Source organism: Lygodium microphyllum, chromosome 14 (genome assembly GCF_053477565.2).
Source record: "Lygodium microphyllum isolate KBCC chromosome 14, Lygodium_microphyllum_v1.1.10, whole genome shotgun sequence".
In the NCBI taxonomy this organism is placed as follows: Eukaryota; Viridiplantae; Streptophyta; class Polypodiopsida; order Schizaeales; family Lygodiaceae; genus Lygodium; species Lygodium microphyllum.
The window spans coordinates 67,373,827-67,445,915 of record NC_141148.1 but is presented as its reverse complement, the minus strand read 5'-3'; the positions used below and the strand labels follow the sequence as shown (position 1 = coordinate 67,445,915).

General features: G+C 40.7%; 1 protein-coding gene across 2 annotated transcripts; it reads left to right on the top strand.

The window, feature by feature from the left end:
• Positions 1 to 36,442: 36,442 nt before the first annotated feature.
• LOC148025694 (putative phospholipid-transporting ATPase 4) lies at positions 36,443 to 63,617 on the top strand. Of its 2 annotated transcripts, XM_087692909.1 has the most exons (12): positions 37,310 to 37,424; positions 37,549 to 37,619; positions 37,798 to 39,143; positions 39,248 to 39,358; positions 39,459 to 39,735; positions 39,818 to 39,906; positions 39,993 to 40,092; positions 40,172 to 40,381; positions 61,042 to 61,167; positions 61,258 to 61,356; positions 61,516 to 61,707; positions 61,833 to 63,616. In XM_087692909.1, the coding sequence occupies exons 2-12, from the start codon at positions 37,578 to 37,580 to the stop codon at positions 62,487 to 62,489; spliced, it is 3,249 nt and encodes a 1,082-aa protein (XP_087549035.1). In that variant the 5' UTR covers positions 37,310 to 37,424; positions 37,549 to 37,577; the 3' UTR covers positions 62,490 to 63,616. The 2 variants fall into 2 exon arrangements, with proteins under 2 accessions (XP_087549034.1, XP_087549035.1); XM_087692908.1 differs by having other exon boundaries at positions 36,443 to 37,619; positions 61,833 to 63,617.
• The last annotated feature ends 8,472 nt before the right edge of the window (positions 63,618 to 72,089 follow it).

Below are 72,089 nucleotides of genomic sequence, written 5' to 3'. Positions count from 1 at the left end.
GTAGAGGAAAAACCTCTTATGCATGATGACGAGTTGCCCTCTTCATCTAATGATGTGCATAATCGTCTTTCTAGTTTGGAAGGAACTATGCAAGTTTTGCTTGAACAAATGCAAATTTTAACTCGAAATGCTTTGGATAAAGGCAAGAGACCTTTAGACGAGAGTTTACCTTATGCATGTATGCCTCACACACAAGTTGTACATGACTGCATAGTTGTTCCTTCGTTGTCAGAAGCTAAGTGACAGCTTAAAGACCTTAAGCCACCTAAGTTCAATGGCATGGGCAGAAAGGACTGTAGATGTGGTGGAACGGTGGCTCTGTAAATGGGAGTAGTGTTTTAATTTATGCCACATTCATGAGGATGCTTTAAAGATACAACAAGCTACGTATAATCTCATGGATAGTGCCCACTGTTGGTGGCGGAAAATTGAGCAAGATCATGAAGAGCTGTCTACTTGGATTGTACTTAAGACATTGTTTTATAATAATTTTGTCACTCCAGATGAGCGGACAAGGGCTCCAGATGCATGGTTCTTCATAGCTTAGAAGAGCTACTCTGTCCACGAATATGCGAACAAGTATAGGGAGATTCTGTTAAAGGTCCATGAACATATTCTTGACTTTCTACGGGTGCATAAATTTGTCATGGGCTTAAAAGAAACCTTAAGGCCACTTGTCAAGAAGGAGAGATGTAAAGCCTTGAATGAGGCAGTGGAGCTTGCATTGGTCCTTGAAGATGGGAAGGCCCAGAGATTTCCTTGGACTAGAGGTGCACACCTTGTCTTTACTCCTGCAGTTGCATCTAGTGCTCCTCGTGCGAAGGACACTAGAGAGGTGCATATGATCAACATGGTGTCAGGTACTGAGAGGAAGGTATTTGCTATGGCTAAGAGAGCCTACAAGAAATCCATGCTGACTCCACAACAAAGGGAGAAAGCAACGAGAGAAGGACTCTATTACGGATGCCTGGGGCAACATACATTTAAGGCTTGTCCCAAGAAGGCAAGAGTCAGTGCTCAAATGGTACTTAATCCAATGCAGGATGTGGATAAGGCGAGAGATGACCTAGATGAATCACCTCCACATGACTTTGGTTATCATGAACGGATCTCCTAGCTGTCACAATAACAAAGAAAGTACTAAATGTGCCAGATGCAGTTATCACTTGAGGCACAAAAGGGGTACCGGTTTGCTGACACTGAGCCCATTGTAATGAAAGGCATAGTGGCAGGATGCCTTGTGCATATTTTATTTGATATGGGCTCTTCACATAATGTTATTAGCTCTAATCTCGTTAAGAAGCTGAAGCTCAAGACTACCCCTTCAGAATATAGTTATTCGATAGAGCTAGCTGATGGGATGGGTACAAAGACATGGGATCAGTGAGTTGTTGACCTCCCTATACATATCTAGTTCTATGAGGACATATTGGATTTTGAAATTACATGGCTTGCAAGATTCAACCTAGTGTTGAGCAAGTAGTGGCACACAAAAAAGAAACCTATCATTGACTTCTCTTCTCATATTTATCAATTTGAGCACGAGGACCGGATTCGCAGAGAACCAAATCTCTAAGAAGCGAAGATTCTCTTGATGACCAAGACGCTCAAGATTGATTGTAAGTCTTTTTACTTTTGTTACATTTTAAATATTTCTAAATGTGTGTCAAAGGATGGCATGGATAAAGGTGGAAGTTCCACAAGTATCCCTTCGGCCTTATCAAGTAAAATAAGAGCCCAATTTTCTTATGTATTTAAATATGAACTACCTCTTGGTTTACCTCCTCGTAGGAATGTGGAGCATAGGATTGAACTCATCCCAGGAGTTAATCTAGTTTCTAGACCCTCGTTCAGGATGAGTCTACAAGAGGAGAATGAAGTTCGTAAGGTGGCGGATGAGTACTTAAGCAAAGGATCGATTAGACCTAGCTTTTCACCCTTTGCAGCCCGTGTTTTACTTGTAAAAAAGAAATATGGTTCTTTTCGAATGTGTGTAGAATATAGGGATTTAAATAAAATAACTGTCAAGCATAGTTATCCTATGCCTCGTATTGATGATCTCTTGGATGCTTTAGGTGGTGCTTCTATCTTTAATGTGATTGATTTAAAAAGTGGTTATCACCAGATTAGAGTAAGAGATGCAGATATTTTTAGAATTGCTTTTAGAACAAGATTTGGTCAATATGAGTATTTGATTATGCCTTTCGGTTTAACAAATGCTTCTACTACTTTTATGATGTTAATGAATGATTTACTAATACCATACATGGGCAAGTTCGTTGTAGATTTTATTGATGATGTGCTTGTGTATAGTAAGAGTATCCATGAACATGAGTCACATTTGGTGAGAGTCTTTGAAACTTTGCGGGAAGCAAAACTCTATGCTAACCCGGACAAGACGATTCTATGTTTAGTAGAGATAGAGTATTTAGGTCATATTGAATCTGCCGATGGGATCAAGATGGACCCCAAGAAGGTTGTTGTGATACTTAGCTGGCTGACACCCCAAAATGAAACAGCTCTTTGTTCCTTTTTGGGATTTTTAGGATTCTATAGGAGATTTATATATGCATACTCATATATAGCTGCTCCCATGACATATTTGTTGCAAGATATGGTGCCCTATGTGTGGACATCAGTGCAACAAGAAAGTTTTGAGGCTATGAAACAAGCAGTTTCTACTGCCCCTGTTCTCAAGATAGTTGATCTTGAGAAACCATTTTTTTAAGAAATAGATGCAAGTAGCATTGTGATAGGTGCAGTCCTTAGCCAAGAAGGCATGCCTGTAGCTTTTGAAAGCAAGAAGCTTTCCCAAAGCCAAAACAGAATTGGCTAGTTCATGAACAAGAGCTTTATGCTATTGTTCATTGCCTTAAAGTTTGGCGGCACTATTTATATGGTGCAAATTTTAAAGTTTATACAGATCACCATACCCTTAAGTATTTTTGTAGTCAACCAGATCTTCAAGGGCGCCAAGCTCGATGGGATAAATGATGCAATAATTTCATATGGAAACTCTATACAAGAAGGGTAAGAATAATGTTGTCGCTGATGCATTATCTCGTATAATGTATCAAATGAGCTTTACAATTTTAGAAAGCTCATTGCTTCAAGAAATAAAGGAAGCACAGTTAGAGGACTCTTATCTGGCAAAAATTTATCAGGCCATAGAACAAGACTCTTTGATTAGGGATGGACCAGATACCTTTGTTTCATTACCTACTGTTATTTCTAATAAGGCAAGTTCATTTAAGAACCTTTCAATTGAGAATGGGTTTCTTAAATGAAAATGCAAGATCTATGTTCCTAGTGCACGCGAACTACGAAAGAAAGTTTTGTTTGATAACCATGATGTGCCTTGTGCAGGACATCCTGGTATTGATAAGACCATATAGCTTGTTAGAATGACATTTTGGTGGCCAAAGTTGGCCAAGGATGTTTGCCAATGTGTCCAACAATTCTTCCAATGCCAAGTTAATAAAGCAGAAAGGATGAAGCCACTAGGTTTGCTAATGCCATTACAAATTCCAAAATCTAATTGGAAAAGTATTTCCATGGATTTCATTGTCAGCTTACCTAGAACCCAAAGACAAAAAGACACTATCCTAATGATAGTGGATCACTTCAGTAAAATGGCTCATTTTATAGCCACTCACAAAATTATGGAAGCTCCACAAGTCACAGATTTGTTTGTTGATCATGTATTTAGGTTGCATGGTCTACCTACGTCCATTGTGTCTGATAGGGATGTCAGGTTTACTGGTCATTTTTGGCGTCATGTCTTTGGTCATTTAAATGTATTTTTAAACATGTCAAGTGGTGATCACCTAGAAATAGATGGTCAAACAGAAAGAGTCAATCAGATACTAGAAGATATGCTGAGAGCATATGTATCTCATAAACAAACAAATTGGGATACACATTTGTCTTTGTTAGAATTTGCGTATAACAACAGACCTCATAAGGCAACATGTTTGTCTCCTTTTGAAATAAATTATGGAATGAATCCAAGTTTTCCTAGTACAATAAGGTCAGGTGAGAAATGCCCAGTTGCAGACAAAATTTCTTATTGACATATAGGCTAATATTAAAATTGCTCAAGCCAAGTTATAGCAAGCTATTGAAAGGGCTAAGCATTTTGCAAACAAGAAATGGTCGTGTAGGATCTTTGAATTGGGAGAAAAAGTTTTTCTCCAAGAAGCAGCCAAGTCATCTAGTTTATCAACTGGCAAATGTCCAAAGTTATCTCCAAGTTACTGTGGACCATGGAAAATTATTCAGAAGCTAAGTGATGTAGCTTACCGATTGGAACTTCCTCTTGGATGCCGTGTTCATCCAGTGTTTCATGTTAGCAAATTAAGAAAGTATATCTCACATGATGATAATCTAATTGATGGTATGGTACCTTTGCATGAACATGATTCAGTTGTTGACCATGGACCAGAAAAGATACTAGATCGGAGAGAGAAACAGTTGTGTAATCGTACTCTCCACGAGTATCTAGTTGCGTGGAAGGGCCTACCAGTTATTGATGGTACATGGGAATCAGAAACCCTGATTCGACAACACGCATTGGGCGCAGAGAAGCTGCGCAAGTTCAGAGACCTGCTTGGTGTGCAGGAATTGGGATTGAGCTCGAGGGGGAGTGTTGAGATATTGAGCTCCACTCGTGATATGCCAGGGTGACCGTTGTGCATTTATGTCACCGACTTGTTAGCTGTAGATGCGGTTGGTACACCGCCCATGAATAATAGCTAGATGATAGCTATCCTTATCTACTCTAGTTCGTGGCTCAGTTAGTATGCCACCTTAGTTAGTTGAGTTTGGTTTGAGACCCATATATAGGATTCTTCTATTTCTATGTACTAGAGTTCTTTTTGGCTTACACGACTAAGAAGAGGAAAACTGTTTTCAGCCTCCACCTGTGTGTGTATTCCCACATTGTGCAAGCAAGAAAGCTACAAGTGAGACTCCTTCCTTCTCTCCCACAATCTTGACAATATATACTTTATAAAAGAAAACGAGATAGGTTTTGTATAGATGGAAGCATAAAAAATCATGCTTTTAATTACATCATCATGCAAATAATTTTGGATTTTTGTTGAGGGTCATGAAAATGCAATATATTATTTCCTTTCAATGTAGCTACCCTCTTCAAATACAAATCAAGTTCATATTCATTGCGTCCTATTATGGCTCGATAAGATTTCAACCAGGTGGTAAATTTTGAGTCTTTGTCTCTTGTTATCTCTAGAATATGTATGTATATGTGTGTACATGTGTATTTCATATACACTCGATATGCTTTATAGGAATGGTGGAGAAAATAATTTAACATGAATTAGATATAAAAGATGCAATGATATAGTTTACTATCATCAAATAGAAAAATACTAAGATCAATATTGCAATGTAAGAGAGCCTTAAGATAGTGGTATGATGGTCAAAATATGTATTCTTGCATTTCTATTTCAATTTTCATGTTTAAGGACCCATAAGACTTACTCTAAGGTAAGCTTGAGCAACTACCTTACTAGCAAGCATGCATCATAGCTTGTGCGTCATAGTCTTATTTATAAAATTCTAAATTGTACCATTGAAATTCATATAGCTTGAAGATGTTTATAAATTTTCAAAATCACTAATGCTAATAAATGTATTTTATGAACCCTTAAGAGCTAGTTTATGATAAATTTTGTGATAAAACTAGTATTTGCATGTATTATATAAGGATACATTAAATTACCTTATTAGAAATATATACTTATAGTAAGGGATCTACAAATTACGGTAAAAAGTTATAGAAGGGTCAAAAAAATATCGCAAAAAAGGTTACATAGGGATATGTAAAGCATGCCTTGAACGCACATGATATGTAGGATTTATACATACTGACCCTCCGAGGGCAAAGGGCTAAAAGGAGCATAGCTGTGACTATCTTGCCAAATACAAAGGTTGATGGTACAAATAAAGGTATTCGATCTGTAAGAATCATTGATTTATTCTTAGATCTAAGGGCTCCAATTGTAGATATAGAAGTGATGAAGCACATGATATTTGGGACTTAGCTAGATGGCGAAGTAGCAATGAATTTAATGATAGAAGAAACATTGCTTGAATTAGGGTTGAATGATAAGAAGGAGATTACAAGTATTGTTCTACATTTAGCTGATCAACGAAAAGTGACACCCTTAGGTCTCTTACATCTAATTCCAACTATGATCATCAGGTTGGATTTTTGAATTAACTTTTTGGTAGTGCGGCCTATCCAAGGAGCCACTTCATACCTAATTCTTTTGGAGGACCATGGTTGTTGCAACCTCGATGGCACAAAGGCATTATAACGTGTAAGAGGCTGGGAATAAGGATTTAGTGTAAAAATAATATTGATGTTATGCCATGTCACACTGACATTGGTATAAAAGGAGAGGACATGTAATTTTTCATATCTTTTGACACATTAATACAATTATTGTTCTTCTCTCCCATCTTGCTTACAGCTTCTATGGCTTCTCTCTCTTTCCTGTCTTTCTCTCTCCAATTCTAGTCTTTCTCTCTCCTCGTCACTCTCTTTCTCTCTCTTCCTATAGTCTTTCTCTCTCTTTTGTAGTATTCTCTCTCCTCTTTCTCTCTCTCTAGTTCTCTCTCTGAAAATGGTATCAGAGCATTGGTTTTTGATCCATCTTTCCTTCTATTTTCAGTCCTATTTTCTTTCATCAAAATCAATTTTAGACAAGTATTATACAAGACAATGACTAGTGGAGTGTTGCAGACCATCTACAGTTAGTAAGAGACTACATCTGGAGATCTCCAAGGTTTGATATGGCAGAAGATGGCTAAAGTGGTAGGTCATCATCAAATTTCATGCAAAATTGGAGGTAACTAGGGTAAAGGAGAGTTAATCGAGCTTAGTTTGGGGTTAAAATCTAATTACTTTTCAAAAGGGAGCTTCTCTTCTCTCTCTTCTAAGCTTTTGGCTGAAGCTTCAATGGTGGCTGCCAAGAAATCCTTCAAGTTCCTTCTCTGATGAACATTTCTCATAGCCAAACCGGGCAAAGATTCTTTATTTTATGTGCTTCAAGTTGAGTACCTTAGTCAGGGGTTTGATACAACAAATGGAGTAGCAAACCGCCCGAAAAATGCACCGAAAAATACGTTGATTTTCCCGATCTAATCCTCTTCCAGATCTGCTCTTTATCTCCTACTGATTGATTGCATGCTTTGAAGCACTTCATCAGGCATTATTTCAGCAACTCCCAACAAGAAGGGAACTCTAATCTTCATCTCCTTTGTTCAAAACCCAAAAACATAGCAGGGCAGCCATAGCCACAGACCTAGAAACTCGAATTTCTTCAAATTTTGAACTTCTCTGACCTCCAAGGCTTCTCTAGTACCATGTACAAGTCGGATAGACTTCAAGATTGAAGACATTGTAGAGATTTCAACCCGTGGAGGACATTGGAGCTCATATTGAAGGTTTATTTTGGGGCTTTTCTTGAAGAGGCTTGAATCTTTGATATTCAAGTGATCAAGCAAGCTTGAGGCATTGATTCTTCACGGATTTGAGCATATTGGAGCTCATATAGATTGATTTAGTGGATATTTCAAACTTCATGGTGGATTTATGTTGGATTTTGAAGAATTCTTCCATCAATGGGATTAGAGCTGACATCTATCATCTTCTTCAAGCTTAATCAAGGTATTTCTTTCACTTAATCTCTGAAATCTCTCAATAATCTACTTGCTAATGCTTTTCCACTTATTGATGAGAGATTATTGATCAATTAATTCTCTAAATTGATCAAGAGATCAGAGATTAGTGTTATTCCCCATTAATCTCATTGCCCACCTTCCGATGATTCAGAGCCCGTGTAGGGAGCATGTCCTACCATTTTATCCCTCACATAGGTACAACGAGTGGAGAATTGATGATTGAAGAGTTTTCAAAGACTAAAGTATCTTCAGGACCAAAACAGGGTAAAACAGGGATTTTACAGGGCACTACAGGGCATTTATAGGTTGTTACAGGTACACCCTTCATTATTGAAGTACAGATGCAGGTACTACAGGGTACCCACAGGTCCTACTCAGCCTTCTACAAGGTTTGGTAACCATTTGGGGTTACTATTTTACCTTACAGAGTCAAAACATGGCATTTACAGGTCAAAATAGGGTGCAGGCATGGATAGTTCAGACTCAGAGATTGAGTTGCAGAATTTTTTGTCCTAAACCTATTAGTGCTATAGCTCGTCTCAAAGAGGGCATTCTTGGCTTCAATTTGAACTAAAAAGTTTTGAAATCAGAGTACTACAGGACTGCACTATTATGGCAGGGCATAAGGGTAAAAATAAGGTCCATGATAATTATGCTTAGCAAATCAGAGATTCCATGTTGGATAATGTACATCAAGAGAGCCCTGAAGAGCCTCAACAACAAGGGGAAATCAGTATACTCAATGATACCTTGTGCGTACATGAACAAAGGCATAGAGAACGTCATGAGGCCCTACTATCAAGAATGGAGCAAATGGTTTTGTCTACTAATCAAACAAAGTCTTCCATTGAGAAGTTACTAGATTCAATGACTCAAACAAAGGCTTCTATTGAAAGTTGGTGGAATCTAATACTCAAATTATGGCTCAATTCTCCCAATGGATGCAGATGCAAATGGGCTCTAAAGAAGACAAGGAGAAAGCCTATTCAAACAGTGAGCCTTTAGTCCCACTTCAGCCATGTAACCAAAATGGTCATGGTCATGGAATTATTAGATGAAGAGGCATTCCAAATAGCCAATAAGAAGTAGGTGAAACTTCACAAAGGCATGATGACTATTTGGGCAGTTTGAATGGAGCCAACACTTAAGCTTTTGGGCTGAATACTCAACTTCCTAGGGGTCCTCTACCAATAGGAAGATTGCATAGTGGTTCTCAGCCACCTATTGGGAGATTTCCATCTCAATTTGGGGGTTCAATACATGGTACTCATGATCAGTAAGGACAAGATCATTTTAGCCAAGTTTAATGGTCAGTCATCTTCACCATCTAACTTAGAGGAGTGGACCTCTAAGATGGAATCTTACTTTGACATATTCCCCAAAACTGATGACACGAAGATTCATTTTGCTTCTTTGCATTTGGAGGGATTTTCCCATACTTGGTGGAGGTATATAAAAAGGGAAAACATAATTGTAGAGAATTGGGAAGCTTTCAACTGAAGTATTTATCTCCCCTCTTAGAAAAGAGAAATTGGCACGGAGATGGTATGGTTTGGAACAAAGAGGCCTAAGTATAAGAGAGTACACTAACCAATTACTCAACCTAACCATGTACATAGAAAGCATTAGTGATGAGGTTAAGCTCCACAAATACATGTATGGTTTAGAGTCATCTTTATTAGCTGATGTCATGGCACAAAACCCTACTTCTCTCTTTAAGGCTATTAAACTTGTAGAGCGATATGGAAAGAAATATAGAAGAGAATCTTCATTTCATCCTGGTTTTGGACAACCAAGGACTGTTTTTAAACAAGGGAAAGTTGGTAACACTTATGGCAACAATCATGTGCCCAATGGCAGCTTAAGGGTGCCAACTTATCCACCATTCAATGCTTCTAGACCTCAAAGTAATTTCAGGACAGTAAACAGTCCTAAAGTTGACTTCAAACAAGGGGATAGCAAGCCTAAATCCATTTCAACCAACATGAATCCTAAGTCTATTCCTATGGGTCTTTACAAAGAAAGAAAGGAGAAAGGCTTATGTTTCAAGTGTGGGGAAAAGTATACACATGATCATGCCTCAAAGTGTGTATAAAAAAATATCAAACCCAAGCTTCAGAGTATGTTAGTCTTTGAGGATCTTGAAGATGAGATGGATGAAGCTAATGCAATTGCACGAAAATGAAGATCTTGAGGAAGAAGTTGGGCAAGAGTATTTCTATGATCTAGCCGACTCGTTTCCTTTTGATCTAGGTGGAAGTGTTCCTTTTGATCCATATGGGACTTGTCATGAGCCACTTGCTGCTACTAGTTGTTCTATTTCCATGGATGCTTGGACAGGATCTAAGAGCCCTAATACACTATGTATGAAGGGTAACATTCATGGAAAGGCTGTGTTCATTATGATAGATAGTGGCAGTACCCATAGTTTTGTGAATAAGTCCATTATGGACAAGCTGAATTGTATTCCCACAGATTTATAGCAGTCCATTAGAGTTCAAGTGGCCAATGGTGAAGAAGAAATCGGCACACAGATATGCCCACAGGTTTCTTTACAACTGGCTGAAAATTTTGAAGTAAAAGTAAATGTGATTTAATTGGAAATGGGGCCTATAGACATTGTACTCCGTTGTGATTGGTTGATGACATTAGGTAGGATCACTATGGATTTCTCACAGTTGTATATGGAGTTTATCTTCAATGGACAGCTCATTCATTTACAGGGAATTTCTAGTAGATTAGATTTTTAGCTTATTACCATTCAACAACTCAAAAGGGAGTACAAGAGGCGCTCACAAATATTTGTTTTACACTTGAATAAAGAGATGCAAGATCAGCCCAATAATTCAGTAAACCATCCAGCCTTGACAGCTCTTCTTGAGGAGTATAGGGATTTGTTTGAGGTGCCTACTTCATTGCCTCCCAAGAGAGCAGTAGATCACCCTATTGATTTGGAGCCTAACTCAAAGACAATCAATAAGCCACCTTATAGATTACTTGTGTGAATGAAAGGAAGTAGCCAAGCAAATCAAGGAACTTCTTGAGATGGGATTCATTGAACCAAGTTCTTCACCTTATGCATCTCTAGTTCTGTTAGTCAAAAAGAAAGATGGATCTTTTAGAATGTGCATTGACTACAAGGATCTTAATAAGATCACAGTGAAGAACAGGTATCCGATACCCAAGATTGATGATTTTCTTGATGAGCTCAAGGGGGATTGATTCTTTATGAAGATTGATTTGAGGTCAGGGTATCATCAGATTCGTATATGAGAGGGTGATGAAGTCAAGACTGCTTTCAAGACTGATCAAGGGCTCTATCATTTCTTAGTGATGCCATTTGGGCTTACAAATACTCTAGCTACCTTTTAGAGGTTGATGAATAAGATTTTACAGCCTTTCCTCTTTCAGTTTGTCTTGATGTTCTTTGATGACATTCTGATCTATAGTATGACTTTACAAGATCACTTAGCACATATGAGGAGGGTTTTTGATGTATTGAGACATCACATGCTTTTTGCTAAGGAGAAGAAATGTTCTTTCATGCAAATTGAAGTGGAATATTTGAGACATATTGTCAGTGAAGAAGGAAGGCTAATCCCAAGAAGGTACAGTGTATAAAATATTGGTCAACATCCACTACTACTACCTCTCTTAGAGGATTCCTTGGTCTATCTTCATTCTGTCGCCGATTCATCAAGCATTATGCAGTTATTGCAGCTCCTTTGATTGATAGGTTGAAGAAGGAGGCTTTCTTTTGGGATGCTCTTGCAGATAGTAGCTTCAACCAGTTAAAGGGACTCCTTACCTTTGCTCCTATCTTAGTATGCCCGGAGTTCTCCAAAGAATTTGCCATATAGTGTGATGCTAGTGGCCGTGGCATTGGGGCTATTTTGTTACAGGAGCATGAAGTGATTGCCTTTGAGAACTGTAAGCTTACAGATAAAGAAATGGCCATGAATGTTTATGACCAAGAGATGTTGGCTATCTTGGATCTAATTAAGAAATGGCACCATTACTTGTATGGCAGTCGATTCAGAGTCCAGAGTGATCACAGGGTTCTTAAGTATTTCCTTACTCAGTCCAATCTTACTCCTAAGTAGCGTCGCTGGGTAGCTACACTACATAATTATGATTTTGACATCACTCATACGAGGGGCAAAGACAATATAGTGGTTGATTCTCTTTCTCGTATGTGGGCTTGCAAAGTTTTGGCTATGACTGAATTGCATAATGATTGGATTGAAGAATTACAAGAGGCCTATCTTTTGGATGAAGAATTTAGCCATATTTTTCAGAAATTATAGTAAGGTCTTATGGAAGAAAACTTGCATTATCAGTTCAAAAACGGCCTTATTTGGTTGAAAGGCAAGATTTCCATTCCTCTACCTCTTCTTTTACACTGAAAATTATGGAGGAACTACATTCTTTGCCTTTAGTTGGACATCTGGGAGTTTTCAAGACCTATGATAGGATCAGTAAAAGCTTCTATTGGAAAGGATTGTGGAAATATGTCAGTTACTTTGTCATGAAGTGTATGCCTTGTCAGCAGAATAAGGACAGCACCCATAAGCCAGGAGGTTTGTTATAGCCATTACCTATTCTTATAGGTAAATGGACTCATATTACTATGGATTTCATTACTAGCTTGCCTACAACCAAGATCCAATTTACTGCTTCTCAAGTAGCCAGTCAGTTTATTGCGGTATTTACATGTATGGGCACTAAATTGGCTCCATCCACGGCTTATCATGCACAAACTGATGGACAGACAGAAAGAGTTAATAAATGGTTAGAGACTTATCTTCGCCATTTTTGCTATGATATTCAAACTTCATGGGATTCTTGGTTGCACTTGGCTGAGTTTGCTTACAACAACTCTACCCATGCTAGTATTGGAGTTTCGCCCTTTGAGGCTTTGTATGGCTACAAGGTGCCCTTACCCACAGTCATCTTTAATGAAAGGATCAACCCTCATGGGAAGGAAGAGTTGGAAAGAATGTAAATCCTTCTTCAACAATGTAAGATGAATCTTCGAAAAGCTCAAGACCAAATGAAGATGTATGCTAATGAAAAGAGGCAGCCTTTAGAGTTCCAAGAAGGAGAGATGGTCTTATTGAAGGTGCCCAAGTCTAGGTACTCTTCATTAAAAGATGGTCTTATTGAAGGTGCCCAAGTCTAGGTACTCTGCATTAAAAGATGGATTTAGTAATAAGCTTGCTCACAGGTTTTATGGTCCCTACTGGATCCTAAAGTACATTAGAGACTTGGCATATAGATTAGAGCTTCCTTCTTCCACAAAGATTCACAATGTCTTTCATGTTAGTCAGCTCAAGCCTTTCTATGGTGATCTAGTGGATATAATCAATGAGCTGCCACCTATTGATGAAGAAGGTCTTATTTAGTACATCCTAGAGGCTGTTATAGGTCAGCGTGAGAAAAAGCTTTGATCTCATTCTATCATGGAATATTTGATCAAATGGAGAGGTTTACCACCTGCGGAAGCTTCTTGGAGGCCTGATTCTATATTGGACGATTTTCCTTTCTTAAGGGATACATTAGTGGCTGAAGCCTATTGATTATGGAGGTAGTTTTGGTGCAAACAGGATCAGGACAGCACGCTGTTTTAGAACAGATTTTATTGTGCCTAATTTTAAAAATTAAGCCATCTACATGGGCTTAAAGTACTCTTCAAGAGCTGTATTTTGATATATGGCATGTCTCATTTGGACACTTCTACTAGAAGTTATGGCAGATTTGGTCCAGTAGGATCTGTTTACATAGTAAGCTGTCTACTTCATTTTGAGATTATCTGTTGAAGATTTTACGGCTCCATATACTTTTGAAGCATTCTAGATCATGTATATAGCTAAGGCCTACTCTTGTTCTTCAATTTTAGTCCCTATGTTGGTCATTTTTCATTCATTTTCCCATTTGTAAAGCTGTAAAAACAGAGTAGTACTCTATTCTATCCATCCTTTTCTAGTCCTTCAAGTTGTTTTTGAGGGCAAAAACTTTTGGGAAGGGATGGATTGTAAGAAGCTGGGAATAAGGATTTAATGTATAAATATATTGATGTTATGCCATGTCACACTGACATTGGTCTAAAAGGAGAGGACATGTAATTTTTCATATCTTTTGACACAATAATACAATTACTATCCTTCTCTCCCATCTTGCTCACAGCTTCTATGGCTTCTCTCTCCAATTCTAGTATTTCTCTCTCCTCGTCACTCTCTTTCTCTCTCTTCTTGCAGTATTTCTCTCTCTTCTATAGTCTTATCTCTCCTCTTTCTCTCTCTCTCTAGTTCTCTCTCTAACATAACGATATGACCCAAGCATGATAGGGTGCACTTGAGAGTTGTGACTAGGGAGTTTTTGCATGAACCCATGGAGGAGAGTACACACACAAATTGATATGATCCTGCTAGAACTGACGATGAAGTCAATCAGAGCTTGGAGATTGAGCAAAACTATGCTAGATTACATAGGGATTTGCATCATTGAGACTTGTTAGACGGGGATAAGACAATAGTCAATATGGTGCACCAAAAGAATGTTGCAAATCCCTTAGGAATGGGAGAATATTCTATGCACTATTCTTCAGAAGATGACAATGATAGCAATATAGCTAATTGGTTCACTACCTCTAATAGTGGTTTATCCAATCTATTGGCAGTTTCTATGGACAAGGAGAATGTTGGAGACAAATGGGAGATTACTAGTTTAGAAACTGAAAGCTTAGTGAGGGAGAGTACAAGGCCAAATGTTAATGGAATACAAGCGCATGATCATTTCAATGACTTCTTCTTGGAGTTTAATTCTCGAGTCATTATGCAAGAAGAAGAATCAAAGGATGGAATAGAGGAGATGGGTGATGAAACAGACACCCAAGAATTTACAATGGTTTTGGCAATTAATGAAGAGGTAAAAAAGAACCCACCTATTACATCTACTCCTCTAGAGAAAAATGAGATTCCATTTGGGTTTGATCTACCTTTGTCTATTTAACAGTTCTACTTCCAATATTGGACAGAGAGAATATGAGAATCCCATGGTAATATGGGTTGTAGGTCTTGGCAGTCTCTATCTTGTAAAAAAGATAGTCATGATCCTCCAAATGGCAGAATTGTCTCGTGTTACATTACAATGAAAGATTGGGAAGAGAAATGGGGGAATGAGCTTAGTTATCACAATAAAGTAGTGGAGATGCCTCAAGGAAATGCATCTTATTTTGTGGATGCATTAGAGGATGAAATTTTATGTAATAAAGACAAGGTAGCAAATGATAGTGATCTCATTCAACCGCTGCTGAATAAAATCACTTAACTTCAAATAAATAAAGATGCTACAAAGCATGAAGCATTAAAGAATAAGAAGTTGGCTCAATCTTTATAGTTATATTACAATGAGGAGATGAATCATTTAGAAGATATTATAAGTCAAATTGAGAATTTTGTCGAGCAAGTGTTATAAGAGAAGTACAATATGGAACAAGTACAATTTCAATTGATGGAACAATTAACTGTGAGGGATGTGATCATCAGTGTTTTGCAAGCAGGAGTGAACTCAACACTTATTAACAATTTGTCTTCAAGGAGAAAAGGTGGAAGAGTTATAGTGTCTACTCATAGTAGGCAAGGGGCTACGAATGTCCCTTGGCTCTTTCATCAACTACATTGAATAGATCATCCCGATGGGGTGTCTTTGAAATCTAGGATGGGAAATTCATAATCATGAGTAAGTGAAGACTATGGCAAGAAAAAGATTTTACCACATCCCATCAAAAGGACTTTACAGTTTATGATGATGGGGTTGAACCACATCTCTCATGGCATGAACCAATGGTTCCAACAAATTTCACAAAGCTTAAGAGAGTTATTCACTATTTAGGTTGCTGTAAACAAGGAGAAGCAAATGAAAATTGATACTTAAGCTACAACAAAATAGATGGATGTGGAGTTCTCAGGATTAGCAATGCCTTGATTGTCATAATCAGATTCTGTGATGTTATTGCCAAGATTTGCATGACTAGAATAAGAACAAAAACGAAGGTACAATGCATTGTTTAAAGGACTTGTAAGCATCAATGGAAAAGCAAGATGAGTTAGATCATTACATGGTTGAGATCACTGAGTTTTCATAACCAGAGGAGTCTTCTAGGGCATTAGTTTTGTATCAAACATCTTGTAAACCTCCTTCTCAAGACTCACCATCTGAGGTTAATGATGGGCAACCTACGGGAGTGGGTAATCAGTTATATCATGTACCCATGATGAAATCTATTGTTGCACCAATTATCAAGTCTAATAGGGTCCAGACAACTTATATGGACAATTCAAAAATTGAAACAATGCATTTTGAAGTGGTGCCTAATAAGTTTTTATTATTAGGTAGTCAATTTCAAGGTGTTGCTTTGGAGAAGTTGCAGAATGTCCTTAAGAAATATTCTCATGTGTTTACATGGAGCTATGTAGAATTGAAAGGCTTGAAACATGAATTGTGTCAACATTACATTGATATTGAACTTGATGTTAGATGACCTATATGCCAATGTCAACGACACACAAATCCTAATTATACGAACAAAGTGCATGCTAAAATTACTAAGCTATTAGATGTGGGTTTTATCTATCCTGTCGCTTGGAGTGACTTGGTTTCACCTATAGTCATTGTTCCTAAGAAGAATTCTTATAAAATTTTCATATGTGTGGATTATCAGGCATTGAATAAGCATTCATTACAACAAAAAGGCCTCATAGACGCACTTTTAGACGCGATTTTTGAATATAGAGAAAATCTTATGGGCGCGTCTATCCACCCGTCTATTTGCGCGTCTACCGTGTCACATCTATAATCGCATGTATGAACGAATTTACACGCAAAAATAGATGCGCAATAGACGCACATATACACGCATGAATACATGCGCATAATAAACCAAAATTGCTATTTATTTAATTCATTTTGTGCGTCTATTAGCGCGTCTATTTGGCAGTTAGACGGGCATATAGACACGCTCATAGACGCGCTTTTACAAGCACCTGTAGACGCGAACGGAAAACAAAAAATATCCTTTTTTTAAAAAAAGATATTTAATTTCTTTTTTAAATTTGAATTATCTAGCGCGTGTATAAGCGCGTGTACTCTGCACTGTAGACGCGCGTATAAACGCGCATTTTCTGCAATTTAGACGCGCGGATAGACGCGCAAAACAGAACTGGAAAAAAAAAACCAGAGAGCATGTTCTCTGGTTTTTTTTTTCCCCTCCCATACATCAGATTGTGCATTTGGGAAAAAGACAATGGATCTAAAAGCACGAGAATTGAAAATAAAAGTCCATGTATTCATTATAGATCAAAAGCATTTACATGGGAAGTTTAAGTGCTTGCGACCTAAAGCATGGCCGCAAGCAGTAGGCTCAAAGATGGATCATACATATACAAGAAAACAAGGCCATAGAGGAGGTATGGTGCTCCTCTACGAATCTGAAGAAGAAACATCTTCGCTAGTACCACCATGGCTACTAGCGTCGCTATCCCCCTCCTCGCTATGCTCCACATTCGGGTTCGCCTACACACACAAAAGATCAAGTTTGCTTACGTAGACATGGTGGAGAAAAAGTTATAATTAGCTATACTTTTAATAGAAAAGTAAGAAAAACATACCTCCTTTGGCTGTCGAATCCTCATAGCCCGATTGTATTGGTCCTCAGTGATGAGACCCTCCTCATAGAAGTGAAGCCATGTGGTTGCGCGGTTATGGCCTCGATGGTAACCTACCTCTCTAGGAGTAGGTATCCTACCAACGATAGTAGTCTGCAAAACAATTATGATATATACAAACAATTATGAGACACAATATATTAGAACAAATTATATAAATAATTGAAAGAAATATAAATTTTAAAAAACTAGAAATCAAAATATACTTACAAACTCTGCTTCCCATGACTATCTGCCGCCCGATCCGTAATGCGACGATCCCATTGTTTCCGTTTGGATCCGTCGCACCTCTGCGTGCTGGCGACTCTTCACTTTCTCTACTACTTTCTTCTTGGCTTTCTTCCACTCTATGTAGTGGCACATAGGTGGTTGGCTATAGGCTCCACACCCCTCCTTCTGCCTCCGCAGTGAGTCCCTGGCGTGTGTCATGAGGTGGGATCTTTTGTTGTGAATCATATCCCTCACTTTTGTGCGTCCCCAATCATCTGAGAATCACTGACCCTCAGGATTTGGGTACCTCCTATGGACTACCCTCAACACCTCCTGCCACAAGCCGCTTTTCTGATTTTTGAAGGCAATGAAACAATCTTTATACGTCGCATGCACGACGCTCCTCATGTATGCCATTACATCCCTTTCTTCATCATCATGGAAGATGCCACCAGCATCTGTAACTCTATAGTACTGGCATACAAGCTCCTCTACGTGATCTACTGGTGAGGGTGATCGCTCGCCACCTCCTAGGCAACCCCCACACAAGCCTCGTCCTCCCCCTTAACTCTCCCTCCTCCCTCTCTGTCAACTACCCTCTGCCTCGCTGGATGCACGTGCTTCTGCAGATGCTTGTGCTTCAGCCGATGCACGTACAGGTGCTGCACGTGGAGTACCTGCATATGGAGTACCTGCATGTGGAGTATCTGCAATTGGAGTTTGGGAAGTAGTGCCAGGCAAAGACGTTAGAGGCGTTCCAGACATGACATTGAACACCTCGTCCGCTGTGGGAGAGCGGCCAAGGTGTCTGGTCGTCTCTCCCATGAAGTATTCCCTACTAGGAAAACCTCCAAAAAATGCATTGAACCCCCTGCCAAATGAGGCCAATGTATCATTCATGTGATCCAAATCCGGGTCATTGCTAGATGAACCAGGATACGACATCTGCAAAAAAAAACACAGGAAAAAGACAAATTTGTTTGCATACAAAAAATCATATATTACCTACATTTTCAAAGAGCTTTCTTTAGACATTGATCATAAAACTTAAGTGCTAATGCTTCTCATAAACAAGAAAACTGATAAACACAAACATGGGATTTGTCACATTCATCATTGTAAAAATATATTGTTTTTTATCAGAGCTGGGAGAGCTGGCGCGTGTATAACCGTATCTAAATTGCAGGTTAGACGCGCTCTCAGACGCGCTCCTAAAGTCAACCTTCTGTTCAACGCGTCTATATTCGCATCTGAGATGCAGTATAGGCGCGTTGTCAGACGCATATTCCAGGTCCATCTGCGCACGCGTGTATCATCGCGTGTAGATTGACCTGCACACACGCCAACACACGCGCTCTAAGATGCACCCTCAGATGCAATGAGAGGAAACATTTTTTCACGTCTATACCTGCGTCTACACTGAAATGTAGACACGCTAGCAGGCCCGGTCAGTCGGCTGATTTTAGTTTGACGACCGCCATTGATGATTTACAAAATGCAATACATAATGGAATCAGAAATCCTAATACACAGACATAATAGAGAGAGAAAGAGAGAAACAGAGAGAGAGAAACAGAGAGAGAGAGAGAGAAAGAGAGAGAGACTCACCTTGGGTATTTGGTGTGGCGGGTGTGGCGCTTCTTCCTTCTCCTTCTTCCTCTCCTTGGTAAGTTACCCTCCCTTGATGCTTGCTTGCTTGCTTGCTGCTTCTTCTTGTTCTCCTCTCTCTTGTTCTCTCTTTATTCCTCTCCTTGGCTTTCCCTTTTCCCTTCTTGTGTGTTTGAAATGAAAGAAGATGTGAGTCATGAGGAGGTGAGGCATGAAGAGACTAGGTGAGGCATGAAGAGACTGCATGTCGGCTAAACTCAAGCTTCAGAACCGCAAAAAACGCAGGAAAGGAAAGGCGCAGTTTGAAAAGAAATGATTTAAGTATGGTTTGAATTTTGACGTGTGCGTCTATTTTTGCGTGTATATGCGTGTCTATTGTTCATGTAGACACGAGTATAGATGCGAACATAGACGTGGAAATAGACGCTAATATAGACGCGTACGTAAACGTGGATATAGACGCACATTTAGACTTTATCATAATTTTTTATTTTTAAGATAAGTTTTGATAGTGAATTCTTATCATAAGTTTTAATGTATTTATGATGATTTTTGTGTATTTAAAATTGAGATCTTAGAATAATTAATACTCTAGCTTTAAGTTTTTATGTAAACATATGAATGACAAATATTTTGATGTTGTCATGAATTAGGTTTAATCATGTCGTCGTCATCACCTAGTGCAGTGCATGCTGATGAGTCAATGATTACATCCTCAACTAAGGATGAAACATTACGTCTTCATAATCGAGATGCATGGCTACGACGAAAAATTAAATGCATGTGTGATCGTTGTCGAGGGTGTATTTTTCGAGCACGTCGAATTGCAATGTCACACCTCAGCTTGTATGGAGAATGGGACCGAGAAAAATCACCGGTATTCATTTTTTTTTTTTACCACTAAGATTGCTAGTCTATGTTACGGGAATTATATATCAACGTACATGAAACTCCCTTTTGTGGTTGAGCAGGATGCGGTGCCACATCCTGAGATGCTCCCTCCCGGGCATCGAGAGGTTGCAAAACGTCGATGCGAGGAGGCAGAGTCTTCAAGAAGAGTAGAGACTCACGACCATGATAGTAGCCCTCATGAAATGCCCCATCAAGTCGTAGAGGATGAGATTTTGGACAACATGGTACACCATCTATTTTCGCAACCGGTTCAGGGAGAAGGTCACTCTATGAAGCCAGATGATCCACTATATGTAGCATCATCTACTCCATTGTATGAAGGTTGTACGTACTCCGTTCTTCGTGCGTCCCTCGAGATAACTTGCAAACAATTTATGGATGGAGTAATGTCAGTTTGGATGCGTTATTGAAGTAGGTATCAATTCAGTTTGGCTTATGAATCATAATATTAATTGTTCTATTTTGAAATCAGACAAAAATATATGTTGGTGGTTTTTTAACTCACTTTTAAAAATATATGTAGGTTATTATCACAAATGCTTCCAAAAGGAAACAAATTGCCAACTAAGAGAGAGCAAGCAAGACATTACTTGACATCTCTGGGAGGCCTCGATTATATCAAGATCCATGCATGTATCAATGATTGTGTCTTATTTCGTGGGATTCACGAGTTTGCACGAGAGTGTCCTGTTTGTGGCGAATCAAGATACGAAGTGGAGATGAAGTCAATGGATGTGCCTCATAAGGTTTTGCAACATTTTCCGATTGTTCCACGTATAAAACTTATGTTCAAGTGTAAGTCTATTGGAAAGCTCATGTCATGGCATGCTAGTCATCCTTCAAGTGATGGAAAATGGAGGATCCCTGTAGACACACCAACATGGCAACATATAGATAATTTGTGGCCCGTTTTCAAAGAAGAGCCAAGAACATATAGATAATTTGTGGCCCGTTTTCAAAGAAGAGCCAAGAAATTTGAGATTTGGTTTAGGTATGGATGGAATCAATCCATTTGGCATCAAAAGCACATCATACAGTGTATGGCCAGTGGTATTGGTGAACTATAATATTCCTCCATCCATGGCAATTAAAAAGGGACATGTAATGTTGTCCCTTCTGATTCCTGGAAAGCACAAGGTAAGAAACATGGACATTTACTTAGAGCCTTTGATGGAAGAGTTAGAAATGTTATGGGAAGGTATTGAGGTGCAAGATACAAGTGCATCTGCATCCTCTAGAGATTTCACATTGAAGGCCATGTTGTTGTGGACCATGCATGACTTTCTAGGATACGGAGAGTGTTCAGGTACATGTATATAACTCTATATTTGAAATTCAAGACTTGAATCAATTGCATTTTATTAATTCACTTGTTTTTTCAGGCTTAACCACATCAGGATATCATGCATGTCCTATTTGCGGTCCCTCTCTAGTTTCCTCTAGGCCGGCATGTTTAAAGAAGGTTATCTACGACAATCATCATCGATTTCTTCCTATTGACCATCCCAAATATCTTCTCCCTACTAATGGAATGACTCCACAATCTCTAACCATTCGAGATTGGAAGGAGAGATGGATTAATGCCGACAGCCACCCTCCACTCGGCGGTAAGAAGTGCATTTCTCTTGATTGACTTTAAAGTATTGAGCATGATGAATTGTTTACATAATATATTGTTTGTTTGTTAGGTTCTCTATATTTTTTCATCTTCCGTACTGGACTGAACTCAAGATCAATCACCTGCTGGACCCCATGCACATATTCAAAAATATTGTATCTACATTATGGAATCACTTGATAGGGGCTCATGATTCAGTTAATGTAAGGGAGGATTTACGTAACATTGGTCGCATGAGATGAGTCTGGCCACGCATTGGACCCAGAGGAAAGATTGAGCTACCCCATGCACCTTGGATGTTGTCAAAGAACGAGGAAAAAATAGTGAAGAAACAAATATATAGCTTTCGAACACCCACAGGATGTATGAGATGTCTCAAGGGAGCCTTCATAAAGAAAAAGAAAAGAGGTGTGGAGCAACTATCTGGTTTGAAGTCCCACGATTGGCACAAAATGATTCAAGTAAGGGTATCTCTAACCATGAATATAGTAATTAGTGGAGTAACTATGTGTAAACTTTGGGGTATGATGACTTTTTCCTCAACTAATCATTTGATCTATGAATATTGTTTACATTCAGTTCGTACTTCCTACTAGCATATCCCATTGTGTATCCAAAGATGTACTTGATATCATTTACAAGATGGGAGAGCTTGTGAGGTGTGTATACATTGTATTTTTTCATTATATATCTTTGAATTTCTACACAAAAATAAACAATTCTCAAATACATCCTGACAGATACGTGAGCTCGAAGGAAATTGATCCAAACACATTGCAAGATGCTCGAGTATTATCTGTTGAGGTGGTTTGTTTGGTGGAGGAAATTTTTCCTCGATCCATTTTGACTACTCAATTACATTTACTCGTACATTTGATTGATGAGATCGCACTTTGTGGGGCAGTTTATGTAAGGTGGATGTTTTTTCTTGAGCGCTTCATGAAAACCTTGAAAGATTTTGTGAGGCAAAAAGTACAGCAGGGTTGGTTAGTGCAATCATCCCTTGTTTATATCTCTGAATATCTTGCTGAAGTGGATCCCTGATCTCAAGCACGACTAATAATGAAGACTTGAGGATGACCTCTATAATACCTCAAGGAGAAGGAATGAGTAAAGTGCTAACAAAAGAAGAACATTGTAAGTTAAATAGTTTTTGTGTGCTCAATAGTGATGTAATGAGCAAATGGGTGACACTATATAATGAAGCAAGGGCAAGAAGAAAAAGCGAAAGACAAGAATTTCGCACTAGATATGGACATAATGTCTCATTTCCAGATCATCTAAATGCTCTCCCACGTCATATTGATATAGATTGGTTACATGAGGAAATGGAGAGAATGGAAAAAGAGAAGGACATTAATATATCTCAAGAAGAGTGGGAATACGCACGAGGTTGCTTATCAAAGGTGAGACCTACTATCAATTAATTTGTTTCTATAAGTTTTATTTTATATAAATAATTGACATGTTTGATATTTTATCTTTTACTACTAGTGCACACTATTCAATGCACTTTGGTGTGAGGGTAAACATCTTCGAACTCAACATATAGATGAAAAGAGAAATACCCAAGATTGTGGTGTCCTTGCTCACTTCGAGGATGCCAATGGTACCATGGAAGGTTATTGTGGCTTGATCCAAGATATTCTGAAGCTTGACTTCAGACGATTCTTTATATATGTACTGGATGTGAAGTGGTTTAAAGAAGTGGTAACAAATGGTGAGCATTGCACAATCAGACATCATCCAAGTGGTTTTGTAATCATTGACTCTACAAAATTTCACCAAAACAAGAATGACACATTAGTACTACCTCAACAATGCGAGCATGTATATATGCAAAGGCTAATTTTTTAATATGTATACATGTGATACACATACACAATATAATAAGTATTTAAGTTTCTTGCTTTTGTTTTTCAAATACAGGTTGTGTATCATCCAATGGTAAACAATAACCGATGGTGGTATATCATCCCTATATCTAATCGTTCAAAACCAATATATGGTAATATTACCAACATGGAGATAGCAGATGACAATCCAATAATTAATGATGATGTGCATGATGACACCATAATGGATGATATGTGTGATAGAGTTCAAGATGAACCTCGCGAGGATGTTTAAGGAAACGCAGAAGAAGACAATAATGTGATTGTCGATGATATTGATGAAGTTATTGAGCAATATAGCAACACATCTGATAGTGGGATAGACTTATTTGTTTCGTTACCTCTTGGTAACATAGACCTAGAAGTAGATAGTTTAGCAAGGGCTGATCTCATTGAAGATGAGATGGATCATTCACTGTAACATACTTAATTTGCTTAATGATTCAATGTGTATTCTTAATTCTATGGTTTTTATCATGTGCACACGTGCATACTCAAGAATCAATAGTCAAGTTTAAAGCTAAATTGAATTTTCCATAATAAAAAGGAAGTATTTTTTATCATCTTCAAGTAGAGAAATTACGAGATACATATTGCAATGCTTGCTACTAATTGTAAGGTTTCTATCGCTTGCCGCTAATTACTTATATCAGGCTTGTCAACTGGAGGAACTGCCATTCATTAGAGAGCAATAAAAAAGTAATTATTAACTCTATTTTTTTAATTCAATGATTCAATGTGTATTCTTAATTCTATGGTTTTTATCATGCGCACATGTGCATGCTCAAGAATCAATTTCAGGTGGTTAAATAATTATTAACTTGGTTTTTTAATTATATTAATTCCAATTTTAGGTGGTTAAATAATTGTGCATCTGCTGGCGCGTCTATATTGGCGTCTATTTGCGCGGATATATAGACGCAAAATTCGCATCTATTTACACGCACATATAGACGCAATGATAGACGCGCCCGACTTTGCGCGTCTAACATGCGCGTCTATGCCTCGTTTCTATTGTAGTGATTCTTGTAAAGATCATTTTTCTTTGCCCTTTTTAGATCAAGTGTTAGATCAAGTGGATGGACACCAGTTATATTCTTTTATGGATGGGTTTAGTGGCTATAATCAAATTCTAATTAACCCCAAAGATCAGCCCAAAAATACTTTCACCACAGAGTGGGGAACCTTTGCCTATAAGGTAATGTCATTTGGTTTGTGCAATACAACAGCTACTTTTCAAAGAGCAATGATGGCAATCTTTCAAGATTTTCTAATCAAATGGATAGAAGTCTTTTGGATAACTTATGTGTGCATGGCGATGAGGATAATATGGTTCATCGTTTAGAAGAGGTGTTCCAACATTGTGAGAGTACATGAGTTTCTTTGAATATTAAGAAATGTGTTTTTGGAGTGCCACATGGCATATTCTTAGGCCATGTAGTTTTGAGTGACAACATTACAATGGATATGGCAAAAGTATATAAAATTATTGATTTACCTTCACCTCAAACTTTGAAGCAATTACGAGGGTTTCTCAATCATCTCAACTTTTATCGATACTTTATCGAGTCGTTTGCAGTGGTAGCTTCACCTTTAATAATCTTACTTATAAATAATCAAGCCTATGATTGGGATTCAATGTGCCAAGTTGCATTTGAGAAACTAAAAGCTAAGTTGATCGAAGGCCCAATTTTAGTTTCACCTAATTGGACTAAAGAGTTTCATATTCATGCCGATGCTTTTGTGGACACAATGGGAGTTGTTCTGCACCAAACAGATGATAAGAACATAGATCATCAGATTTATTATGCTAGTCAGAATCTAAGTGATGCGAAGAAAAATTATGTCACAAGTGAGAAAGAGTACTTATCGATGGTGTTTGCCATTACTAAGTTTCAACATTATTTATTGGGCAACAAGTTTATCTTCTATATGGATCATGAAGCACTGAAGTACTTGTTAAATAAACCCAAACTTAGTGGCCAAGTTACAAGACGGATGTTGCTTTTTCAAGAATTTGATTTTGAAGTAATTACTCGTGCCAGTTGATCACATGTTCTTGCAGACCATGTGTTTCACCTAATTACTGGTGATACAGAGAAGGGTGTAGATGATGAAATACTTGATGCTCAATTTTTTAAAATTCTATCACAATATCATGGTATATTGATATTGCTAATTTTCTTAGTACAATTTAATATCCACCCACTGCAACTAAGCATAAATGTTATTGTATTTATTACAATCAGGATCCTATGTTTTGATGTCAAGCTATTTATATAAGTATTTTCCTCGTGAGAAAATTTATCGAAGCTGTGTTCAAGAAGATGAGGTACCAGAATCTTAATTGCATTACATGATGAACCTTGTAGTGGCCATTAATAGCAAAGAAAGTTCTTTTTGCTGGTTATTGGTGGCCTACATTTAATAAGGATGCATACGAGCATTGTAGGAAGTGTGATAAATGTCAACATACTAGGAGACCAACTAAATGCTCTACGATGCCATTAACCCCCATACTAGTAGCACTTGTACCTTTGGAGAAGTGGGCTATAGATTTTGTCAGTCCCATTGATCCACGCCTAAGAGGGGGAGATGATGTGGCTGCAGTTGATGATGGCTAGACAACACATGGAGGCGGGTTGCAGGCTGGTGTAACCTGCAAACAAGGATAATTGCTGAATGGGGCCAGCCTGTCTATTTATAGATGTGGAAAGGCGCCCCAAAAATTAGGGTTTCCACTAAACTTTCTTGAATCGTTCCCCATTTTAGGGTTTCCACTGAACTCTCTCAAATCGCTCCTGGTTTTAGGGTTTTACTCTAAAAGAGCATTTTTAGTGTGTTTTGGGGCTGTTTAAGAGGCTAATCAGCAAGTAATGCATATTTTAGCTCAACACCCCCTCTCAGGCCCAAAACTGAGCCGAAAGATTAGGCTAGCCATTGTGATGTTGATGTACCCCAAGGCATCCCACCCCAAAGCAAACCAAGGCATCAGAGAAAGGGTGCACGTCGGCTGCCTAGTGGCCTATCAAGACTACAGAGGCGATGGTTATCTTACCAAGGGAATCCAAGTAGTCACCCTAGAGAGGACAAGGCATCAGACAAAGGGTGCACGCGTCGGCTGCCCAATGGCCTACCGAGCCCTACAAAGGCGGATGGAACAACATGGAACTTTTGTGTGTTGTTTTTTTTTTTGAATGTGTGGTAAATTTTATGGGATGTGGCCGATTGAGGAATAGTGACCCAGAAGACGGGAGTAGGGAGGGTACACCCAACACATCACAAAACAGTACAAGCTAACCCATCCACTCAGGGTGTCGATGACGAGGAAAAGTAGGTGATGAGGTATCCATGTGATGAAGAAGGATGGTGGTGTGGTAACAATAGCCACCGGTGGAAACAACTTAGGATTTGCTCAAGTGGTGCTCTGCACAATGAGATGCAAAGTATGTAGCATTGCATCTCGACCTCACTCTTCTCTTGTTCCCCTTTTTGGGCCTGAGAGGGGGAGATGATGTGGCTGCAGTCGATGATGGCTGGACAGTAGATGGAGGTGGGTTGTAGGCTGGAAACTGGGCGCTAACAGCAGAGGGTGTGTGGGCTCGTGTAACCTGCAAACAAGGATAATTGCTAAATGGGGCTAGCTTGTCTATTCATAGATGTGGAAGGGCGCCCCAAAAATTAGGGTTTCCACTAAACTTTCTCGAACCGCTCCCCGTTTTAGGGTTTCCACTGAACTCTCTCGAACCGCTCCCCGTTTTAGGGTTTTACTCTAAAAGAGCATTTTTTGTGTTTTTTGGGGCTGTTTAAGATGCTAATCAGCAAGTAATGCATATTTTAGCTCAACATGCCCCTCGACAGAGGGGATTGAGATCCACAGGTCCATGTGCTGGGGATGATATGACCACTATTGGCATCTATTCACCGTCATCGTTTGAGGGGGATGTATGTGCTTATACATTTGCGATCTCTAGTGGCACTATTGGGCCACAATGCATAAGAGGAAGTCCCTTGCGAATGAGGGGCTAGATGGCTCATTGCAGGTTTAAGGTTGGTAGTATCTATTTTTTGTCTTTTATGTAATATTGTGTGATTCATAGTGTTCTTAGTACCATGGTTTTGTGTACATGCTAGAGATAGGTGTACATATTGAGTTCAAATCCTCAAGATCATCCCTAGTGGCTAAGGTTGATACTACACTGATACAATCCATTGTTGGCTCAAAGGTGTCCGCTCGGACTCTCAATCTATTTGGTTTGTAAGTAAATTTTTCACATATCATAGTACATTGTCATGTATGCATTTGGCTTTGTTGGTTTGGTAATCCAAGCTTCTTTTCCAGGTGGATGGAGCACACCTTATCGTTAGAGATTCTTGAGAGGGTGTGCTTCATTGATAGCTTATGGTACTCTGTTGTGAGTGGGGCATGTTCAAAATCACGAGTGTTGCTAAATTTCTTTTGTGGCATGGATGCATCAAGATTGACTTTTTTTTTTTTGCCAGTTATCTTGAGGTAAACATTTGCATGGTTAAATTAGGGTTTCATCAATACCATTGTTATTGAATATACTCTTCGACTTGGACATTTAAATGCCCATATAATTGCAAAAGAAATATTGTCATTTTAATATTAGCCAAAACAGCTCATATGTACAAGGTATGTGGCATGATCATGAGAAAATAGGAAGGGGTCCTTGAAGACACATGAGCATTAGCACGATCATACAAAATGGGATGAAAATCCACTATAGAAATTGGACTCTTCTAGCAACCATAACTAGTATTTGCTACACTATTCCATTTGCAGCACACTCGTGCACCAATCTTGTAATCCTCTCTTTAGATATTCTATGACCGAATGAGTGAACCAAGATTTTGAAAGCTACATGATAAAAAGACCATCAATCAAATAAACACATCAACAAATGTTCTATGATTACATAATAAAGGTTTTTCAACCACTTACCCAATGCCTTGACACCTTGTATTGCAATGCCCCCTCAATCAAAAACTTCATGTAGGCCATAACATACAACACGTAATCAATGCTATTGGGTTGTTGAGGGAAAGTAGGTACACCTAGATCTAACTTATTTGGCCTCTTCAAGACATCACTGAGCTCTATATTTGTTGCAAAGCACACAAGAGTCTCTAGTGCACAGTGCATAGTCAGTAAACACTTGTGAGCCTCGATCAGCCCAAGGGAGTCAAAATACAAAAGGCTTATGCCTTTGTCTTTTAAATGTGAAACCCTCTTAAATTTAGGATTGTAAAGGGCATACAAGGCCCAATGATTTCTGCATTAAGATCTAGTTAGCATACATGATATTCAATATTTAATTCATTTGTACTTTAAATAACTTTTTGTTACATGTAGAGTTTGTATAGGTCTTGCAGGTACATTTTGTTCCTTGACATTTGATCCATCTAGATTGAGGGCTGCAACATCTCAAAGAGGTGAGGGTGTTTGCACATTGTTGTTGTTATATGGTTGTGTTCATATTGAAGCTTGACTAGCATTCGTATTGTTCATGCAGGCTAAATTCTAGCTATGGATACTATTGTTTACAGGTGATTGTGTTGCTTGAACAGGGGTTGGGTATGCCAACAATGCTAAGGGACATGAATGCTCTCATGAGGGTTGTTTTTCTATGTTTGACAAGGACATGTTTGCTCTTTAGTGATTCAAGATAGACTCTAGCTTTCAAAAGGTATTGATGAAGAGTAGCTTTTTGGTGATCAACTTAAATGTTATCGAGATAGTCCACTTGGAAAGAGTTGGTCATTTGGGCCAAAATGCGCGATGTTCTTAGGATTGATGCAACCTCTTCTGCATTTGCTTGACAGGAATGAGTGGGTGAACTCCATGAACCATCAGTTATTATGAGAGTTGGATGAATCTCAACTAGCATCCCACCTTGAAGACAATCTTGGATTATGCAAAGAAATTCATTGAGGATGGTGGTTGAGAATTTTGAAAATACTGAGGAATCAGATGAAGGATATTAGCCCTTTGATGTTGTGGAAGAGGCTTCTAAATCTACAGATGAAGATTTAGATGATAAGTCAGTTGTGGAATTAGAGGACAATGCAGAGGGGAAAGGGCGGAACCTGTCTGGATCATTAGAGGCACACGTAAATGGGTTTAGATATGCCACTATGAAACCAAATGAGAAGGTTAATATTATGTGCAGGAATATCAAGCATGGCTTCTTTCAGCAGGCTGAAAAGAGAGATGATTACGACCATCCATTTCCACTTCTGTAGCTTTATCATGATTGGAAACCAGAAGACTAATGATGTACAACTCTTTGTTGAGGTCAGTTGTTATTGTTCCAACTATTAACTGCCTGGTTGAACTTATAGACAGCCCTTTTTGGTGATCACTCTAAATGATATTGAGATAGTCCACTTGGAGAGAGTTGGTCGTCTGAGCCAAAAAGGCTTGAGGGGAGGAACTTTAGGCAGAAGCAAGGAAGGACGACACGGAGAAAGGGGATGAATTTGATAGTGAGGAAGACATGAGAAGATGTTAGGGCAAAAGCTGCCCATGCCCCTGATATCAGATATTCTAGACATCCTTTGATCTTTACATTGGCAGCACTCTCATGGATATATACTACAAATGTGGTCTACTTGCACAGCAAGTGTACTTGAAAGCTTGTGTTACCTTGGGTAATGGATTGCTCTAATTGCAAGATACATGGAATGTAATGCTTGGCAGAAGCACGGCAAGTGTACTTGAAAGCTTGAGGCACCTTGGGTAATGGATTGCTCTAATAGCAGGATACATGGAATGCAATACTTGATAGTTTACCAATTTCAAATGGGGTCACATGGAATGCAATGCTTGCTGCGTAACAAACATGGGCCTCGTGAGGAAGTGTTGAGATGTTACAAAATGATGCAGCTGCAAAGTATACTGCAAATGCTGTTGCCTTTGCCATGTGCTTGAAAGCTTGTGGCACCTTGGGGCATGTACTGCAAACTTGTATTTGTATATGGCTTAACAAAATTGTGGACATGTACTGTAAATGTTTCTCCCTTGCAGAAGCACAACTGGTGTTTGACAGTTTACTGATTTGAAATGCGGTCACATGGAATGCAATGCTTGTTGGGTATGTCGAACGTGGACCTTGTGAGGAAGCATTGAGATGTTACAAAATGATGCAGTTGCAAAGCATACTGCAAATGCTGTTACCTTTGCCATGTACTTGAAAGCTTGTGGCACCTTGGGGGCATTAAGAGCAGACTAGGAAATACATACTGAGATCAGGAACTCGGGCTTAGGAAATGATCCTACAATAGGAAATGTGTTGGTGGACATGGATGGAACAGCATGCTGACATAAGATTTTGCATCATGGATTACTTTGCTAAAGGCATATTGCAAGAATCATGAGGAGGACAAGGCTTTGCAATGTTTTGAGGAGATACAAGAGCAAGGTATATTTGTGGATGATTTAAATTTTGTGGAATGTATTTGCACTTTTTGATCAAATGAGACTGGAAGAAGTATGCCCAAATGTGGTTTCATAGGTCTCATTAGTGGCAGGATACGTTGAACATGGGAGCACATACATTGTATTTGTACTTTTTTATCAAGTCAAACTGAAAGAGGTATGCCTAGAGGACAAGGTCATTTTCTTATGCATGCAGAATCATACATGTAGACCAATAGTAGATTCCACAATCAGTAATCCCCTCATAGACGCATGTCAAATGTGGGAGCATGGAAGAAGCACTCCATGTTTTTGATAAACTGGAATGTCTAGATGATGTTTCATGCTTGTACTGCTGCAAGAGCCTTGAAAATCGGTAGATAAATACATAGTGATGTCATGTTTTGCATTTATGGGCTGAAAAGGTACTTCATGCCGAGAATACATGTATGACCTGCTACCATGGGCTGCTAAAAATGTAGACATCATACTTGGCACATGCTGAAAATGCAAACAGTAGACATCAAACAACAAATGGAGAGTCCATAGTGAAATGGCGGTGATTACACAAATGCATATTTGTTGTGTGTGTGGCATACCGAGTGGTTGTAATTTGAACCCTTGAGCATTATAGTACTAGACAACATATCTGTATCTTAAAATTGGTGAGCTAACAACAATAACAGTAGTTTGACCAACTCAAAATTACAGCAATGGAATACAAACTATTAATGAGATGATTTGCATCAAACCATGAATCATTAATAACATGTTGCATATAGGTTTTGATCACCAAACTCAGAAGAAACTGCCTAGACATTAGGAACAAGAATAGATTAAGCACATCAAATCGGTACAAATTTTGTCTTTCTGGTAGGACAATAGTCATGGCTGTACATTTGCTATCAATAGTAGTTGGTATTTGGATGCAATAATGTTTTCCAACACATGGCCATTTGGAAAAGACAAAGTAAGGTGCTACTCATCATCTGGACTTGGTCCCATGGTAGAAGAGGTGACTATGCATGGGAAGGTTTGGTCAGCATCGATTAATTGCACAACCCTCCCAATGAGTTGGGCGGCATGGGAACAATCAAGGGTGTGCCTTTTCGGGATAGTGGAAGTAAGGCATGGCACGTGTAGCAAGCCAATGTAACTAAAGGGTCCAACAACAATGTCTTGCTGTAGCAGTGAGGGCAATAAATATGATGCCTATTTGGAAACCGCACATGACTTCTCCCTCTTTGGTGCTTGCGTCTCAAAACACCGGTCACACATGCATGCTTGCCAATTTGGCATAACGTGTCATTGATATCTTGTGCACTTGTATCTATTGCTTTCTTTCCATGCCCTAGTCTTGTTTGTGTGATATTTGCCTGTACTTGCCCTATGCCCCCTCTAATGGGCATGCCAATTTCTTTTGGAGCCATTTGATTCAAAAGATTATCTCTTGATACTTGCAACTGTCAAAGGTTTGCCTCCTTCACTTCTCTTGTACATGTTGGAAGGCCATCTTTAATCTTTCCAAGTATCCTATTCAATTCGGCAATGCAAGTATTTATGTCCCTATCAATACAATCTTCTTGCCATGGATCAATTGGATCATCACACTTCAACATAACATTGTCCTTTTGCATTATAGGCACGCCTTGCAAGGCATGCGCACTGTCTATGACGGGTAAAATAGAGTGACGATGTGGAAAGTACTCTTCAGTATAAGGGGAATGCCATATAAATGCTTGTATTCTGAAGACCAATCCGGGCATTCACAATAGTTGGATTGCAAACTCACATTGTACCATTGAGAGGGAGTAAAAGTGCTTTGTATTTTGAATAACATTGAAAGCTTGTTCATGACTTGAAGAGTCGATTGGTCTTTCTTATACCTTTGTAATATCATCTCCCATGTAGCCAATCTAGATGTGCGGCTCTTACTTGTACCGTACATACTAAAATGAGCAGAGTCCATTACAAAAGAAAAACTTGAAAAAATTAATTGCATGGTCATTGAACAATAAAAAAGAGGAATAAGTGGGGATTAATTTCAACATTTACCTATTTCTTGCTTCTATTTGAAAAATTCAAGTAATGTTCCTCCCATACGAGTCCCTATATGAGAGTCCCCCACGAGCACGAAGCAGGTCTAAAATGGATCTATTTATTCTTGCATCCAAGAGAGCATATTTCACATATTGCCACACCCTCTAAACCAAATTTTTTGTATCCACATTTCCATGTTGGAAGAGATGACCAAACCTAGGCCATCTTCTTCACCATATGCAAGTCTTTGCACACCATCCATTGGACACATAGCATTGCACATTCATATGGGAGGAGAATTGTTACAATAACTCTTGATATTTCACATCAAATTCCACCTTTGTAGAAGCATGCATCAAACTCGTCATTGAGCTATATATAACATCTCTCATGCCTTCTGGAACCTATACAAGCATGCCATAACAAAGATATCATTACTTCATCGTGAGAGAGATCAATTCCATACAAAAAAAAAAAACTTGCATGATATTAAAATCACAAAGTCATACCCGTGGAAGTAAGTTATCCACCCATGCTTTTTGACATGAAACCAACATAAGAGAACATGGCAAGAAGTTTACACTTGGCATCCTTGTCGATCTTTCTCGAAGCAATGTGGATCTTCACTAATGACCTTTGAGATTGCTTCAAGCTCTTGTGAACATTTGTCAATAACAATGGCTTTAGGACGAACACCATTCATTTTATAGAAAACATCTTTAGTGTTAGTTCCAAATCCATTCTCTCTTGACTTGTGCCAGGGTCATTTGTACATAACATAAGCCAAAGGAATCCCATTACCATGTTGGTTTGATAAAACTGTGACATACAATGGAAGGCCAAATACATGAGTTTTGAAAGTGCGATCAAGCGCCTATGCACTATGTGGGGAGAAGCAAAATGCCATTTCTAACATCCATTTATCTTGAATGATGAGAATGAATGGCCTATCCTTTTCATCAGATGCATTTGGAGTATAAGGTTGTACATACAACACCTGCACAAATGCATATGCAAGTATCTTATAGTGAGCACATTGGATATTTGTGATAACAATCTTTCTTGCATACAAAGCATTTATGATAACCCTAAATTGTATACATAAACCTTGTTTTGTGCCCTCAATTTTAGAGCCTCTACATACATTGCTGTCCAATCATCACTCGAGAGCTTTCCTATTAACAAAAAAAGGTTGTGACCATTAATATATGATTCACATACATAGAAACATTTGTAGACAAATATGCTATTTGCAATTCACCTTGGTTGCGCATTTGATGTGACAACATCTGAACTTCATTCGGGATCATGAAAAAGCGAAAGGTTACCCGATCGAGCAGTGTAGAGTTTTGTATATGAACATTTTCCTTGGAAACCAACATCTTTGCAACATGAGGACATGCACCCAGATCAAAGAAGTCGTCTATGCAACATTGAATGACTCTCAGATGCACAAGTAAATGATATAGGTCCACACGTGTGCTAGGAATATGCCCATCATGAGTTGCCCATAAGAGAATGGTCACTTCATCCACACCATCAATGTACTCTACATGTACCTTGAATGGACAACCACACTTTTTTTATTTTCTCAACCTTCGGATATTATCTCCCTTTCGTTCAGTCCTTCCACCTCGATGGCATACATACTCAGTAACTGTCTTGAGCATAGCATTGCTCTTTGAGGTGCGGAGCAAAACCAATTTGACTTTGTGCTTGATGATTATATCAATCAAGCTCTCCTCCACACGGGTCCTATCTGTCAAAATTGTTTTGCATCGTTGTATTTTGTTATCCTTCTTAGCACGAGGCAAAAGATGAGAGGTACTGCAGGGTGATTTTCTTGTCGTCATTTTTACAATTGCATGCATTCACTCTCTCGCGCACATAAGGAATAGGAATACCATGCTTTCTCATATCAGTGCACCATTCTAGCTTGATTGCATCAATTGTGGCAATAACACCTTGATGATATCCATCTGGGCCATGGTGATGAATCTTTTGAACAATATCTTCCCAATCTTCGATATGCAAGTAGTATTTGTAAAAGGTGATGATTTCAAGCATAGTTGATTGCTATCATCCTTATTTTGCACTAAGCACATGTCATTCCTCATTCGTCTCCACCTTTTCAAATCAAGCAAGCCTCTTGTGTCATGTGCTTTCAAGGTCTCTAGTGTTATTGGCATGATACCTTGAATATCAAGCTCCATGAGCTTGTAGCTTTCCCTGTCAAATGTGAAATATTTAGGTGACACATAGAGAAATGGGCTCAATGAACATGGGTTGCTACATTAAGCCTTTGACCATCGTGTTGTAAAATCTCTACAGCATCCTGATCATCACTTGATGGATTGCTATTATCATGTTCGGAGTATTCTTCAAATTCAAAGTCACTAACAATTCCTCCATTATGGTCCATTATCTAGCAAAGTAGATATGAAACAAGTGCATTGCAATAAGCAAGCATCTCCCATCATTCCAAATTAGTAGCAAAAGCACAAAATACTATGCTGTAAGAATGATAGCATCTCAATCTTTCTTCAATAAGTGCATAAATTATAAATCATTTAGGCTCACCTTATTGCTTTGTATTCAAGCTTCCAACCCGTCCAGATTTGCAGAAACTCCAATGAAATAGTTCTATGATCCCTTTTGCCCAAAACGATCCCACAAACATCCGTCCTAGTTTACCATTTTGTCCTAAAGACCCCAAAATTTTTAGGGCCTAAAAGTGTAGCACTTATAAAACCAATGGAATTATTTACACCATGTGTTCCCTCTTCAAAATTTGACAAGTAAGCTAAATAAAGCCAAATTGCATCAATAGCCCTTAATATAACCCTCAAAATACCATGATCCATCTCAAAAAACGAAAAGGAAAGGCTAATTTTTTGGCCTAGTTTACTGTTTTGGCCTAATTTACTTTGGCTGCGCCGATAAAGTGCATAAACGTCCATTTCAACATCCCAGATCTCTTTGAGATATGTGATGCCTTTTCAACCGTGGATCCCAACGCTCCCCTTCATTGAATACCCGTGTGAAATAGTCTTGACGTTGCAAGAGCCCATATAGCCATGTCCTTAGTCTAAGAAGCCCAAGCCCCACACGAGAGAGAGAGAGAGTGTGTGTGTGTGCGCGCGCGCGCCCAAGCCCCGCACCATATAAAGAGAGTGTATGCCTAGGCCCCGCACGAGAGAGTGTGAGCGCGCACGTGTGTCTCCCTCTCTATGCAGCGAGTGTAGTGATGAGACTAGTCGGTAAGGTTTTAAGAAGCCTACAAAACAAGTAAGGATCTGATAAATGCCTGCGTTGGCCAGACATTGACTTTTGCGAGGGAGACAGTCACCCGAATCGGAATCAGAGACAGACACACACACACAGAGAAAGACTTCGTTTTCAAACAGCAGCTGCAAAACGAACTCCCTCTTTCGGGTCACCCCAAGACTTGCTTGCTTGAGCTTCCTTCTTAATAGATCCAGTGTCCCTCTTTCCTTTGCTGGAATATCCTGATTTGGTTCCCTCCATCCTCTTCGACCCTCTCTCATCATCAGCATTACATTACATGAACTTTCCTTTCATCCGATCCTCCCCCCTCCCCCCCCCCATCATCTGATCATGTGCAATTGGTATGCAGCAGCATTGATCCTCTAATCAACATCAGCAACTGAGCTGACAAGCTCTCATCTTTGCAGCATAGCTGCAAATCCTTTTAAGCCGCATACTCTTTTCCTTTCGTCTGATCACGTGTACCCGTTGGTCTGCAACATTATCGAGGCCTTGATCAACGTCAGCGATCGTGCCCACAAGCTGAATTTTGCAGCGCAGCGTGTCGCATCACGAGGTGTTCAGCTCACAAGAGTGCCTTTGTTTACTTCTAAAGGAGCTTTGCCCATATCCATTTGAACTTGGCGAAGGCAAAATGTGTGTCGTTTGATGATGAGATCAGGCAAGCCACCTTACTCTTGATGTCAATACAGCGATGATGTGATCCAGCTGTTTCCAGATTCTGAAGCAGACAAGAGATGGGGTCGAACGACCGAAAGGTTAGACAACAAGAAAAGGAGAGGAAGAGGAAGAAAATCAGGATTAGCAAACTCTATTCTTACACTTGTGTCCGGCCAAAAACCGATGAGGATATTGCCGGTATACCATTAGGAGGACCCGGCTTCTCTCGTGTGGTCTTTGCCAATCAACCTGAGAGACATCAGCAGAAGCCTTTCAAATATCGATCGAACTATGTTTCCACAACAAAGTACAATGTACTGACCTTCCTACCTAAAGCTCTATTCGAACAATTTCGCAGGGTTGCAAACATGTACTTTCTTTTCACTGCTGCACTCTCTGTTACACCACTGACACCATTTGCCCCGGGCTCTGTGATAGCACCACTGGCATTTGTGGTGGGGGTTAGTATGGTCAAAGAGGCTGTTGAGGATTGGCACAGATACACACAGGTATTTCCTGGACAGATAGGTACTTCTTGATTCACAATCAAATCTTCCCTGTATACGGAAGCTAGTTGTACGTTTCTATAGGTCAAATTTGAATTTCTTATTGGCTGCATTGATGATTTGCTGGTTTACCCGCCAGTTATAAACACTGCATTTATTACGTACCTGCTTGTGAGTGCAGGATAGGGAAGTGAATTCACGAATAGTGAAAGTGCATGGAGGAAATGGGGAGTTCGTTGACAAAGAATGGGCAAAACTGCAGGTGGGAGATGTTGCTCGAGTTGAAAAAGACCAGTTTTTCCCTGCAGATCTTCTCATGCTTTCATCCAGCTATCCAGATGGTATTTGCTATGTTGAGACAATGAATTTAGATGGAGAGACTAATCTGAAACTTAAGAAAAGCCTTGAGGCCACCTCAGACGTTGATGGAGCTGAAGATTTTTCCTTTAACGGCATGATACGTTGTGAGGATCCAAACCCCAACCTCTACACCTTTGTGGGAAATTTTGAGTATCAAGAATCTGTGTTGTCTCTGGGTCCTCAGCAACTCTTGCTCAGGGATTCCAAGCTGCGGAATACAGAGTATGTTTATGGGGTGGTCGTTTTCAGTGGCCATGACACAAAGGTCATGCAGAATGCAACGGACCCTCCTTCTAAAAGAAGTCGCATTGAACGGAAGATGGATAAAATTATCTACTTCCTGTTTGCTGTTCTTATAACAATATCCCTAGTGGGGTCTATTGTGTTTGGCATCCATACTCGTAATGACATGCCAAGGTGGTGGTATTTACATCCTGATAATCCCACCAAATACTATGATCCAAACAAACCTGTTGTTGCAGCTTTTCTGCAGTTTGTGACAGCCCTTATTTTGTATGGTTACCTCATTCCTATTTCTCTCTATGTTTCATTAGAGATAGTGAAAGTATGGCAGGCAAGGCTTATCAATCGTGACCTCAATATGTATCATGAGGAAACAGACAAGCCTGCTCATGCCCGCACATCCAATCTGAATGAAGAGCTTGGTCAAGTGGTTACGGTTCTCTCCGATAAGACTGGTACACTAACATGCAATCAAATGGACTTTCTCAAGTGTTCAATAGGGGGCATCTCATATGGAGCAGGAATTACTGAAGTGGAGAGAGCTACTGCCAAACGAATGCAAAACTTTTCCGAGGAATTGAATGACCTACCGCTTGATTCTTCTGACTTGAAAATGGCAGGCATGGAAATGATTGAACAACCTCATATTAAAGGATTTAACTTCACAGATGCACGTCTCATGAATGGAAATTGGGTGCTAGAACCTCAAGCAGATGTGATCCAGCAGTTTTTCCAGATTCTAGCAGTTTGTCAGACAGCAATACCTGAGGAAGATGAGGATGGTACTATTCATTATGAAGCTGAGTCACCTGATGAAGGTGCTTTTGTTGTTGCAGCAAGAGAGTTTGGTTTTGAATTTTTCAAACGGACACAGACAAGTGTTTACCTTAGGGAGACTGAAATGCATGGCAGTGTGGTTGAACGGTAAGGATTAACAGCTGTTCTTAAATTACTCAAAATTATGTTCTCGTGTGAAATAGCTGCTGCTGAGGCTGTTTGTCTTGTTTGTCTCTTTCTCATCCAAACAGAGAGTATAAATTGCTCAACTTGTTGGAATTCAATAGTACACGAAAGCGAATGTCGGTGATTATCCAAGATGAAGATGATCAAATCTTTTTATTCTGTAAGGGAGCAGACAGGTGCATTTCTCTCTCGGTCCAAAATTTGCGATTTTTTCTTTATCAAGGTTGTAAATGCTCATTTGTTGACATCATATGGCTAAGTTTCTATTCAATGCAGTGTGATTTTTGAAAGACTATCTAGAACTGGGAGAGAGTTTGAGGAGGTGACAAATATGCACCTAGCTAAGTATGGGGATGCAGGGCTTAGGACTCTAGCACTTGCTTACCGAAAGCTGGACAAGGAAACATACAATACATGGAATGAGTTGTTTTTGAAAGCTAAAACAACTATTGGGTCAGACAGAGATGTAAAATTGGATGAGGCATCAGAAATCATCGAGAAAGATTTGATTCTAGTTGGAGCAACTGCTGTTGAGGACAAGTTACAGAAGGGGGTTAGTTGTTTGTTGCTAGCTTCGAATCATGTAACAGCGAACAACATGGAGGAGGTTGTGATTTCCGTGTGCTTCTTTTCAGGTGCCAGAATGTATCGATAAACTTGCTCTTGCAGGCTTAAAAATTTGGGTTCTCACTGGTGACAAGCTGGAAACTGCTATCAACATTGGGTAAATTTTATTTCAGAAGGAATTTTATTTGCTCAAACCAATTGCTGGCCAACAACTTTGCTTTCATCGTTGTTCTCTTGATGTAGGTTTGCTTGCAGTTTGCTAAGGCAAGATATGAAACAGATTGTAGTTACATTGGACTCTAACGCAGCAATTGACTTTAATGACAAGGAAACAACAAGAAAGGCATGCAAATTTCTGCAGAAATGGATGATATCGTTAGCCACACAATTGTCTTGCAGCTGATTGTTGTCTTTCTTTCCAGGAATCCAAGGAAAGCATTGCTAACCAATTGGCTGTAGGGCAACATCAAGTAACTATGGATATGGATTTTGATACCGCCTATGCCCTTATTATTGATGGAAACTCTCTGGCTTATGCCCTAGAAGATGACATGAAAGAGAAGTTTCTGCAGTTGGCTGTTCGATGTGCATCTGTTATATGCTGTCGTGTTTCACCTATACAAAAAGCATTGGTAAAACATTGCTATATCTCATTTGAATATCGTTCTTCTATCTGGACTCTGATCTGCTATCAGTGCAATGTTGGAGTTAGTGTCATCATCATAGATATAGGACACTTGTCTTGTCTCAACTGGTGGCTGTTTGGCCATAGGTGAGCAAGGGCTGATTGTGTTTCCAGAGGGGTGGTGACCCTTAAGTATGTCTGGATAAAGTTGACACACCTGGTTGTCTCTCGAAATGCATTAAAATAGTTGAGGATTTGAGATTTTGACACCGTAAGTGACAATAATAGGGCTAACAGAATGCAAGAGATGAACAACATGACTAACAATTTATGCTCGGATGAAATGAAACAAAATGAAAGGATGCACAAGCAAGTTACAATGAATGGATCCTCAACGAGTGGGGGAACCCAACTGCAATGTAGTTGGAGTTGAAATTGCTGCTCGAAGCCGATCTAAGAGAAACCATTCAAGCCTTTGTGACTTAGGGCCTACGGCTGTGGGATGCTGAAAGAGCGATGATATGACGAAGTGGGAGTGTGCCATACTCAAAATCCAAAACAAAGTAGCCAGCCAGCACTCAGGTGCTTGAATGCCTCAAAATTTGCATTTCTGGTTCTGATCAGCAGTGCTGCTGTGGAAGACATCAAAACATAGCAGTCCGGAGGAGAACAATGATGTGGCAGGTTCCAGCATATTCACAACAGGCTACAGCAGCAGCAGTTTGGCCTCTGGAAGGGCAAAACATGATGACACGGCAGGCTGCAAGAGCTGCATTTCACACAGGAATAGCAGCTGGACCATGTGCGCAGTGTTTGATGTTGTCCAGGGAAGTTGGACTGCAGCAAACTCTTGTGTTTTGAGGCAGGGAAGTACTGTGCAGTGGCAGAGATGTTTGTTGGGACAGCAGGGCTGATCACTAGGGCAGCAAAAACAGCATTCCACATTTGGCGAGGGCAAGGATAGAGCATAGTAACCCAAAAACACGTTGTGTCCTGGCGAAACGTGAAACCTCAAAACACGCAAAACGTTTCATTTCGTTTCGAGAAACAAGGTTGCGGAAAAAAAATGCGAAACAAAACCTTGAAACACAAGACAGGAAAAAACGTTTTTGGCGACTATGGGATGCAGAAGAGAAGGTGTCTCAGTAGGTGGTTGCTGAAGGCTGGTAATGGATGTTTGGCAAAAGTGGGAACAGATGCAGGATGAAGAGGGGCTACTCTTGGGTCCCTTTCACTAGAGTTGGGCTATACGAACACCCAATTAAAACTTTTTGGGTTTTGCCTTTTGGCATTTGTAATGGAGCCATCATGGACAGTTTGAAAATCCATGTCTTTAGCCAAGTCAAAATCGGTAGATTCTTGTGACATTAGTCCGTAATTAAATACAAGCAAGCATTCAATTATCTGATCAATACATGATAATTCAGATAGGAGTGCTTTATATTAAGGTGTTTTTGATGCAAGGCCAATGATGAGGGTAAACTTAAAGAATGTGCAGGGGGAAAAAGTAAAGGATGGCCTATGGGATGCCTAGCTAATTGGTCTATTGAAAAACCAATTAGATGAGTAGCTATCCTAACTAGCCTAAGGATCCTATTGGACGGCTAGCCTACTTGGCCAAGGATTCTATTAGACGTCTAGCTTGAGAGACTAGAGTAGAGACCACGGGACTTCTTCTACAGGTCTAAGTGAGGGAAGTATGGCTCAAATGTGTCTCTCATGAGAGACCAAGGGTGTATCATGGATATCGGGACTCTCAAGTGTTGAGCTAAGAGATGCTTCAGATGCTGACTAGCCTCTTTAACAGCCCTAGAACATGCTTATTTAATGGAAAACACAAAAATGGTGTGCAGTTTGAGAGAGTTTTTGTAAAACCCTAATTTGGGAGGGTCCATCCACATGTATAAATAGACAGGTTGCCCCCATTCAGTCATCATCCCTTCTGTGCATGTTTCTCATCCTTGTGTGTAGATTTTGGCCATCGGTCTCCTACCATGTGGCGGTCCAGCCTTTGGGACTACTGCCATGACTCTGTCTACCCCTACAGCTGGTCGGTGACTTCTTCCATGCTGCCACTTGCTGCCTGGTGACTATCCACTGCTGCGTTTGAACCTCCATTGCCATTGCCAGTTGTTCGACACTTTGTTGTTGCTTGTGTTTGCACTCTAGCTGCCCAAGCAACAGGTGTTCATCATTAGGCGGATGCTCCATTGCTGCGTTTGCAGTTTTTGGCTGCCTCTTTTTATCATCACCCCCTCTACTACTTGCATTTGCAGCTTCTGGCTGCTGCTTGCGCTTTCCAGCATCATCTTTGTTGTCACTAGGCTCTCCATCCTCCATTGGGATTTGCGTTTGATAGTTTTCCTCACTCTGACACTTCGACTGGTGGTCACAGTACTTGGGATTCGTCTTCGGTGGACATCACTCTCCAATGCTACTGCTTTGGCCTTGGGGACTTTGTACACTCTTCATTCATTTATAGTTTTCATTCACTTCAGAGTTCTCTTTCTCTCTCCTTTCACTTGTGTTTGTTTTTGTGTTTGAGTTTTGAGTTTTGCTTTTAGGGTTTGAGTTTTGCACGTCTGTGTCCGTATTGTTGTGTTTTTGGTGTGGCCGTACATTGTGTGTTTCCTTAGTGCTAACCCTAGTAGCTCCTCCATAGTTTTCTTCACATCAAGTACTTAGTTGACAAGGACCCTTGGGATTCTGTTTGTTACAAACATTCCTTTGCGATTCATCCAAGAATGGATCAAAGATATAGCCAATATGGGTCTAAGTGCTGAAGCCCATAGAAGTTGTAGAGGACTAGTTAGTGAGGCCTTGAGGAGTCCCAAAAGGTGTTGGTTAGGGAGTTGATTGTATGCCACATTAGCAATGAGTCATCATCAATAGTGGTGGTCACGAGGGGTTTGAGGTAGGGTGGGGTAAGGCATGGGATTGGAGCCCCCTCGTGGATGCATAGAGAATCAACGTAATTGCCCCTTGGTGTACTTGGGATCTAGTTGGTAGTGGAATTTGGGTCAGGTCACCAGTAGAATATCAATGTGGCTGGGTAGTGAGTGCAATAACTGTTTTTTAAGGGATGTTATGTCAAGTGGATTTCCTGGTTTGAGGAATAGAGTATACTTGGGATTGACCCTAGATGTGAAAGAGGAATCCTTGCATGCACAGGACTATTCAATGGTCATTCATTGGTCTCATATTTTATGTCTTTAAAAGCACCCTTGTATCTCTCACTTTCCACAATACATTTATCATGGGTATTCACTATTGTCTCACATTTTCTTCTACTCTTTTTAAGTCTCAGCTCACTATCGCCATTGTGGTAAGTGTTTCCCAATCATGTCACTTTATTTTGGTGATGTTGGGAGATGATAAGCCAATGTAGGAGGGTGGTAGCATTTGGACCCAAAATGCTCGGGGAAGAGGGTAGAGTGATGTTGGTGAATGATGGCATTGGTAGGAGTGATGGAAAGTTGGATGGAATAGTGGGATAAGTGTTAGAGATTATTCATCCTGTGGACCAGCATTTTTTAGGTGACCATTGGTACAATCAGTTCTCTCGAAGGTTCTCTCGGACGGCATTTTTCATTATTTGTGTCAGTCAGTGGGCATTTTCAGCAGACACAATGTATAGGCATGGTGCCACGTGGCAGCAGGAGGACTTATCGCTGATTATTTTATTCATTTATGTTATAGTCAACAGTTTTCTGATTAGGTCGGCTGGCTGACTGCATTATTTTATTGCATTCTTTTCTCCTATTTAGCCCACTTGGTAGCCTGCCCCACGCACTTTTTCTCCAGGTGCTGGTGGGAGAGATTCGGCTTGAGGAGAGGCGTCTACAACCCTTGTATATCTGCCCTCTTCATTTCAGCATTCATTGACTGCAAGTTTTTGTGTTCTTTTGTCTCTTTTCTCTCTCCCTTTCTCTTGTATTCATTTTCTTTCAGTCTTGTCCATAGGCTTCCGCATTCGCTGTACTTTGACATGGTATCAAAGAACCGTAGGAGGGCAGATTGATCGTGGGAAGACCTATTTGGGAGGAATCTTCACAACAAAAGTTTGAGTTTCAGCCTTTGGAGGCTGTGGTGAACATGTTGTGTGCGGAGAAGGAGCGAAGTTGCTGTTTTTGGCAGGTCTTTGTTGTTCGTGAAGGAGAAAAGGTTGTGTTTTCAATTTTTTGTTGCAGATTTTGAATTTTCATCACCTTTGGCGGGTGAAACTCTTTGAGGACGAGTGGAGGAAGCCCTAGTAGGCACCCAGCATTGTGTGCAGAGCCAAAGGGGGCTGCCCTTGTTTTTGTGTAGGTCATTCTATTTACTATGTTGATTGAAATTGACGCGGAGTTTCACACTATTATGGACCGTAAGGTCCCCGTGTTGCCGGCTCTTGCTACAAATCAAAAGCTTGATGGGAAGAATTACTGCATCTAACTGTAATGATGCTTGCCATCTTGGAGTCTTATGATTTGGCGGAGCTTGTGACCGAGGCTATAGACTGTCCTATAGCTCGTGATTCCTCCAAGCTTTCTCTAGATAAGAAAGCTGAGTTGATGAAAGTACAGGTGCATTGGGACAAATTGAATACCTACATCCGTTCTTGCCTCTTTCTCTCGTGTACTCCAACCGTCCTTGCTCACATTGAGCACTTGATTGTGGCTCGGGACATATGGTTGGAGCTTGATCAGATGTACAATCAGATGACCATCATGAAGTGGGTGTTCCTGGAGGTTCAAATGAGGGCTTTGAGTCCTAACAAGTCTTCTTCTATGTGGAAGCATGTTAATAACCTTCAGCAATTGTAGATGCAGGTCCAAAACGCAGGGAAGGTGATTACCTCGGAGGACATGGTGATAGCTCTTCTTTCTCAGTTACCACCCCGATTCAGTGCATTTTACTCCACCTTGATTGCTTCAAGGTATAAAGAGACTCTTTGTTTGGGAAGAGTTGGTTCCTATGGTTTTGGACCAGGAGGAGAAATTAAAAGGACAAAATGCTTCCAAATTGGAGGCATTGACATGTCAGTCCTCTTAGAAGAAGGGGAAGGACCAAAAGAAGGACAAATCGAAAAAGGACAAAGAGAAGGATTCCACTTGTCACATCTGTGACAAGATAGATCACTAGAAGAAGGATTGCCTCGGCAACAAGGAGAAGAAGGAGAAGTCTTCAAAGGATTGAGGAGTGGTGGCTGCTTCCTCATTAGCTACCTCCCTCCACTTGGAGGTGATTGAGGCATCAATCCTTAGGGCTTATGATGTCGTGTTGACAACCCCACATTCTCGTGAGTGGATTGTTGATAGTGGTGCCTCTCGGCACATGACTCCTTCTGCAGCAGGTGTTGCACATTTGTAGCCTTAACATGGATAGATTCTCATCGGCGATAGCTCTTCTATCCCTATTCAAGGGAGGGATAATATGTAGCTTATTCCACAAGGGTAGGGTGTGTTAGAGCTAGACATTTCCTGGACTGGCAGGGGGAGTAGGAGCAGCTTGTGTAGCAGGCGACAGGGGCAGGCTGGGTGTCATGTGGCAGCTTGGTAGTCGGACAGCTGCTGTCCTAATTGCAGTCGACCTGCATATTCTGGCCATTATTTTCAGCTTATAAATAGGCTTTGTATTCAGCAGCTTTAGTCAGTTGTCTCTCACAGATTTCAGGCTGCAGACCGTGGAGATTTCCCTCGGGGCTATGAAGATTGAGATCTTCGAGGTGGAGGCATATGCAGATATTCTCTCTGCACTCATGTATAATTCCGCATCCTTATACAACATTCTTCATTGCAGATTTTCTGCGTTTCAGTCTCTTTCTCTCTCTCTCTTCTCTCTTTGTCCACTATGTCTGAGTCCTCTTCCGCATTGCTTCACTCTGACATGGTATCAGAGCATTGAAGGATTGGACCCATCTGAAGAGGAGATTTCAGCATGACACAAGGCTGTGTTTTCAGCGTTCAAGTGTGAGCAGGTGGGCCGCGCATTAGAACAAGGCTGAGCTGAGCGTGGGCGCGCGAGAAAAGAGAAGATTTGTTGAGGCTGCTCCTATTTTTTTGCTATTAGAGAAGGAAGAAGGCTGCGTTTTGGGCCTTCAAGGTGCAAATTTTACCTTTTCATTGCCTCTAGCGGGTGAAGAAGTAGAATGAGCAAACCATAGCCCTAGCAGGCCGTATTTTCACAGTCAGAGGGGGCTACTCTTTGTGTTTTGTGCAGGCATTGTAGGTGAGGCTGAGACAGAGTTTCAAGCGATCATGGACCAGAAGGTGCCCCGTCCTATTGGCTCTTTCTTCAGATAAGAAGCTCAATGGTGAGAACTACGGCATGCTTGCCATATCGGAGTCCTATGATTTGGCGGAGCTTGTTACGGAGGCTATCAATCGTCCTTCTTCGCGTGACGATTCCCGACTCTCTTTTAGTGAGAAGGTGGAGTTGGCAAAGGCTCAGGCACATTGGGATAAACTCAATGCTCACATGCGCTCGTTTTTATTTCTCTCATGTACTACAACTATTATCTCTCATATAGAGCATTTGACAATGGCTAGGGAGATATAGCAGGAGTTGGATCAGATGTATAATCGGATGACCATCATGAAGCGAGTCTCTTTGGAAGTGCAAATGTAGGCCATGAGTGTCAACAAGTCATTCTCCATGTGGGAGCATATCAACAAGTCACATTTGTGGCAAAACATAGTCACTGGAAGAAGGATTGCCCCGACAAGGAGAAGAAGGAGAAGGAGAAGAGGGAGAAATCTTCAAAGGATTCCAAAGCAGTGGCTACTCCCTCATCAGCTGCTTTCCTCCATTTGGAGGTGGTTGAGGATTTGACTTTGATGACTTCTGATGCTGCGTCGATGGCCCCATGCACTCGGGAGTGGATTGTTGACAGTGGTGCCTCTCGGCACATGACTCCTTCCGCAGGTGTTACTCATTTGTGGCCTTCTCATGGTCGGATTCTTATTGGTGATAGTTCGTCTATTCCTATTCAGGGACAGGGCAACATGCATCTTATTCCAGATGGATGTGGTGGTGCCCATGATTCTTCGGAAGCGGATGCTATCCGCTACAAACAGTTGATTGGGCCCTTGATTTGGCTTCTTAATACTTGGATTGATTTATGCTTTCTTGCAAGTCTTTTGGATAGGTTCATGAGTGAACCCAAGATGGTACATTGGAAGGCTGCTATGCAGATTTTGCAACTCCTAAGGGGGACCCCTAATCTTGGTATTCATTATCTAGTAGGTACTTGAGACTCCCTTTGGTTCTTACAGATTGGACACATTCAGATTGGGCCGGAGATGTTGACCACCGGAGGTCAACGACAGGATATTGTTTTACTTTGGATGCAGGTGTTATCTCATGAAGTAGCAAGAGCCCACTGTTGCCCTTTCTTCCACCGAGGCGAAGTATAGAGCAGCGTCTTCTACCACATGTGAGACAATATGGCTTTGGAGGTTACAAGGAGAGCTTGGTTGTACTCAGATAGGTCCTATGACACTTCGTTGCGACAATGAGAGTTGCATTGCTTTGGCACGGAACCCAGTGTTTCATACTAGGTCAAAGCACATTGAGATTTAGTGCCATTTCATTTGGGAGAAGATCTTGGATGAGACCATTGATGTGGTTTACTGCAAGACAAAGGATAATCTTGCAGATTTGTTTACAAAGGCGCTTCCTCAGCTTTTTCTACAATAGCACTCCACATCCCTGAGCCTTATGCTGCATCCAGGATCTGAGAGGGGGTGTTAGAGATTATTCATCCCCTTGACTAGCATTTCTCAGGTTACCATTGGTGCAGTTAGTTCTCTTGAAGGGCATTATTCCTTATTCTTGCTAGTCAGTGGGCATTTTTAGTAGACATTGTGTACGGGCCGTTTGTCAAGTAGGTGATGATGCCACTTGGCAGCAAGAAGACTGATCGCTGATTATTTTATTCATTTATGTTGTAGTCAGAAGTTTTCTAATCAGGTCAATCAGTTTTTTGCTGGCCGAGTGCATTATTTTATTACATTCTTTTCTCCTATTTAGCCCACTTGGCAGTTTGGCTCCACACACTTGTTCTCCAAGTGCTAGTGGGAGAGATTCGGCTTGAGGAGATATGCCTACAGCCCTTGTACATCTTCCCTCTTCATTTCAGAATTCATTGACTGCAGATTTCTGCGTTCTTTTGTCTCTTTTCTCTCTCCCTTTCTCTTGTGTTTACTTTCTTTCAGTCTTGTCCGTATGCTTCTGCATTCGTTGCAATCTGACAATAAGATGGATAAGAGTACCAATGCCCATGATTTCTGTTTGCTTAACTTTTTGACCTAATTATCCTACCAAACTTCTAGAAAATTCGTATTTACTACAATTTGATGTGGAATCTAGCTTGAGAGACTAGAGTACAGTCACCAACTGATTTCTTCTACAGGTCCAAGTGACGGAAGGATGGCTCAGATGTGTCTCTCATGAGAGACCAAGGGTGTATCATAGATATCGAGACTCTCAACAAGTGTTGAGCTAAGAAATGCATTACATACTGATTAGCCTCTTAACAGCCCCAAAACATGCTTATTTAATGGAAAACACAAAAATGGTGTGCGGTTTGAGAGAGTTTTTGTGAAACCCTAATTTGGGTGGTTCCATCCACATCTATAAATAAACAAGTTGCCCCCATTCAATCATCATCCCTTCTCTGCAGGTATCTCACCCTTGTGTGCAGATTTTGGCCATTGGTCTCCTACCACATGGCGGTCAAGCCTTTGTGACTGTTGCTATCACTCCATCTACCCCTCCAACTGGTTGGCGACTTCTTCCATGTTGCTATTGCCACCTGGTGACTACCCACTGCTATGTTTGGACCTCCATTGCCATTGCTAGTTGTCTAACACTCTATTGCTAGTTGTGTTTGCACTCAAGCTACCCAGACAATAGGTGTTTCTCATCAGGCGGCTGCTCCACTGCTGTGTTTGTAGCTTTTGGGTGGCGTTTTTTATCATCACCCCCTCTACTGCTTGCATTTGCAGCTTCTGGCTTCCGCCTACCTTCTCAAGCATCTTCTTTGTTATTGCCAGGTTCTCCAGCCTCCACTAGGATCTGCGTTTGATAGTTTTCTCCACTCCACTCCAACTAGTGGTCACAGTACTTGGGATCCGTCTTCGGTGGATGTTACTCTCCGACACTACAGCTCTGGCCTTGGGGACTTTGTACACTCTTCATTCATTTACAGTTTTCATTCACTTTCAAGTTGTTCTCTTTCTCTCTCATTCTACTTGTGTTTGACTTTTGAGTTTTGCTTTTAGGGTTTGAGTTTTGCACATCTATTTCTGTATCATTGTGTTTCTGTTGTGGTCGTACAATTTGTGTTTCCTTAGTGCAAACCCTAGTAGCTTCTCCATAGTTTTCTTCACATCAAGTTCTTGCTTGACAAGGACCCTCGTGATTCCATTTGTTACCAACGTTCTTTCGGGGTTTATCCAAGAATGGATTAGAGATATAGCCAATATGGGTCTAAGTGCTAAAGCCCATAGAAGGTATAGAGGACTAGTTAGTCAGGCCTTGAGGAGTCCCAAAAGGTGTTGGTTAGGGAGTTGATCATATGCCACATTAGCAATGGGTCATCATTAATAGGTGGTGGTCATGAGGGGTTTGAGTTAGGGTGGGGTAAGGCATGGGATTAGAGATGCACAAAGAATCAATATAATTGCCCCTTGGTGTACTTGGGACTTGGTCAGTAGTGGAATCTAAATCAGGTCACTAGTGGAATTTTATTGTGCTGAAGGTCTAATCAGAAGTGGAATTTGGTTTACTTGATGATTGCTTAGCTTTTATACAACATTCACCATCAATGCGGCTGGGTAGTGAGTGCAATAGCTGTTTTTTTATGGGATATTATGTCAGGTGGTGAGATGGAGCAGCTGAGCCTCATCTATACAGGAATACAAGTGCATAGGTTCCTAAGAGGAAAGTCCTTGACATATCGACCAAAGTCTGGCAAGTTCAAACCTTGGAGTTGGGATTGACATCCAGGTTCATGAAGAGCTAGTTATTTGATAGCGAGCAGGATTGGCTCCTAGTCCGAGCTTACATGAGGGGACACTTTGGAGGTCTTTGGCCAAAGGCAGGGAATCCATGGTCACATATGTTCAGAGGCCTTTTTGACAGGATGGCTTTGTATGTGCTATTGCGAGGCATTGTTTGTTAGATATGATCAATGCCCCACCCTCATTAGGTGCTACCAATGATCCATGGTGCTCAAAGTTGTAAGGCCCCCATTATTGTTGAGAATCAGCAATCACACTCAAACAGCCTCTTTGTATGGAATCTCAGGGTCAAGGATATGCAGGCTAACTTATCCCATATGCACAATAGTGCCTACTGTAGCTTCCTACTTTCCTATAAAGCATTGTACTTGCTTCCTTTCTTAATGCAATGATAGTACTCTTTTCATTTCAGTAAAGTGTCAATGTCATTGTCCACATACACAAGATTGTGTTTATGAGTCCAAGTCTCAATCTTGGAACCTAATTCACTTGTGTAACAAACAGTGTCCATTCCATCATGAGTCTACACTTCTCCTTCCATCCTCCATAGCTTCCGGTTATGTCATGCTCTAGATCCCGCATTTCTAACATGGTATCAGAGCGGGTTGAGCATGGCTAAGCTCTCCTCTGCTCTCTCTCAGTCCCTCGTCAACTCTAGGTAGCTCAGCTTGGGTACATGACTTCATCTTCAACTTCATTCTCATCTTGGACTGCTTGGCAGCCATAGCCACCCTGCACCCTGCCTGCTTCAAGCTCCTGGATCTCTGTCCACAGGTCATATCTTGCTGTGACTCCTTCTGGGAAAGTATTTCTATGCTTCCATAGCTCCTCTGTGTCAACTCAGAACTCAACATTGCCCTAACCACAGCTCAGCATTGCTCAAATTCTTAATCTCTGTTTTTTGGTCCACCATAGCCAGATTTGACCTGCCCACCTTTGAGCACTCCAATCTCATCATAGAAGCTAAATCAGCTTTCGATTCCTTCTGGGGGATTGCTCTACACCTCAAGGCGCTGCAGCGTGGCACCATACACGACGACATTGGAGTCCATACACGACGGCATTGAAGAAATCGACAGATCTGGCCGAAATTTGCGCCCGTCTCTGATTTTCGATTCTGCCCGCCTGCACGCGACGTGATCTGGTCGATTGCTATGGGGCTTTGGTAGAGCATCATGAGAGCTACATTTTCATAAAAAAAGTTTTGAAAATGGTCAACCACAGCTCCCACAATCTGTAAAAAACCAGGGCTGCCTCAGAAACCCTAAAAGTCAGCCATAGCCAAAAGCTTCAAAATCTTGACATTTTTCACTGTTTCTCTCACTGAAGTTATCAACAGTGATTTTAATCACTGAGCAATACTCTCTGAAGTTCGTTAAAGTACTGTCACTCAGATCTGAAGACATCAGCATCAAATCAAGAAGGGGAAGATCACTTGGAGAAAAAGACTTTTGTAGATTTGGTATTCATTGACACTCAGTTAGTGCTTTTTAGCACTTGTGTCTCTCAATCAATTCTTCTGTTGCTCAAATCTAATAAAGTCTGAAGTTGATTTGCTACTGTTCCCGTAAATCCAACATGGGCAAAGACTCGCCAAATGCTCGATTCAAAGGAGTCGGATTCCACACTTGGCAAACCCGCATCAAGCTCATTCTGATGAAGAAGGGTCTCTGGGCCATCACAAATGGCAAAGAGAAGAAACTGCGGGACGCGGACCTTGCAACTACTTGGCAAAAGAATGATGACAGAGCCCAGGCCATTATCAAATTGGAGCTAGACGACAGTTATATCCATCATGTGGATAACTGTGAGACCTCACAGGATACATGGAAAAGACTTGACACCCTGTTCGGTGCACAATCTAAATCATCAAAGTATGGTCTCCTAATTGAATTCTTCAGGCTTGAAATGAAGTCCAGCACATCACTTGCCACACATCTTAATTACATGGAAGGACTCCTAACCCAACTTGCAGGAATCAACATTAAAATGGATGAAGATGTTTGCATCGGTGTTCTACTTAAGAGCTTGCCTCCTGAATATAATAACGTATCAACAACTTTAATCAACATGCCAAATCCTGAACTTGTTGATATCCAGGCATCACTGTTAGAAGAAGAAAAGAAGCTAAAAACTAAGGAAGAACCAAGTACCTCTAGAGATGAGCATGCATTATATGTTGGCAACAGGTACAAAGGCAAGAAAGATCAGCTCTTTTGTGACTTTTGCAAAAGGACCGGACACACCGAGAAGTTCTGCCACGCAAGAAAGAGATCCCAAAAGGCCTATCTAGTCGCAGTCAAAGAAGAAGAAGAAAATGAAGCAAAGGAAGAAGAAGATGAAGATCACCAGGATCGGAAGGACAAGACTCATCAGTCCTTGTACTCTCATAATTCTGATAGATTGTTTTAATAGCCTTGTATTTTCCTTACCCTAATGCTTCCTGCCATAAGCTTTGTAAACTCCTTATGTAACTTGGCATTACAGTCCCTGTACACTTTGTGAGGCCCCTGTTACAGCCTCTGGATGTCCACCATGTTTATGGTACCCACACTTAGCTTTTTCTGCAACAGCCTCTGGTGTTTTGCCATGTCTGTGGTATACCCACACTTTGCAGGTGGTTCTCATTACAGCCTCTACACACTTTGTGCCTTTCCTAGTTGTGATTGAGGAGGGGTGTTGAGAATCAGCAATCACACTCAAACAGCCTCTTTGTATGGAATCTCAGGGTCAAGGATATGCAGGCTAACTTATCCCATATGCACAATAGTGCCTACTGTAGCTTCCTACTTTCCTATAAAGCATTGTACTTGCTTCCTTTCTTAATGCAATGATAGTACTCTTTTCATTTCAGTAAAGTGTCAATGTCATTGTCCACATACACAAGATTGTGTTTATGAGTCCAAGTCTCAATCTTGGAACCTAATTCACTTGTGTAACAAACAGTGTCCATTCCATCATGAGTCTACACTTCTCCTTCCATCCTCCATAGCTTCCGGTTATGTCATGCTCTAGATCCCGCATTTCTAACAATTATGAGGAGAAGCCAAATGTGAGCCCGGACATTGGTTGAGTTCTGACTTGTATATCAGATGAGGTCTATGTGACCGGATGGCAAAAAGGTGACTGTTGTGGGTCTAATCTTTGGGTTAGACGGAGTGGTTAAGTTGGTAGCAACTTGAGGCACATTGCATTGAGTTGCGTGGTAAGGGAGTTAAAAGGGGCCCCTATTGTGGGGTCCGGGGGCCGCGGAAGCGGCCCCTGGCTGGGGGGTCCCAGGGGGGCCAGCGGCCCCCCTGGTGGGGGTCCAGGGGCAGCACCCCCGGCCCGATGGTAAAGGGAATATTCCCTGGCCGACTAGTGGAGGCTCATATGGTAGGTCGGTCAGCAGGCCGACCTAACGACCTTCGCGGGCTATAAAAGCTAAACCCCTTCGCAGCCATCTCTTACTCATCTTTCACCCAGTCAGAGTTGTTGTTCCAGCTAGCCTTAAGCTCTTCACCTATCTTCTGTCTAGATCGCCATCTAAGCTTCACACAGTGGAAGCGCACGGGTGGACAGAGCCATCTTTGTATCAGTTGTTTGGAGTTAAAGAATTTACTGATTCTTCTCTTATCTGTTGTGTACTCTCTATCTCTTTCTCAGATTCTGTTCGCTGCGCCGTGTAATATTTTACATGGTATCAGAGCCCAGGGGGCTCTAGAGATCGGAGAGCGCGCAAGAGGCAAAGGCTTCAACAGTAAAGAGAAACTATGTCGACTTCCGGAAGCGGTGCAGGAGGTGGTGTTGCTGTACCAGCTATTCAAACACTGAGGATTCGTCCACCAACCTTCAACGAAGGCAAGTTAGATGGTACAAACTACACCTTGTGGAAGTTCAAAATTACAACTATCCTTGATTCTTATGAGCTTTTGGAGACTGTGCTGGGGACTGATGCAGAACCACAGCCTACCCCCGACCCATCAAATCCTAGTGTGATGATTCCTCCGAATGCAGATCTTCTACGAGCTTGGAAACGAAGGAATGCAGATGCATTGTGTGCCTTAGTTACAAGCTGTTCTGACAGCGTTTTGACTCTGATTCAGCATACAACCAAAGCGTCAGAGGCTTGGAATGTACTACGGAGTCAGTATGAAACACGAAACCAAACAAGGATTCAAAACTTGGAGAATCAACTAGCAGCGGAGAAGTTTGCTGAAGGAGAGACGGTTGAAGCATTCATCACTCGGATTAAGAATCTGCGCGACCAGATGGCTGGCGCTGGGATACAAAAGACTAGCGAAGAGCTAGCTCGGAGGTGTCTTCGGATTTGTCCACAAAAGTTTGATGGACTAGTAAGTGCCCTTAATACTCAGGTGAGACCTCAAGCTTTGACTTTTGAGGAGTTTTGTGCATTATTAACGGAGGAGGAGTTGAGGCTGAAAGCCCGAGAAGGAAGCAACAATGGAGATGCTGCATTCTCTGCCAATGCAAAAGGCAAAGGTGTTTCCTCCACCAAAAATGATGGTGACAAAAAGAAGAAGGGCGGCAAGAAGAAGTTTCAAGGAGAGTGCTTCTACTGTAAGAAGAAAGGACATGCAATTGCAGATTGTCGTGTCAAGAAGGCAGATGAAAAGAATGGTACCCTTAAAAGTAAAGGGAAAGAGACAGCCAATACGGCTGAAGCAGAGTTGGAATTATTCATGGCGACCATTGAGGAAGTGTGCTCCTCGGCGCAAGAAGAATCTACCACTGACTCTTGGGTGTTGGATAGTGGGGTCTCCCGTCACATGACCAACAAGAAAGGTCTATACGGTTTTATGCAGCCTCTACAAGAATCCATCACTGTGATGGTTGGAAATGATGCTAAATGCCCTGCTGCGGGCACAGGTACTATTTCTTTTGTTGCTGCAAATGGTGAAGTCAAAAAGCTTTCAAATGTGTTGTATGTTCCCGAAATCAGGAGAAATCTCTTATCAGTTGCTGCCATAACTGATCTTGGTCATGAAGTGAGGTTCAAGAAGACAGGTGCAGAAATTATTGATAGTGCTGGCACAATTGTTGGCAAAGGAGAAAGAAGGAACAACGTGTATGAGCTAAGTGCTCTTACAGCCACCGCTGGAGTGGGCACAAGTAAGCTTTGGCATGAAAGGTTTGGACACATCGGACTTGCAGTATTGAAGGAGATGCAAAAGCAAGGTATGGTTGCCCACCTACCTACAATAACTGAATTGAAGGAACCATGTGAAGCTTGTATGATGGGCAAGCAACAAAGAAAGGCATTTCCACAAGAAAGCAAGAATAGAGCATAGGCTCCTCTAGAGTTGGTGCATGCTGACTTGTGTGGTAAGATGCCTACACAAGCCTTGGGGGGATCTTCTTATTTTATGTTGATTGTCGACGACTACAGTAGGAAGATGTGGGTGTACTTCCTTCGTGATAAGGCTCAAGCTTTTGGTAAGTTTAAAGAATGGCTAATACTTGTTGAGAATGAAACAGGGAAAAGTGTGAAGAAATTTAGAACAGATGGTGGTGGTGAGTTCAACTCAAAGGAGTTTGAAGGCTTTTGCAAGAGCAAAGGGATCAAGCATCAATTGACGACGCCTCACACACCTCAGCAGAACGGTGTTGTGGAACGCAGGAATCACACCATTGTGGAGATGGCAAGATGCATGCTAAAGGGCAAGGGATTGCCTAACCATTTTTGGGCTGAAGCTGTTAATACTGCAGTCTATATTCTGAATCGGAGCTATACAAAGGCTCTCAAGGGAAAAACACCTCATGAGTCTTACACTGGTAAGAAACCATCTGTCTCACATTTCAGAATTTTTGGATGTGAATGTTATGCACATGTTCCAGATGAGAAGAGAAACAAGTTACAACCAAAAAGCAGAAAATGTATCTTCTTGGGTTATAGTGATGAGCAGAAGGCTTACAAATTATATGACCAAGAGGCAAAGAAGATCATCGCGAGCCGTGATGTGGTGTTCAAGGAGGAGCCGCATACAGTGGAGGAGGAGAAGGCAAGTTCTTCCACTTTATCATCAAGCGAAGAAGTAGTCCACTATGAACCTGTCCCAAGAGCTATCCCTATCCTTAAGGAGGAGGAAGCATCATCTTCAGATGATGAGGAAAAAGTTCACCAACCTGACATCACCCCACCGGAAAAGCCATTGCCACGCTGGGTGAAGCAGCTCTATGACCACAATAATCCTATGCCTGCATCTGTTGAGAAGAAGGCAGACGGACCAAGGAGGTCTCAGAGAATAGAGGAGCAAAGGAGGGCTTCTGCTCACATAGTCAATATGGCCTTGATGGTTGAGATTATGAGAGAAGTAAAGGAGCCAACTGACTTAGAAGAAGCACTTGCAGATCCATCATGGAAGGCTGCTATGCAGGCCGAGTATGACAGCATAATGAAGAATGACACTTGGGAGCTAGTGGATCGACCAGCAAAGCGGAAGGTTATTGGCACCAAGTGGATCTGGAAGGTAAAGTACAAGGCTGATGGTACCTTAGAAAAGTACAAAGCTAGACTGGTTGCCCAAGGATTTTCACAAGTTGAAGGGTTTGATTTTCAAGAGTCATTTGCCCCAACTGCCAGAATGACCACTATTCACACGGTACTTGCAGTGGCTGCCCATGAGAAGTGGCCAGTGTACCAAATGGATGTTAAGTCAGCGTTCTTAAATGGTGACCTCAAGGAGGAGGTGTACGTGGCTCAGCCACCAGGGTTTGAGGCCCCCCATTCTGAGAACAAAGTGTGTAAACTGAAGAAGGCATTGTATGGGCTGAAACAAGCCCCCAGAGCATGGTACCAGCGGATAGATAGGTTCTTTTTAAACCTAAACTTCAAAAGATGTGCCTCAGATGCTAACTTGTATGTTTACAAGGATGGTAAAAAGTCTGTAGTGATTGTCCTATATGTGGACGACCTTCTTATTACAGGTGACTATGAAGATATGATCAACCAAACTCGAAAGGCTTTGAGTTCTGAGTTTGAAATGACAGACTTGGGCTTGCTACACTATTGTTTGGGGATTGAAGTCTGGCAAGAGCCAGGAAAGATCTTCATCTCTCAGAAGAAGTATGCATGGGAGATCTTGAAGGCATTTGGCATGACCGAGTGCAAGGAGATAGCTACACCTATGGAGGTGAATGCAAAGTTATCCGTCGAGGATACATCAGCACTAGCAGACATTGGGAGGTATAGGAGGTTGGTCGGCAGTCTGATCTATTTGTGTAATACCAGACCAGATATTAGTTTTGCTGTTGGTGTTTTGAGCAGGTTCTCAAACAAGCCTCATGAGAGTCATTGGAAGGCTGGGATGCGGGTGCTCAGATACTTGAAGAAAACTCTTGACTATGGTATCACATACAGTTTCGGAACTTCTCTTGTGGGGAACTGTGACTCAGATTGGGCAGGAGACATTGATTCCAGGAAGTCAGTTTCTGGTTATTGTTTCTCTTTGGGTTCATGAATTTTCTCTTGGATTAGTAAGAAGCAACCAACAGTGGCATTGTCTTCTACCGAAGCAGAGTACAAGGCAGCTTGTTTTGCTGCATGTGCGGCCGTATGGTTGAGAAGGATTCTATGGCATATGGGAGTGCAGGATGAAGAACCAACTGTGCTGAGATGTGACAATCAGAGTTGCATCGCCATTGCCAAAAATCCAGTGTTTCATGCACGCACCAAACATATAGAGATCCAGTATCACTATGTGCGTGATTTGATGGAGGATGGGATAGTGGAATTGGTCTACTGTCCAACAGAGGAGAATGGAGCAGATATCTTCACCAAAGCACTTACGAAGGATCTGCTTCAAGTTCATCTTCAGAGACTCGGCATTGGGCCGAGGAGATAGTTCACCTCTATGGGTGGACATTGAGGGGGGGTGTTAGATATGATCAATGCCCCACCCTCATTAGGTGCTACCAATGATCCATGGTGCTCAAAGTTGTAAGGCCCCCATTATGAGGAGAAGCCAAATGTGAGCCCGGACATTGGTTGAGTCCTGACTTGTATATCAGATGAGGTCTATGTGACCGGATGGCAAAAAGGTGACTGTTGTGGGTCTAATCTTTGGGTTAGACGGAGTGGTTAAGCTGGTAGCAACTCGAGGCGGCCCGATGGTAAAGGGAATATTCCCTGGCCGACTAGTGGAGGCTCATATGGTAGGTCGGTCAGCAGGCCGACCTAACGACCTTCGCGGGCTATAAAAGCTAAACCCCTTCGCAGCCATCTCTCACTCATCTTTCACCCAGTCAGAGTTGTTGTTCCAGCTAGCCTTAAGCTCTTCACCTATCTTCTGTCTAGATCGCCATCTAAGCTTCACACAGTGGAAGCGCACGGGTGGACAGAGCCATCTTTGTATCAGTTTTTTGGAGTTAAAGAATTTACTGATTCTCCTCTTATCTGTTGTGTACTCTCTATCTCTTTCTCAGATTCTGTTCGCTGCGCCGTGTAGTATTTTACATTGTTGATAGACACAAAGATCTGTTATGACTCTTCTCTATTTTTAGGATCTAGTACGATTGACATTGATATTAGGTTCTCTCCAAGGCACCTTGGTGGTGGCTTGGTCACCCACTACTTGGGTATCCATGGTTCTACTCTGGTGGTTCTATGTCGTATGGAGATTGTAATGAGTCATTATCATTGTATCAGATCACCCTTGATCTGAGAGAGGGTGTTAGTAGAGCATTTGTTAGCTCATGTGTGAGTCGATGCATGCTAGTTCGGCTGGGCACACTAGTCATTATTTAGCCATTATTTTAGTGATTTTGTGTGGCATTTGTGGCATTTTATGCCAATCAGTGTGAGCATTAAATGCTGGCCGACCAGCTGCCATATTTGGCATATTTTGGGCCTATTTATTTTGTGGCTCCTCCTCCTCCCTTTCAATTATCATCATTCTTCAGGTGGTCTTCTTGGTGGAGAGAGGAGCTGGTGCCAATGCCCACACAGCCATTGACTTGTACGTGTCATTCTCATGTTTGGTATATGGATTCCATTTCCCAAGCACATCTCTGAGTTCTCTTATTTTGGAGTGTTCTTTTGTTTTCTTTCTCTTCTGTCGTGTGTTCAGCAATTTATCTCAGCACTTGTTTATGCTTTCATTGTTGCACCACCATGTAGGGGGTAAGTAGGGAACTTAGCATGAGTTCTTATGTTTTGCCATTGCTTCCATGGACGCAAAAGTCATTGCAAGAGCTAGTGCAGCCTATTTGCTTTATGCTTTGGAAAAAACAAGGGAATCGATTGGGCCAAGTGTGGGTACTTGACAACATGTCACTATGCCAAAATGGTTGGGTGGTGCTACCTTGTTGGATATTAAAATCCATATGACGGCTTTCCAGTTTGCCCTTTATAGGCTTTGTGTGTTTAGCATCACCCTTGGATTGATATTGCTAAGTTTTTTTGGAGGATGTTGGCATTTCCCATGGGCACACTACTTTCTAGGCCTAGTGGTGGAATATTTTGAATTCCACTCAACCATTTAAATCTCCAAATTCTTTTATTCTTGCCCACTTGATTGTATCATGGCAAGAGGCTCTTTGCCTTACTGTACAGCACCCTCCAGATATCAGAAAGAAAGCGAATTCTTTGCAAGCAGAGGTTTTGGGTACATCTAGGTTGCTTCATTGGCTTGACAAGCAATTGCTAAGGGGTAAATTTAATAGGATGGCGAGATTGCCCTTGAAGATGATCCAAGATGCTGTTATTGTGGGTTGGGTGAAGGTTTTTTCGTCAGTACTTAGTAGTACTTCCGAAAATCTAGTTGACCTTGGGGGACCGGCTTCAGAGGCACTCTCCCTAGCCTACTTCTCAGCCCTTATTGCCATGGTTGGATTGGGCCTTTGTGAAACCGTAGGATTTTCTGAAGCGGTTAGCTAATCAGATCTACCACAAAATGGTTGAGGATAAGAGATGGATCACTGAGAAAGCTAGGCCGGTTCGTGATAGTGTAGCCAAGTAGCATGATCGCCTCCTTCACTTATGGAAGTCAAAGCTTCCCTATCAAGGGAAAGTTTTGCTTTGGAGGCTTCTCACTGGGGTCCTGCCCACCATTGGCAATGTGTTGCAGTCCTGCATGATTTCTCATGGCAAATGCATATTTTGTACTTTGTGATGAGACCCCTGCTCACCTCTAGTTTTTGGCACATTTGGTGGACTCACAATGCTTTTTATCTTTGATTTGTCCTTGAGTATCTGCGGCCATCTGGGACAAGTGCGAGGCTTGCTTTTACGGTAGATCTATTCTATGATTTCAGCTGGCCTCATAATTGGAGAGGCTATTGTGCCCTCTTCATGATCCCTTTCATTTGTTCCTGTGGAATGGTGCTTGATAGCCTTTTAGAGAGTTTTTGTTTCTATAGAATGCTGTTCTGATAGCCTTTTGGCTTCACATGTGTATTGTTGCCGTCTGGCTTGGTTGGCCTGAAGGTCTGATGTAATATTTCCATGCATTAATTTAAACTTATTCATGGAAAAAAAAAAGAGCATGCTGGCCAGATGGCCTCTTGTACATCTGACTATTCCTTAACTCTATAAATTTTACTGCAAAAAAAAAAAGGGACAGAGAGATCTGCTGACGTACTATTGCCTTGTCACTTTATTTTTAAAAACGAAGTTCCAACAAAGAGGAGCTATAAGTAATTGCCATGCACTTTCCACTAGGTGACTCGACTGGTGAAAGAAGGAACTGGTAAGACCACTTTGGCTATTGGTGATGGTGCAAATGATGTTGGTATGATTCAGGAAGCAGATATAGGTGTTGGCATTAGCGGAGTTGAAGGCATGCAGGTATGCTAAGTGATCATTTAGCTCTCTCCTTTGCACACTTGAGATTTAAAACCTACTGAAGTTGCACTTTTGTGGGTGTGTACTATGCAGGCTGTGATGGCTAGTGATTTTTCAATTGCGCAATTCCGTTTTCTTGAACGTCTATTGATTATCCATGGTCACTGGTGCTACAAACGGATTGCAACAATGGTACTGTCCCGCTCTTACTTTCTTATCCTTACCGATCAGTTCCAGGTTGTTTCTAGAGGGAGGATTATCACTTCATGATTAACTTTTGAATACAAGATTTTTATGCACAATGCATGCTTGTACAGATCGATTGCTTATGGTATTCATTGGTTTTGGCAGGTGTGCTACTTTTTTTATAAGAACATATTGTTTGGGCTAACGGTTTTTTATTTTCAAGCCCACGCAAATTTCTCAGGACAATCGCTCTACAATGATTGGTTTATGTCACTCTTCAACGTGTTTTTCACTTCCACTCCAGTTATTGCTTTGGGTGTTTTTGAACAGGATGTAGGCGCAAACATATGCCTTGAGGTAGCAGCAAATTTTTTATATTTTAGTCTTTGTAACAAGTTTTGTACTTGAATGTGTCTGCGTGGTATCTGTGTTACGACACTATGATAGCTTCTCAAATAATCGAGATGATCTTTTACTTGCAGTTTCCTACTGTGTATCAACAAGGTCCCAAGAACATGTTCTTCAGTTGGTTCCGCATTCTGGCTTGGATACTCAATGGTGTATATAGCTCCCTTATAACATTTCTCCTTACTAAAGGGATATTCCAACAGTATGCATTTAGACGAGGTGGTCAAGTAGCAGGCTTCGAAGTTCTTGGGGCAACTATGTATACTGTCATTATTTGGGTGGTGAATATACAAATTGCTCTTGTCACTAATTACTTCACTTGGATACAACATGTTACTATTTGGGGGAGCATTGTGTTATGGTACATATTCCTCATTGTGTATGGTGTCATCACACCAGTAATCTCATCCACTGCATACTATGTCCTAGTGGAGGCGTTGGCACCAGCTCCCATCTACTGGCTCACCATCTTTGTGGTAGCATTTGCGAGTGTACTTCCCTATTTCAGTTGTTCTGTATTCCAAAGGCGCTTCTTTCCCATGGATCATCATATCATACAAGAAATAAAGTTTCTGCGAAAAGATGTGGAGGACCCAGTTATGTGGAAGAAGGAGAAAGCAAAAGCTGTCCAAAAGACAAAAATTGGTTTCACAGCAAGAGTTGAAGCAAAGATTTTGCAAGTGAAGGACAAGGTTCAGAAGCGTGTTTCTCGGGTAAACCGGAATCGATGAGCAGCCATACACATGCCAATGATTTCTACCTGCAGTGGCACATGTTATGGGTCTTTGAAAAGGGATCATTTATGGCTTCTCTTCTGGGCAATCAGTCAAAAATATCTCCTGATGACCAGCTTGGTATCATCATGCCATGCAAGTATGGGTTCAAATTTATGATTGGAATCTCAAAGGTAGCAGATATGGATTTGGATCAAATGCAAGTATCGGAGGCTGTCATGTTGCCAACCGTACCAAATGTCATTAAGCAGGGGTACTGTAATTTTGGCATCCCGGATCTTCCCCGACTGCGCAAAAATTCGAAACAAATGAATATGATATTGAGCAGCATTCTCAAAGGCCAATTTGTGTGTCATATTGGGAAATCCTGTGGAGGATCAGCAAGGAGATTAGTGACATATTTGCAAAATTTTGGTATGTTCTCTTACCACATTGTTTATCTGTGCTTTGCACAGATCTTGATCATAAACGGGGCTGGAGCTCTGGCAGAACTTTTCAGGTCTGAAATTACCATCTGTGTCGTGTTTTTAGACTTGTGGGTACATTCTTTACCATATTTGTTGGTCTGTGCGAAGCACAGATTTTTCCTAATAAAATGTACAATGCTGCAGCTACTGCAAGCGTTTTCAGATCTATGAAATGTACCTTCATTATACAAAAACTTGTAAAGACACTGGCTGAATGGCGTCGAGGGTTTGATTATTTGGAAGTTGTTGCGTAGTTGTAAAAACAAGTTACACAACATTAGAGAGAGAGAGAGAGAGAGAGATGCCTTTCCACAAAGCCAAGAGGCTTTTTCAGATTGCTCGGGGATATTGTGACTGCTAGGGCTAGATTTTGATGGTGTTGCAACATAGGCAACCCTTTCCTACCCTTGATATTGATCATCCTTGGTAGGATTGGGATCTTGCATGATGGTTGAATCTTGAAAAGGCTTTGGCTAATCAGGTGAATCATCTCATGATCAAAGATCACAATTGGTTGGTCACTAGAGTCAATGCTGTTTGGGATATGTACAAATCTAAAGTCAATGCTGTCTAGGATATGTACAAATCTAGGCTTGGTGGAAAATGATTGTGATGAAAGGTTGGCTAAACAAGACTTTGTTCGAATGTAAAGTCTTTCTTTTGAGAGATGATTGGTGGACTTTCCCTTGCTTTGGCTCTTTTCAAGTGTTAACCTCGAATGGCAATTGTTTCTTTTGCACTATTGGTGTGGAATCCTCTCTCTAGAGATTTTTTTCTTGTCCTATGGCCAAAAAGTCTGGTCTTTCTTGTTTGATATTTGGAGAGTTGTAGATGGCAACTACATATGAAGATATTGTTCAATTTTCTTTGATTTTGGGGTTGTTGGCATGTGAGCAATGTGGAATGCGCTCGTTTTTTATTCGGTCTTTGGTGATTAGAGATACATGCCTAGGCTTGAAGGGCCTTCTATATTGACAGTTAGGTTTCTTTCAACATACTGATATTGTCTCTCCCTAGGGAGGACATGGTTCCTTAGCATATGACAATTTCTTCTATTCCTTTTCTATGACTTTAGTATTCCTCATGTGATTTGGTATAATATTATTATCCATTACGAAAAACAGAGGTGTATTGTCTCTGTTGAAAGATGCTATAGCAGATGTTGGCATTGTCTTGGTTCCCCTATTGAGAGACAAAAATCACAACCGCGTGTGTATGTTGCAAGATATTTCTCATAAAAGGCCTAATTGGTTGTGTTTGAACTGTCATAGATTGCATCCCTTGTATTTTCACTTGAAGTGGGGCACCTTTGTGGCGATTGCTTCTCTTGTGTGAAGTTGGGGCATTTTATGGCCAAGTGCCCAAACAAAAATGTAGCTCCAGATGTTGGGATTGCTTCACACATCAATGACGATCTCATGGTTGAAAGGCTCTCAAGACGATGAGGCCCATGTACTAAAAACTTTGGATAAATGGAATCAACTCATGCAACCTTTAGACGATTTTGAACATTGTTAGATTCGATGTTCATTCTAAAAGAGGCAAAAAAGGCTAATGTTGGCATAGTAGCTACTATGTGTACCATCTCGCAGGACTCTTTATGTACCTACATGTAGCGGAAAGAAATGCCATCTTTTGTGCATGTTGCTAATGAAATGGTTTCTTCTACTGCTCAAAAGATTGCCACTAGGAAGGTATCAATTGATCGTTCAAGGGATCCACCTACTAGACTTCCTTTTGATACAAGAGGCAAGGTGATAACTCCTAGGATTGTTATCCATGATTTGCTCCAAAGATGGGGGGATACTCCTTCCACCTCCAAATGTGAGCACTAGGGTTTGAATTCATTTGTAGTACTGACTTATTTCCTTGACGAGAGAGTCATTGAGATTTTAATAGAAAAAGTAAAATCAAGGCAAAATCAGCCTTGAATCTAATTTTTATTCTCTTGTTGCATATGAAGATCGCCACTTGGAAAGTCATGGCCCAAGTAGGGGAATTTATGGATTGTCATGGGTTTCACTTGCTTTATGCCAGGGGTTCTGCAATGCGTTACTTCAACGTGCTCATGATTGTTCATGAAAACTTTTAGCAGGCACTTGTTAAAAATGATGTGCATGGTAGGTTTTTGGTGATTGAATTTTTTTTATGAAGGGAATGTTTTATAGTAGATTGGGCTCTAAGCACCAAATGATCCTTTGTCTTGATGTGACCTTTGGGACACACTAAAAGCATGCTTATTGCTTGGCAAACCATGCTTGTTGATGAGGGATTTCAATATGTGCATTGACGCCTCACAATCTACTTTTGAGCACTCCATGATAAATGCACTTGACAGTCATGCATGGAATGATTTTGCTTTAGTAGTTCTTAGGTGAGACCTTTGGCCTTGGCTTTGTCCATCGACATCAATATTTACTTTTCATTTAACATATCATATGGCCATATGGTTTTGATTGGATTGTATAAATGTTATACAGGATGATGCTTTTTTACCAAAGATTCTAGAGATGAGAGTGTTGCAACAATATGCCTTGTCAAATCACTTTCCCTTGCAAATTGAGATGCTTGCACAACCCATTGCTCCTTTTGCACATATTCTCAATAGGTTATCACTATGTGTCAAAAACATAAGGTGTTCTTGCTTGACTTTCCATTTGAGGGTAATCACTTTTTTGAGAAATTGATTTATAATATGGAGAGGGTTGCCCGATAGTAAGACATTCATCATGCTTTCTTTCGTAAGTACCATTGGTAGGTGGTAGAGGAATTATTGGCTTTAATTCGTTCCTTGTTGCTTGATTCTCTGGATGATGCTTTTATGCTATTATTGTCTATGATGTAAATTATTTTGAGTCTTGCATGCATCCCATGCCTAAGAAAATATGGTTATAGATCGATAGAGCATTGTGCATATGTGCAGAAGCTATTTTTTGAAAATTCTTTATTCCACATAAACATCTTTTAAGAAAATTCCCCGTGCTCATTTAGTTTTTTATGCATTAGTTAGGGATTATGTTTTGCTTAACATTCAAGTTGCCTTGGAGGTTGATATTTGTAAGGGAAAGGTTATGGATGTCATGTTACATTGACCCATGCATAAAAGTCCTAGTTGGGATGCTCTCACTAATGAATTATTTGAGGCTTATGCTACTCGCTTTTGGTGAAACCCTTGATAGCCATTTGCCAATAGGTTTGGAAGATGGGGATCATACTTGCATCTTGGAAGTTAGGGGCTATCGATTTGATTCCAAAAGTCTCTTCTTTGTCAATGTTGAAGAATTGGAGACCAATCTCTTTGATGGGGTCCATATATAAAAAAATTTCAAAGGTAATGTCTAATTGTCCCCATAACTATGTCCCTAGCATTGTGCATCCCCATTAGCATTGGTTCATCAAGAGTATATGTGTTGAATGCACAAATGGTTATTGACTATGCAAAGCATTATAGTCAGGAGGTGATCTTGGTTTAGTTAGATTTTGAAAAAGCTTTTGACTAGCTAGATTGGTCCTCTCTTGTGGAACGTATGCACACCATGGGCTTTGGATTGCGTATGTCTCATTTGTTATACACTATTAGTATTGATGCTTTTTTTAGGAGTTATGATCAATGGTGGTGTTACTAAACCCTTTGCCTTTGTGTGCTCAATTAGATAGGGTTTTCCTTTGAGTCCTCTATTTTTTTCCTTGGTGACCCATCCATTCCTCACCATGTTATTCCATCTGGTGGATACTCGATAGCTGGTTGGTTTATCCCTTTGTTTTGGTTAGCACTTTGTTGGCTAGTCATTGGCCAATGATACTTTCATGATCTTGATAGCAAAAAGGGATAAACTTTGCAAGGCATTGAATGTTTGGAACCTTTTTGGGCATGCTTCTAGCCTCCATATTAATGCCTTGAAATCCCTCCTTATCCATTGTAATAAATCAAATTTGAAGATGTTGGGATGATAGGACATAGTAATACCTCGTGGCAATGCCACCAAGTATCTGGTTGCTGATATTCAGCTAAAGCACTTGCTCAAATGGATTTCACACAAATTGAAGGTTAATTTTATTTGTTGGAAATCTTAGGCTTGGCCATTCCATGTTTGTCTCAAAGTCACATAGACTATCATATTACCCATGCTTGCTTTTTTTAATCACATTTTACTTGGACTACCACTACCTTGAATGATCTTATTAGGTACATATGTTTCATGTTATAAAAAAAGGACTTGCTCCATGCATGTATTTCTTGGATTCCTTGGAGCCAGATTTGTACTTTGAAAAGCATAGATGGAGGAGCTATTTTGGATGAGACTCATATGATACCCCTTCATTGGTTACTTTTGCAAGCTATGTGCATCGATCATCATACTTGGGCCTTTATTATATGTTTCTTTTTGGAAGGCCAAGGACTTTTGCATGATAATACCACCATTTGAGGCCGGTGGTGGCACATTCTTAACTCTCTTTATTAGTTGTCCACATCCTTGTCTTTCGTGGTGAGTCATTTGGTATGCTCATGGAAGCTAGTTCTACAAAAGGTGAAATGGCACCCAACAAAGGATCATTTGACTACTAACTCTTTCCAAATGGAATTTTAGATTGTAGCAAGGCTACTCTCTTGGGATGGGAAACATGAGGATTGATCTAAATTTAATTACATGGCATATTTAGGTTTAACTCCTGTTGTTGCTAATGCCACCTTAGCGAGAGCCGCAGTGTGTTGATTTCTTTTCACACAATTAGGTGGCTTTTTTGGATCCCTGGGGGATATAATTACTTGTAGGGCTAGATTTTGATGTTGTTGCATCATAGGAAATCCTTTCTTACCCTTGATTTTGATCATTCTTGGCATGCTTGGGATCTTGCGGGATGGCTAAATCTTGAAATGCTTTAGCTTATCAAGTATGTCATCTCATGATTAAAGATCAACATTGTTTGGTCACCAAAGCCAATGTTGTTTGGGATCTGTAGAGATCTAAGGCTTGGTGGAAAATGACTGCGATGGAAGGTTGGCTAAACAAGACTTCGTTCAAATGCAAAGTCTTTCTTTGGAGAATGATGATCAGTGAGGTTCCCTTTGCTTTGATTGTTTCCAAGCGTCGAATCTCAAAAGTCAATTGTTTTTTTGCACTACCAATTTGGAATCCTCTTTTCATAGATTTATTTCTTGCCTCTTGTGGTCAAAAAATTATGGTTCTTCCTATCCAATATTTGGAGAGTTGTGCTTGGGCCATCGTTGCCCCCCTTTGACTAGGTATTTGCAAGCAAAGGAAAAAATTTCCACTCTTGCATAGCCACATACGAAGACATTGTTTCAATTTTCTCAAATTTTGAAATTGTTCACACAATTGGGTATTCCAAAATGCATTCATGTTTTATTCAGCCTTTGGTGTCTTGGGATATATTGCTAGGCTCAAGAGTCTTCTGCATTGGTAGTTAGATATCATGTAGCATGCTGATAATTTCTCTAGGGAGAGGACTTGGTTCCTTGGCATAACAATAATTTCATGTATTTCTTTGTTGTGACTTTTGTATTTCTTATCTGATTTGATATGATGTAATTAGCCAGGAGAGAGAGAGAGAGAGAGAGAGAGAGAGAGAGAGAGAGAGAGAGTATATATATATATATATATATATATATATATATATATATATATATATATATATATATATATATATATATATATATATATATATATATATATGACATTTGCAAAAGGCTAAATAGGTCGATGAGGCTTGAACATAGGACAATGGAAGATCATGTCTCAACGTAGAGTATAGTTAACATATGCTATGATTAAAGTCCTTCAAGGCTATCCTTGTACATGCTTGTCTTTTTCCTTATAATTGGTGTAAGGAAGTTTGATATGAAAAATGTGTATCCAAGGAAAGATTAGGAAATGATTATGGAAATGAGCCATCTTTGTGCCTAAAGATTGTGGGGCTCTAGTCCATGTCCTTTCTTCATTTTTAAAATCCTTTTCAGATAAATAACTAGTGTGCTTTTTGGATCCAACTTTATGATGTCCATTTTGATTGGTCTATTCAGCTTGGAGACTTCAAGTTGGGGCATTGAGGATTCTAGTCAAAGGGAAGGAGTATATTGATCCTCATGCTCCCTCTTTGCCCCTAGAGCTACAATTCCATGTATTAATCTAGCATCAATTGCCTCCTTTGTGAAAAAATATAGCCCCTAGAGGTAACCCCAAGGTACATATGGATTCTAATAATATCCAATAGATCTCCTCTTAATGTAAATTGATGCTCAAATTTAGTCACCCATGCTTTTGATTTGTTGAATTATATAACTAGCATGCAAAATGGTTTGAAGAGATGCAAATTTTGGACCATCTAGGCTACGTTGAGACAAGCCATGATTCATAATATCCTATTTCTCATATAGTTTCGACTAGGTAAATGGTTAAGGGATGCAAGCTAGATTTAATCCAAAGGGATGCTATGTAGCAAACTAAGTGTTTGTTAGATTTCTTGGATGTATTGATTATCACAGAGAACCTAGTTTCAACTGGGTAAATGGTTGAGTAAGGGATGCAAGTTAGATTTATTCCAAAGGGATGCTATGTAGCAAACTTTAATGACAAATGTATAGTGGATAGATAAATTCATTTTAAGCTTAAACTTCAATAGGTGTGCCTCAAATGATAACTTGTGTATTTACATTGATGGTGAAAAGTCTGTAATGATTGTCATATATATGGATGACCTTCTTATTACAAGTGACTATGAAGACATGATCCATTAGACTCAAAAGGCTTTGACCTCCAGGTTTGAAATGAAAAACTTGGGCTTATTGTACTATTGTTTGGGAAGCTAAGTCTGTCTTAGCAAAGTCTTCATCTCTTAGAAGAAGTATACATGAGAGATCTTGAAAGCATTTGGCATAACTGAGTGTAACGAGATAGCTATACTTATGGAGATTAATGTGAAGTTATCCATTGAGGATACGACAACACTAATATTCATTGGGAAGTACAATCATGACAATCTCATCTATTTGTGAAATACTAGGTGGGATACTAGTTTTGATGTTGGTGTTTTGAGCAAGTTCTCAAACAAGCCATGAGAAAGTCATTGGAAAGCTAGGATGCAAATGCTCATATACTTGAAGGGAACTCTTAACTATGGTATCACATATAGTTTCAAGAGTTCTCTTGGGAAACTAAGACTTAGATTGGGTTAGTAACAATAATTCTAAGAAATCAGTTTCTAGATCTTGTTTTTTTTGGGAATCTTCTCTTGAATTAATAAGAAGCAACCAATAGTGGTATTGTCTTCTATCAAAGAAAAGTACAAGGCATCTTGTTTTGTTACATATGAAGTACTATGGTTAAGGAAGATTCTATGACATATGGGAGTGTAGGATGAAGATTTAACAGTTAGAGTTGCATTGCCATTGCCATTGCCAAAAATCTAGTTTTTAATGCATGCACCAAACACATTGAGATCCAGTATCACTATACACATGACTTGATCATGTATATGATAGTAGAGTTTGTAAACTATCCAATAGAGGAGAACGGATCACATATCTTCATCAAAGCTTAGGAAGGATCTACTTCAAGTTCATCTTTAGAGACAGCATTAGGCCGAGGATGTAGTTCACCTATGTATGTGGACATTTAGGGGGGGAGGGGGGGGGGGGGGGGTATTAAATATGATCAATGTCCCACCCTCATAAGGTGCCACCAATGATCCATGGTGCTCTAATGCTCTAACTTGTAAGGTAGCCATTATGAGGAGAAGCCATGTGTGGTCCCAATGGACATTGGTTGGTGAATCCTAACATGTATGCCAAATTAGGTCTATGTGACTAGATGGCAAAAGGGTTACCTTTGTGGATCTAGCCTTTGGGTTAGATAGAGTAGTTATATTGGTAGGAGTTGGACACATAATGCATCGAGTTGTGGGGCGTGGGGGTTATCAGGGACCCCTATTCTGGGGTCTAGGGGTCATGAAAGTGGGATCATTTGGGAGGTTTCACGGCGGGCGATTGTCAGGGCGGGCGTGGGAGACGGGCAGCGTCGATGGTCGACGAAGAGGCGGCGGCGGGGCGTCGTCCAACGGGGCGGCGTCACAGGGAGGCAGTCCTGGAGGCGGGCGTGGTGGGGCGGCAACTAGCGGGGCGGCGTTGGCTGCAACGGGCGGCGGCTGGTGAGGCAGCCGATAGGGATGGCGACCACAAGCGGCGGACGGCAAGGTGAGGCACTCCATGGCGGTTGGAGGAAGAGGTCGACGGCTAACGGGAGGCGACATGCGGTAATCAACAGCAGGCACGAGGGGAGAAGGAAATGGGTGGAAGAGGAGGGAAGGAGGTTGGAGACGAACGGGAAGGTACGTGTTTTTTTTCCTTTTTTTTCTTTTATTTTTCAGCATTTTTGGTTTTGTTTTGATGATTTTATTTTTTTAAGAAGACACACATATATATATGTATGTATTGATGTTCCTGTGTATGTGTATGTGTGTGTTTTTGTTGTTCTTTTGTTTTTTTTTTCGTCTACTTTCTTTGTTTTGTTGTTTTTAAGTGAGATATTATTATTATTATTATTATGTGTTGATTTTTGTGATTTTTTTTAAATCTTGTGATATGAAATAATGAATAAATAAGAAACGAACACATCCCTGGGCCGTGTGCATGCGCGGGCAGGGGTAAAAAAAATTTGCAATGACGGGTTCAAATGGGTAGGGACGGGGACGCACGAGCCACGGATACCACGGGGACATCCCGAGGCGCGTAAAACCAAAAAGGTGTGTTCACGCTCAAGGCGAGAAACACAATTAATAGGAAAAATAAAGAAAAATTAATAAAATCCAAACAGTTTGTCGGAACAAATATTTGTAAAAAGGAAAAATGGGCTAGGGGATGAGGGGAAAATGTTGGAAATATGCAACACCAGTTCCAGGACAAACTCAGGGTGTTCACATGGGAAAAACGCAAAAAAAAAACCCGAAAACGCATATGGGCATTAATATTAGAAAATCCGCGCATCGGAATGAAGTACGAAAAGAAGGAGACGTATGGAGAACAATGTGTCCAACAACCTTATCACGTCAAAACAGAGTTCCGATCAAAATAGGATGCGTTCACATGGGAAAAACCTCAAAAATGGACCCGAAA

Coding starts and splice junctions, on each gene's coding strand:
- LOC148025694 (XM_087692908.1), top strand. CDS start 37,188: ATGGGGTCGAACGACCGAAAGGTTAGACAACAAGAAAAGGAGAGGAAG. Junction 39,736..39,817: donor AGGACAAGTTACAGAAGGGG/GTTAGTTGTTTG, acceptor GCTTCTTTTCAG/GTGCCAGAATGTATCGATAA. Junction 61,357..61,515: donor ACAAACGGATTGCAACAATG/GTACTGTCCCGC, acceptor TGGTTTTGGCAG/GTGTGCTACTTTTTTTATAA.